General features: G+C 33.7%; 3 protein-coding genes across 4 annotated transcripts; 2 read left to right on the plus strand and 1 right to left on the minus strand.

Annotated features, from left to right (window-relative positions):
• Window positions 1-11,315: 11,315 nt before the first annotated feature.
• LOC107886269 (NAD(P)H-quinone oxidoreductase subunit L, chloroplastic) lies at window positions 11,316-12,596 on the plus strand. The gene is made up of 5 exons (XM_016810167.2): window positions 11,316-11,616; window positions 11,694-11,789; window positions 11,876-11,983; window positions 12,137-12,231; window positions 12,334-12,596. Exons 1-5 carry the CDS (start codon window positions 11,479-11,481, stop codon window positions 12,482-12,484), a joined length of 588 nt encoding a protein of 195 aa, XP_016665656.1. The 5' UTR covers window positions 11,316-11,478; the 3' UTR covers window positions 12,485-12,596.
• Window positions 12,597-26,990: 14,394 nt separating this feature from the next.
• LOC107886268 (thioredoxin-like protein HCF164, chloroplastic) lies at window positions 26,991-29,149 on the minus strand. The gene is made up of 4 exons (XM_016810166.2): window positions 28,746-29,149; window positions 28,322-28,540; window positions 27,610-27,713; window positions 26,991-27,381 (listed from the first exon to the last, which is right to left on the minus strand). Exons 1-4 carry the CDS (start codon window positions 28,920-28,922, stop codon window positions 27,099-27,101), a joined length of 783 nt encoding a protein of 260 aa, XP_016665655.1. The 5' UTR covers window positions 28,923-29,149; the 3' UTR covers window positions 26,991-27,098.
• Window positions 29,150-31,169: 2,020 nt separating this feature from the next.
• LOC107886266 (bifunctional UDP-glucose 4-epimerase and UDP-xylose 4-epimerase 1) lies at window positions 31,170-34,989 on the plus strand. 2 transcript variants are annotated; one of them, XM_016810164.2, is made up of 6 exons: window positions 31,170-31,319; window positions 31,479-31,549; window positions 31,631-31,692; window positions 34,280-34,420; window positions 34,540-34,631; window positions 34,757-34,989. In XM_016810164.2, the coding sequence occupies exons 4-6, from the start codon at window positions 34,286-34,288 to the stop codon at window positions 34,845-34,847; spliced, it is 318 nt and encodes a 105-aa protein (XP_016665653.1). In that variant the 5' UTR covers window positions 31,170-31,319; window positions 31,479-31,549; window positions 31,631-31,692; window positions 34,280-34,285; the 3' UTR covers window positions 34,848-34,989. The 2 variants fall into 2 exon arrangements, with proteins under 2 accessions (XP_016665653.1, XP_040953422.1); XM_041097488.1 differs by having other exon boundaries at window positions 31,631-34,420.
• Window positions 34,990-72,089: the final 37,100 nt, after the last annotated feature.

Raw genomic sequence — 72,089 nt, forward strand, 5'->3', positions numbered from 1 at the left:
AGCATGTGGTAGGTAGTTTGATCGGCTATATAACTTACTGTTTGTCAAATTAGGACCACACGAGCTAGCACACCGACGTGTGTCTAGGCCGTGTGCGGTCAAATTGTGCAAGGTTCACACGGGTACAAGACACGGCCGTGTGTCTAAGCCATGTAACTCACTGTTTATGGATTAAGGACCACATGGGTCAGTACACAGGAGTGTGCTTAAGCCTTGTGAGTCACATGGGTAAGGACACGACCTTGTGTTTAAGCCGTGAAACTCTCTGTTTATTGATTGGTAGCACACGAGTACGTGACACGGGCGTGTAGCAGGCCGTATGAGTCACACAGGCAAGGACACGGCCGTGTGACATTCATTGTGGTTTAGAAACCCGTTTTAAGACCGTAGTCGTTGTTGTGACTGGTATTGATTATCTGTGACTTGTTTGATATGTAATGAGATACAATGAGAAACTATTATTAATGTACAAGTGATATTTGACTGATAAATCTGTGAATGTAACGTGAAATTCTGTGTTGTGAATGTGTTGGATTGGAGAAGTGCGAAGAAGGAAGTATTCTATTCTGAATAGTGGTTTAACCACTGTCTAATTGAATCTGAATTTAGCGTTTAAATCAAAATATGTTAGCATCTATGATGCGATTCTGTAACGTGTCAAACTGACACATTGCGGTGTGTAGGGATGGATGGACATTGAACATCCTTAATGGTGCGTTGGGTTGGTCAGAGACGGTGTGTAGTGGTTGGAAACTAGGAAAAACTTTTGTGAATCTGTTCTTCTATCGAATTAAGCATGATGATAATCTGCTACTGTTCATATATGTTATCTGAGTATATATTGTAACACCCCAAACCCGGCCCAGACGTTATGACCGGATCCGACATGCCACATCGAAGCATTCAAAACATTTTATATTGTTGATCCAGAAAAAACTTACTTAGTGTTTTAAAAGATAATTTTATTATAGGTTAAAGTGAATGGAAGCTGTGCACCAGGTAGGAAACCGGAAAAGAGGTGGTGAGTCCATCGGACTGCTTAAGTACCAAGCTCCCTTCGGATCCAATCCTAGACATGCATACCGCCATTGCCACACCTTAACGTCATGGATATTTCTAGGAAACCGATTTTGATTAAGTCATTTTTAGGAAAAGTGATTAATTTTGGAAAATACTTTCATTGCGGAAGCTTTGCTTGTTGTCGTATTATTTTGAAATCAATTGTTGTTTTTGAAAACGCGCCCTAAAGCTATCCAATTTCAATAGTTAAAATAAGTAATACCTATCTTAGTAATACATATTAAAACCATCAAAAATAATTAAGCGGCCTTATTACATTTAAAAACCCAAACCTCAACGTAAATAATAGGATGTCCAGTTCACCAGAAGAAAACCAAACTTTCAGAACGGGTGGCCACTCCGAATTCCCTCACAGCTCCAAGCCCACTATGGTTGGGGATTTCCTGCGTGGATGAAAATAAAAGGGGTGAGTTTGGGGAAACTCAGTGTGTAAGGAAAACCCATTCAAAGCCCAAGTCAGCTCAAGCCTATTGGGCCTAAGCCCATTCAGGTAACAGTGGTACTGGACCAGAGCCCTTTTCAGATTACAATAAACTGGGCCTTAGCCCCTTATTCAGATAACAGTATGGCCCATAGGCCCATTTCAAAATACATGCAACATCAATAACATATGCAAGCCCATTTGTGGAGACTACTCAACCCACCAACCACTACACTCCACCCGTACCAGCCGTACACTCCATGTGGGGAATAGCTCAACCCACCCAGCCCAACACTCCATAGTTGCAGCCTTGCTGCTCAGTTAACAGTAAATTGAGGCAAAGCCTCCAGTACGTGGACAAGCCACTTTCAGTACTTCCTCCGTCAATATCCCAATCCCATGCATCAGATAATAACAACATGGCATGCAGTAAATAACAACAGTCAAACATGCATTTAGGTCAATTTAACCCTAGGGGTATTTCGGTAATTTATCTACTAGGGGTAAAACTGTAAATTTTCCACTTTTAAAGGTATTTCAGTAATTTATCTATTTTAGGGTTTTTCATGCATATTCCTACTTTTCACGTACTAACAGAATCACATACCGAGGGTTCTTGCCGAATTGGGCCCGTTGGCCCATCATTCCAATTTTGGCCCATTAAGCCCAAAAATATCGAGGGCACAGAAATCATGCACTTTGTAGTCCAAATTTTGCAGCTTACCAAAAACATTAATTAATTTACCTCACGAGCATTCGCACACTCGCAAATCTACAAAATACCGGTTTTCGGCATTTCAGCTTTTCGACTTTTGCCGATCCAGACTAAGAAAGAGGGTGTTAGTTATACACCTGTTTGCGACGATATGCTGACGAGATCCACACACGAACCGCCTACAATTGGATTACTAACACGTTAATCTAACTATTCAAATACAAACTACGTATTAACCCCTTACAATATTCGGCCAACCACACCTACAGATCATAGTAAGCTTATAAGAAATCAATAAGCAACTCATTAACAAATTTTTGTCAATGTTTACCACATAATCATAATTTCACTGCAAGCTGTCTTCCTGAGCAACAGTCACTAAATTATTTATAACTGGAGCTACAAAACTACAAATCAAGTTCCGTTAATTTTCCCTAAAAATAGACTCATATATCTTCTATCCATAAAATTTTCAGAATTTTTGGTTTAGCCAATCAATACCAGTTTTTTCTCAAAGTTTCCCATGTTTCACTATTTGACTAATCTGACCACTCTTCATTACGAATAAAATTTCTCATTGTACAGAATTCAAAATATGTTCTAGTTTATTCCATTTGAAACTAGACTCATTAAGCTTTAATTACATAATTTATGCAGCTTCTAACTCATCTCCCACAATTTATGGTGATTTTCCAAAGTCACGTTACGTTACTGCTGCTGCCCCAAGCAGATTTATTACCAAATCACTCTTTCACAATAACTTGCATGCATGTTATTTAAACATGTATATCACCAATCAATCATCAGATATCTATGATTTTACTTAAGTATAATCTCCATTTCATCATTTTAAAGCACAACATGTTAGCCAATTTTTCCCTTTAGCATCTAAGGCACATGCATGCTCATTTGTTTGGCTCAACTTCACCTATATTCCATTTTTCATCAAAAGAACATGAAACAACAACCATTTCCTTCATTTTAATTCATGACTAAATGCTCACAACACAACTAAAAACCAAATTATGCTTCAAGAGTTAAGGTAGAATCAAGAAGAACTCATGAACCTCAAAATAGAAGCAAACTACCATGAACTTACCTTCAATTTTCTTCCCCAAGTGACCGAACATTCAAGAGCTTTCTCCTCTCCTTTCTCTTCTCTAACTTTCAGCTATGATGAACAAAGATGGACAAAACTTTGTTCTTTTCACCCCTTTTTCTTTAATAAAACTTCATATTTCATCCATTTAATTCTTTAATACAAAAGACATGAAATTCTTATCATGAAACATTTACCTAACCCATTATCATTAAACATTTACCTAACCCATTATCATGGAGCATTTACCTAACCTATTATCATGGAACATTTACCTAACCTATTATCAATTTGTATCAATTTGTACCATAAATTATGGATATCAAGTGTACATTTTGTCTACAACAACATGATGGCTGGCCACTTCATGTAAAATGGGATGTTTGTCATGCAAATCCTCCTATTTTGCACTCCTATTTATTTGGTCACTTCAATTTAGCCTATAGCATTTTCAAACATTTTCACATAGGTCCTATTTCATAATTTCACTCACAAATGACAAAATTAAAGCATGAAATTTTGCCAACATTCACAGAATTCCCAAAAATTGGGGTGTTACATATATGATCTGCTCTATATCAAGACTGTGAATATTAGAATTGTATAACATTATGAATAAGATCACTTTGTGATCATATTAAAGTTGAATTACTTATTCTTTATTACGCATTGAGTGCACAACTCACCCTGTTATGTCTGGCTTTCAGGTGACCCACTGAACTGAACGGGATCAATGTCGCAACAGCTCGATCAGCTTTATCAATTTATTATGCTTAATATGAGATTATGTTGTTAAAATGATATGGATCTATGATGTTCGAGCACCAACCTTTCTGGTGACTATTTGAAGTTCTGTAATTAGATTTATCCATCACATTAACTTGTTAACGATTGGTATGATGTTTGTAACTCTCTGAGTTCGGCTTGGACGTCTAGGCCGGGGTTAGGGTGTTACGCATGGCCTGTGTCACGGGCGTGTCTTTGGCCTTGTAAGACACACGGTCAGGCCACAGGCGTGTCTTTCACCGTGTGAGACACATGGTAGGCCACAGCGTGTCTTTAGCCGTGTGAGACATATGGCCGAGCCACACAGGCGTGTGTCCTCTGTTTTATGGAAAAAAATTTCTAAGTTTTGAAAGAGTTTCCTGAGTTTTCGGTTTAGTCCCGAACCTTTCTAAATGCATGTTTTGGGCCCCGTAGGCTCGTGTTAGGGACGGTGTGAATGATTTTGATTGATGATTAATTGAATTTGAGAAATCTATGTGAAATGTATGATTATTGTGCTATAGTAATGCTCCGTAACCCTATTTTGGTGTTGAATACGGGTGAGGGGTGTTACATTGAAGCATTTTAATTATCACTTAATAATATTATAATTAATTATTTTAATTATTTATTATTTTAAATAATGTTACTTTGTATTTATTACATAAAATAAAACTATATTGTATGCTAAAAAAGTTAAAAATACTTTAATTATTATTTGAAAACTTTCTAATATAATGTTTGAATTGATAAGTTTTATATATTTTAAATATTTTCAATAATTCAAATAAAAGATATATTGTTTTAATCTATTTACTATAATTAAAATAAAATATTTAAAAAGCTAATTAAATATTAAACATATAAAATCACATGCAAATTTGGAAAAACTTTTGAATTAACTAGAATAACCTTTATTATTAATTATATTACTAAATTGACATTAGAAAAATAATTTATTAGGATTATTATTATGAAATTAATTTTAATGAAATATTAATTAATATAATAATTTATTAATGTGAAATTAATTGATCATATCTTTTTAAAGCTCTACTTAAAAAATAACACAATATATTATTAATTAATAAAATTATAAATAAATAAAATCATTAAATATATTTGGATAAATTAAAAAAATATAAAATATAAATTTTTAATTAAATAAATATCTTTTTTTATATATAGGTATGTTTTATTTTAAAAATGATAATAATTAATAATCTTAAAATATTTTTTAGAATTAATAAAAATTTAAAGGTATGGGATTAACATTATATATATAAATATTATATCAATATATTGGCAACCTAATCTGTATAAATTTATTTATTTGTTCTTAATTTATATCTCAAAACTCAAAAGAAAATAAATATATATTTAATTAATTTAATTATTAAAAATTTATAAATACAAATTGAATCTAATCAAACATATTCAATTCAACATAAAATTGATTCGACAAATAGTATGAATCATATCTATTTAAGAAACTAAGATAAATGAAATAGATTAATTAAGATTTAATATTTTGTATTATCTATTTTTTTCTCATGTATTTCAAATATATAAAATCAATAATATACAAATAATTATAATTATTTTATTAATAATGTTTCTACTAAATCTTAATCTAAAATTACATTCATAACAAATAATTAATATAAAATATTTATACTTATACTTATTTTATTATTAATGTTTTCATTATTAATGTAATAGTCATTATCATTTAATTAGACTTTGTATTCATATTAAATTACACTTATTATTTTAAATTATTTATCACTTAATTGATGTTACAGTTATATACCAATTAAAATTAATATTTAGCATTAGCAACATATTTTTATTCAAAATAATATCTAAAGAATTACAGGAAAAATCAATTGTTTCCATCACAAAAAAAAAAAAGTATGATTGCATTATTATTTAAGATGTTTATTCATTATTATTTGATAGTTGATAGTTGATAGTTTTAGTATTGATTATTTTTAATAATATTTACATAATTGCTCATATTGTTTACTTTTGTGAAATATTATGTCAAATGCAATGAAATATTAAAGTAATGGTTCTTTGTATGTGAAATTTTAACTTATATTTGAATGACATATTATTTTATGTTATTACTTAATATCGGTTGTTTCTCACTTTTTTATTTTATTATTTTTGAAATGTTATTTTATCATCTTCACTATTTTTCAAAATTAATAAAATTTTATTATAAATTAGACTAGTTCTCATTTATTTAGCATATATATTTTTTAAAAAGTAAAAAAATTAATAAATTAGAAAAATATAAACACATAAAAATAATATATATAAAAGCATGAATTTAAAGAAACTTTTGAATGGACTAATATAACATTTAATATTTATTATATTATTGAATTCTCATTTTAAATGATTTTTTATTATTTATATGATTTATCACATTTATAAATAATTTTTTTAATTTTATTAAAATATTTGATTAAATAAATTTAATTAATAAAAAATTTATCTTACTTATAAATAAAAATTTCAATTCTATTAAAAAAATTTATTAAATGAATATCTATAAAATAAACAATATAATTTAAATTTTATATTTAAATTTTTGTGTTTACATTAATCCAAAAAGTAAAAAAAAATTACATCATTTTTGTTCTAAATAGAAAGTTTTAATTATTTCTATATATTTTTTTTATAAATATCTACACTGTTATTTAAGTGTTCTATCAAGTTGGTGTTATCCTCAGCCGGATCACCAACTCAATTGTTAAATTATAAAAATGTCTTTTTGTAATTAAAATAACTTATATTATTTGAGAGCATTTTAGTTTTTTTCATTAAAAATCAATAAAAATATATATTAGAACCTGAAGTAATTGCATTAGTAAAAACATTTAATTTACCACTTTGTTAAAACTTTATTTTGATATTTTTATACATTTTAATTTTAATTACGACACTTTGTAACTTATGTTATTTTTAAACACACATTTATGTTCTATATTTGTGGTTTCCACATGCATATTAGTGTAATAGGATTTGTAGCACCCTTCGTCCGTATCCGACGCTAGGATAGGGTTCGTGGTGCTACCTTTCTTAAACTCAACCAACTGTATAAAACTGGGCCGTGACATCTCAAACAATTTAAAAACTTCTCTTTTCACAAGCAATATGTCTCATATACGCGCTTACGAGGCCCAAAACATACATCCGGGATGGTTCGGAACCCAACCGAGAACTCATGAAAAACTTAGAAATTTCATGCATCAAGGCTCCGCATGCCCGTGTGGGTATAGAACACACGACCGTGTGCTAGGGACACGCCCATGTCCTAAACCCGTGTCTGAAAACCTGGGCATTCTGTCAAAACCACACAGCCCAAGAACACGCCCATCTCCTATAACCGTGTCCTTCCTACGGTCAAGACACATGGCCGTGTCTCTTGTCCGTGCACTACTAGCATGCATACTGACTTTATGACACGGCCTGGGCATACGCCCGTGTGGCCTGTCCGTGTACTAAAATGACTTTAAAGTTTTAAGTGCAGGGGACGCACGACCATAACACACACCCATGGGCGTGAGCCGTGTGTCACACACGGCCTATATACACGTCCGTGTGTCTTACCTGTACACACACAGCCTATATACACGTCCGTGTGTCTTACCTGTATGGACAAACTAGGCTATTTCCCAAGCCAATTTGTCACCCATTTTGCACAACCTACACAAGATCATGTCAATATACAAATTTCATCACAATGGACACCAATTCATCCATATAAAGAACATTATATACATTCATCAAAATGAATAATAGCCATTATTCCAAGCTTGATACAAAGTGAAAGGCCTTTGACTTAAGCCAAAAATACATGAATAATTCTCTTAATACAACATCCTAGTCTAGACCTATACATGCCACCTTCAAAAATATAAATCAAACTATACCGAGTGTTGCGGCTGATAGTGTAATCGATATCTTTGACTTTATGGGATCCTTAAGCTAGCCTGGCGATACTGAAAGAAGAGGGAAAGGAAAAAGAGTAAGCATAAAGCTTAGTAAGTTGCATATAAATAAATATACAACAACAATCTCACCATATGCCATCATGCTTATAGCTCAAAGGTAAACATAACTTAACTTACTCATTATCATCTACTCGAGTCTTATTTTCTAAATTAAGCTCGTTACTCATGCTTATCATATAGGTACCTGTAACACTCACAACATGATCATCCTTTCCTTATCAAAATTGAACTATAACTTTCACCATTGAACCATTTGGAATACTACTGGATATTCTATGAATCTTCAATATGGGATAAATTGTCGATGCCATGTCCCAAATATGGTCTTACACTAGCTCTCATATATGCGTACTGATGCATGTCCCAGACATGTATTACACTAGCACAACTCTTAGCCGATGTGTGTCCCAAACACGTCTTACACTGGCTATCTATGTCGAGGCCGATGCATGTCCCAAACATGTCTTACTCTGGCACTCATCTCTGTGCCGATACCATGTCCCAGACATGGTCTTACACTGGCTCTCATATATGCGTGCTGATGCATGTCCCAGACATGTCTTACACTAGTACAACTCTTAGTCGATGCGTGTCCCAGACACGTCTTACACTGGCTATCTCTGTCGAGGCCGATGTATGTCCCAGACATGTCTTACTCTGGCACTCATCTCTGTGCCGATGCCATGTCCCAGACATGGTCTTACACTAGCTCTCATGTATGCGTGCTGATGCATGTCCCAGACATGTCTTACACTAGCACAACTCTTAGCCGATGCGTGTCCCAGACACGTCTTACACTGGCTATCTCTGTCGAGGCCGATGCATGTCCCAGACATGTCTTACTCTGGCACTCATCTCTATACCGATGCCATGTCCCAGACATGGTCTTACTCTGGCTCTCATAATGTGGCTGAAGCATGTCCCAGACATGTCTTACACTGGCGCACAAATCACCTAATGTCTTGGCACGAATATCCAGTTCATATCCTAAGGTTTCAACGGGATATTTCTACTATCTCAAATATTACAAGGCATTCTCAATTTATAACTTAACAACTCGTACATTATCAATTCAATGACAATATGAATACAAGTATTAACAGTGTAGTTGTATCATTGACATACAGCTTACCTCAGTTTACAAAAAGTTCTTGACTAGTCAGCTTATTCGAATTGCTTGAGTTTGCCCTAGTCTAGGCTCGGTTTTGGCAAATCTTGATCTATAATAACAATAAGCATCCATTTAGTCACTAAGCACAATTAGGCATTCATAAATTCACAACTTTGGTAAAATGACCATTTTGCCCTTAGGCCTTGGCAACATGATTATTTTACCCCCTATGCCCAAAAATTGATTTTTATCGAATTTCTTCGTATTTCAAGCCTAGCTAAAATCTTTTTACTACTATGGAAATCCCAAATTCTCACTATTTCACACACTAACCACTTATTTTGCAACTTATGCAAAATAGTCCTTTTAGGTGACTTCATGCTAACATTTTTCACAAAAGTTGTTTATAACACAACTAGGACTCATATAATTCCATAAAAAACTCAGCATATATCACAAATACATCCATGGGAAAATCCTAAACTCTTGACTATTTTGTAAGATATCACCCTTATTTGAAAGCTTATGCTTCAAGGGTCTAAAAAAATGCAAAAATCAATAAGAGAAACTATCAAAATCACTTACTTATGAGTGCTTCAAGTAGCTAAAATTTCAAGCTCTTAAACCCCAAATATTTGCTGATATTTTCGGCTAAGAAGGGAGAAATGATGATAGCTCTTTCCTTCTCTTTCTTTTTCTTTTATTAAAAATGAAACTAGTAAAAATTGGTGACCCAAACTTCATCTAACTTTGACAATTTTGTCTCCCCTCACTCCATGGCCTGCTAACACTATTAAAAAGGGTGTAATTTCCCTTTAAAAGCCCTCAATTTTGATTCTCTAGCTATTTAACACATTTGGGTACTAAAATGTAACTTTTGCCTTTTATGCGATTTAGTCATTTTTCAAAATTGGACTAGAAATCGCTAAAATTAACTTACCAAAATTTACATGCACTTATAAAATCGTACCATAACCTCATAAAAATAATAAAAATAATTTTCTAAATTTGGATTTGTGGTCCCGAGACCACTGTTCCGACTAGGCCCTAAATCGGGTTGTTACAGGATTTCTTGTTTAACTTAAAAGATTGAATATAATTTAGGTTAAAATTTGTTGTTAGTCCTTATACTTTGATAAAATTTGAGATTTAGTCCCTATGCTTGCAAGTTAAAAAATAAGTCCTTCAACTATTTTGATTTAAAAATTCTTATCCAATCATTAAAATCGTAAGTATTTTCCATCAAAATTTGTTAGTTTAGCATATCAAGTTATCCTCATGTGACATGTCATATGATTGACAAAAAGTGAATATATTAAGTTGACAAATTTTAACAGAGGCTATCAACAACAATAATGATTAAACTAAAATTTTTTAAATTGAAAAAGTAAGAGGATGGAATTTCTAACTTTTAAAGTACAAAGTCTATAATAGAATTATACATTATACATTATTTTTAAATTTTGTTTAAATGTAAAATTGGTCCTTGAAATATGCTACCTCATTCCACTTAGGCACCTAATTTTTTTAATACTATTAATTCACCTCATTTTACCACAAACCATAATACATAAGAACACGTCACATGTCAAGTTTTTTATCATTTTTGAGTAAAATGAAATAAAGTTGATAATTTAAATATCACTTCTAATTAAAATAAACTTTCAAGTACTTAAGTGGGAAAAATTATATAGTTTAGAAACCAAATTTGTAATTAACCCCTTTAGGCTTTATTTATTATTTAAGTTAAAAAATGTTTTTCAACCCAAATATTGATTTTAAACTAAAAAAATTGATACACAATTAACTTTTCAAACTAAATCTTCATTTCAAAATTTTTAATTTTTGATTTTTATAAAAGTATTTTTCTATTAAATTATCTTTTTATCCGCTCATTTCATCTTTTACTTTATAACATCAGAATAAAAATAAACATTTTAATTCTCAAAAATTATTTATAACTCTTATGATAAACACTATGGAAATTTTCAAAGTTCATTTTTCTAAAATACTTTTTGACCAAACTTTTCAATGTAGATGTTAAACTAACTCTTTAAAAAAAAACTTCTTTTAAGCCCGCATTATCTTCACAGAACTAATATAATACGTGGCACCCCAGAAATATTTGACAATTCCAATTTCCCCAAATCTTTTTCCGGGAAAATCCATGCATTCTCTGCCATGGAACTCTTAACTCAAAACCGATAAGAAAATAACCCCCCCCCCCCAACCCAAAAAAAATTTCTACGGTTCTGAAATATGTGCAGCTGTTTGAGCTTCCAAATCCCCAAGGCTTTGCCTTCCACTTATGTTTCTCCATCTCAATGCAGCACCAAATTCCCTTTCTTCAACCTTACATCTCAACACAAACCAACCAACTATCCCAAACTTTACAAGGTAAATTCAACTTCCTTTCATTTTCTTTTCAGCATAATTTTTTGGTTTCGACTTCATAAATTTCATCATTCTTTCAGAAACCCAATGTTACAAACATCAAATTAAAACCAAATAATTATTTGGATGCAAAGAAGACCAGCTTGGCTGTTCCAACTGCTGCCCTTCTTTCCACTGTGAGATCTTTATTTTTAATTTCAATTTACCATCCAACTTGGGTAACCCATTTTATATAAATGCTGATGAAGGTTTTTTGAACCAGTTTGAGCTGCCGGCATTAGCTGTTACAGGGGTAAACAATGAGCCAGATCTCATCACTGTGATAATTCAACTAGGAATTATTGCTTTTGGGTACTTCCTCATCGTGCCCGTAAGTACACATGTATAACACAGCCATTTTCAGTCTCTCTGAATTTGGATAGTGTTTTGGTTTAGATATTTGGTTTTTTTTTTCCTCTTCTTTTTGAATGCTTTGTTATGATTATTTGTTTCATATATGATTAATGATTTGATGAAATGGCAGCCAATCATCATGAACTGGCTTAGGATAAGATGGTATAGAAGAAATCTGTTGGAGATGTACTTGCAATTCATGTGTGTGTTCTTGTTCTTTCCGGGGTGAGTTTGGATGCAAACACATGGTAATCTAAAATGTCCAATTGGATTGAAATTTTACTTACATGATGAACTGTAAATTCATGTGTTTCGTCCTCTATTCAGGCTACTGCTCTGGGCTCCATTTTTGAACTTCAGGAAATTCCCAAGGGATAAATCCTTGAAGTATCCATGGGACACACCTAAAGATCCTTCACAAGTTAAAAATGCATATCTCAAGTACCCTTTTGCCAAGCCTGAAGATTACGATTGGTAATTTCCTCTAATTGATCACATGGTTGCTTCTTGTTCTTTGCTTGTATCTTAATTCAACTATCCACCATGCAGATTCGACCTCAAATTATTTGAATATATACAAAGATTTCCCATTTTCCTCTTGTGCAGTTGTAGTTTCATTCTTTTTTCTTCTTCCAGTAAAAATTATAAACAACATTGAAAACCATTAATTAAAGAAGACAACACTTTGAAAGATAAAATTGGAAAGTAAGCACATCAAAATGTGTGGGGTTATATATATATATATATATTTATTAAGAAAGTAAAATCAGTGAATAACAAGCCAGATACCGTGGTCATCCATGATAAGGCATAATTTCAGTACTTATTTCATAAAAAAGAAAAAGAAGATGATATAATGGGAAGAGATCTTAATGTTAAGGGATTTATGAATCCAGGCTTTCCAATTCCCAACTCCCTTCCTAGTCATCACTTGTTAGTAACTCTAAAAAATTGAAAGTACTGAAAGAAATGATTGAAAATAGTTTTGTGTTCTTAATCTATTTGTATCAATACAGAGATGTGGTTTATATACATGAGGAAGATAGGCTAACTTCTGCTAACAACCTATAACAATATACCAGTCTTGATAACTGACTAACAATCTGCCTAACACATTCTCATACTCTAAGATTCATTCAGCTTCTCAATAGGTAAGACCCAAAGCAAAGAACGAAACCGAGTAAACAACGAGATAGATAATGGTTTTGTAAAAACATCAGCAACTTGGTCACACACTGGAACCTCAACAACAATGAGTGAACCATCAGCTAACTTCTCACGAACAAAGAATAGGTCCAGTTCAACATGTTTGAACTTGAAATGTAAGACCGGATTGATAACAAACGCTACTGCACTAGAATTGTCACACCAAATAGTAAGGGAGTTAGCAGAATGTAAGACCAGATTGATAGCAAGACTTCGATACTCAGCTTCTACTGTTGATCAAGAAACAACCTGTTGCTTTTTCAAATACCACGAGATGAGTGTACTGCCAAAGTACACACAACATCCCGTTGTAGACTAGCGATCATCAGAATCTAACCCATAGTTGGCATCAGTATAACCGACGAAAGATAGTATGTCGGATGGACGAAAAATCAGGCCATGATCAATAATCCCTCATAAATATTGTAAAATCCTTTTTAAAGCAACCAAATGAACTGAAGTGGGCGCATGCATAAATTGTCAAATACGATTCACAGCATAAGCTATATCTGGCCGAGTCAACACCAGATATTGAAGTGCACTAGCAAGATTACGATACTCTACAAGATCAACAAGACGTTCGCCCTCATCTTTAGATAATGTGGACGAACTGATCATTGGTGTATGAACACTTTTAGCATTGGCTAAGGAACTCCTGTCAAGAAGATCTCTGATGTACTTGCACTGACATAAGTGCAGGCTGCCATTGTAAGATCGAGTAACTTTAATACCTAAGAAATAGTGGAGATCCCCTATGTCCTTTAAAGAAAACTCTTTATGTAACAATTGAATAAAGCTATTAATACTTTCAACCCAGCTCCCTATGACAATAATATCATCCACATAAACCAAAATATAGAGAACGGACTCGATCGCTACTCGAACAAATAGAGACACATCAGATTTGGATATACAAAATCAAGTAGATACCAAAAATCATTTCAATTTATTAAACCAAGCAGGCAGTGCTTGACGTAATTCGTATAATGCTTTTGTCATACAACAGACTAACTGCTCACCATCCAGACCACTTTGAACATAACCTGAAGGTTGTTGCATAAAAACTTCATCGATGAAATCACCATTTAAAAATGCATTATTGACATCGACTTGACGTAGTTGCCAACCATGAGAAACCGTAACCATTAATATGGTTCAAATGGTTGAGGATTGACCACTGGGCTAAACGTTTCCTTGAAATCACACCCAAGAACCTGCAAACATCCTTTTGCAACTAGTCGAGCCTTGCGCCGAGCAATGGTCCCATCAAAATTCTTCTTTAACTTAAAAATCCATTTACATCCTATCACCTTCCGTCCACAGGGCAGAGGGACAAGCTCCCAATTGGAGTTAGCCATAAGGGTATCAAACTCAGCTTGAACTGCTAGTTTCCATTCTGGATCAGTAAGTGATTCTTCAACTGTGTGTAGTTCAAAGTCAACGGCTTTAGCAGATAGAGCCTTAGGTTTAAAAATCTTGGTCTTAGATCTAGTAATCATAGTATGAATATTCACAGGTTGAATAGACGGAGATGCCAAAGAGACTATACCTGGAGTATCTCCTTGAACCGATGAACATCTAGTGTTTAAAAATGAAGGCCTGAAATTCTCATGAGCAGTTCGTAACTCGGTCGAAGGATCATTGGATGTAGACGGTATGGGATTAAGAGAAGGTGAAGCAGCAGTAGTTGTCGCAACTAGGATGGCAGACTATATAGTAGTAGACTTAACCAGCAAAACATACATGAAGACAGTCGAACTAAGAGTAACAGTGGACATGGTAAGAGAAGAAAACAAAAATTGTCGTTCATAAAAAACAACATGAGGAGAAAAAATTACCTTACCATCAGGAGTGAGACAATGATACCCTTTATGTTGAGAGTTATATCCCAAAAATATACAAGGCTGAGTGCGAAAATCCAACTTGTGTTGTGTAAACAGACGCAAATAGGGAAAACAACAACACTCAAAGACCCTTAAATGATCATATGTAGTTTTCTGACCATGCAGAATCTGATATGGGGATTGTCCTTTTAACACTAAAGTAGGTAGACGGTTTATGAGATGCACTGCGCTACAAAAAGCATAGCCCCAGTACTCCATGGGCAGATTTACTTGAGCTAAGATAGTAAGACCAGTCTTCACAATGTGCATGTGCTTTCGCTCAACCACTCCATTCTGCTCTGACGTGTACGGACATGACAGACGATGAATTATCCCAAAATTAGTGAGAGTCTGTGTAAACGCACGATATTCGCCACCCTAATCACTTTGAAAAAATTTAATGCCCTTCCCAAACTGAGTTTGAATCATCTTTTGAAATTGAAGAAAACACTCAACTACTTGAGACTTACGGTTAATGAGATAAATCTAAGTAAACCTGCTATGCATGTCGATGAACAAAATATAATACAAATTAATGCCACATGCAACTGATGTCGGACCCCATAAGTCAGAGACAACCAAGCCAAAAAAATCATTATATTTAGTAGCAGAGTTCGAAAAAGGCAGTTTATGCGACTTCCCTTTTTGACATGGAGTACAGATATTATCAAGGTACTTTTTATTAGAGACAATTTTACATCTATCAAGAATAATTTTAACAATTGAAGAAGACAGATGACCAAGTCTATGGTGCCATATGGCAAATACATTATCAAAAATGTTGGAAGTTGAAAGACTAGTTTTGAGGGCAGAAGGATCGTTGACTGAAGAACCCGAAAGGACCGGTGAGAAATAATAGAGACTGGCACGAGTGTGGCCCCGCAGCAAAATTTTTCGAGTTGAGATGTCCTTAACAATACAATAAGATGGATGAAATTCAAAAAATACATTGTTGTCCTTAGCAAACTAAGATACATATAGCAAATTCTTTCTGATACTTGGAACGCACAGAACATTAGATAGATAGAGCATCTTACTTGTTGTAGGTAAACTAGAATTCCTAACACATGATATTTTCGTAGGAGTCCCATCACCCATAAAGAGAGGAGATATACCTGAGTATGGCGTAGACTCGTGCAAGACGGTAGGCTCCTGAGAGACATGGTGTGTAGCCCCAAAGTCAGGACACCAAGATGTGGTCCCTATAGGCACAGGAATATATGAGTTTTCATTATCAAAATTTGACGCATATTGAGTAGTATTGGCATTGGACCCAGAGGTGGTCAAATAATCGGATGCATAAAAATCAGGGAGACGAGGCAACCCTACACATGGCGAGGCATTAATTTCATGGACACGCGCCTTCAGTTTAGTGTGCCATAGCACATTAGGCCTATGACTTTGTTCTGAAAAATTACCAACATAGAGGTGGTCAAATAATCAGATACATGAAAATTAAAGAGACGAGGCAACTCTACGCATGGCGAGGCATCAATGTCATGAACATGCACCCTCAATTTAGTGCACCAAGGCACATTAGGCCCATGATTTTGTGCCGAAAAATTACCAACATTTTCAAGCCCAACCAAGTTGGCATTCGGCCCAGGATATTGGCTAAGAATTTGATCCATAGGTGATGGCCTACTATATGGCCAAACTCCATGAGATGTAGTTAGCAGTCTATGAGCACCAACATGCCCAAGAGAGGAAGACCTAAATTGTGGACCCACTGCAGGTGGTATATTGGCGCCAACACATGTGCCTGCTCCAGCATTCGGCCCAACCGGTTGTCCCTCTTGGCCTACACCAATATCACAGCCATTAAAAAAATTAGAAACCCTAGCAGAAGGCTAATCTACCATAGCAAAAGTCAGCAGCCACTTGTCCCAAGTAGATGCAAAAGGATGAACCATTGAAAGACCCGAGTACAATTCTGGACCACCACCCGTCGATGAATACCAGCCAATTGCATCAGCCACGTCGTCGCGCGAGCCATAACCAGCCCGTCCAGATGGTAGTGATGCCATGGCCGGAGTGGATAAGCCACCACAATATCGATCAAACTGATAATAGAACTTTTGCGCCACACGTCCATACCTACTACATATCTAACATTGAAGCCGAGACCGGAACCCTCGCCGACAACCAGAATACGATGGATGGCCATCATGCACAGGCTCTCCCATCGGTGTCGATAAGGTAACTTCTACCAGATGCGCGTGAAAGGACGCATCGGTCACCATATGAGCCTGACAGCTCTCAAATTCCATGAGTACATTGATAAGTTTTTGTAGAGGAAGAGAGTTAGACGAAAAGGAAGCCAGAGTGAGAACCGCATCAAACTCTAAAAAGTTGGCTTTAACATTTCGAAGAGAAGCTATTCGACGTGAAAAATAACTACAACTCGACTTTGAAGAAGGATCTTACACCGAAGATATGTACTCATTCAAAGATACAGACGAAATGGTAGATCAAACTATACACCAACTTATAACTACACCAAATGAACAACTGCTATGCATAACTTATCCAGCGGGCGAAACACAGTTTGAGTTAAAGTCGGGATTAATACATTTATTGCGTACTTTCTGAGGTTTGAAAAATAAGAAACCCCATACTCATTTGAAAGAGTTCCACATGGTTTGTCTAAGCATGAAACCATAAGGAGGAACTGAGGATCAAATCAAACTAGGAGTTTTTCCTTTTTCATTAGTTGACTCTGCTAGAGAATAACTATTTTATTTACTTTCAGGATATATTAATACTTGGACTGATATGTCTCAATTTGAAAAGCCCAACTCGAATTAACGGCCTCAACCATGTGGGTCGTTTAAATTCGATCACTATCTCTCTTGACGGAATCCAACTAGTTTTTTCCAATTGAACACGTCAATTTGTTCATGGGATTTTGAATATAGCACAACCGACTTAACTTCAAAACTATAGGCCAAACGATTCCAACCCAATGTGCGCTTTTGGAAACGAAATTGAATCAATGTTAAGGGACGAATTTGTACTATCTCATATACTAGAGAGATAGTAAATAGCGAATTGCAAAGTATTTAGTATGGGTTCATATCTCACGATTACTCTATCGAAGCAATAACCTGGCTAAGGCTAAAAAAGGTTTAGTTAATCATGGAAAAGATAATGCTTGAAAATAAATTGTTCAAATAGAATTGAAGAAAGTGGAAAGGGAAAGGGCCTTGGAAGGTAATTAAAACAAAAAGTTGAAAGTAAAAGAAAAAGAAAAAAAAGAATGAAACAGCAGAATAGAAAAGTGACGCATGAAAGGAAATAAATTAAGGAATTTTATTGATTCCAAAAGTCAAGTGTGTGTTTTATTGGTTGTAGCCGCTAGGTATTTATACAAACTTCTAGTGCTAAAATTTATTTAGATTTTTCCTAAATATTATCACTAAATAATCCTAAATATTATCACTAAATAAATTAAAATTTAAAAATCAAATTTAAACTAATTATAGAATAAAAAATCCTCCAATCTTTATCCAACCATTTTTAAAAAAAAAATATTTAACCCTTTAATCTTTATTCAGTCATCTTTAAATTTTCATTCTTTCAATCAAGCACTCCTCTTTGCTTTTTGTTCCAATTTAACCCATCTTTGTAAGAGTTTGAATTCAATACATCAACTTCATTCCTGATATGAAAAACCTAAATTTAATACTATTTTATTCGATAATTAGCCAAAAATAAATATATTAAAAATACGAATTTATCTTGCTATCACTCACCTTCAGTCATTCTAAACGTGTAGAGACATTATTTTAACACTAACCTGTTGGCCAATGATTTCGTCATATACAAGGCTTCCAGTTTCTTCAAGAACGTATACTCTATTTTCTCCTTCAAAACCTCCTGTAACACATTATTTGTTAGACATAATTGAATTATAGATAAGAATTTTTTAATCTAACCTATCTCATTCTGATCGATCCATGTCTGTGGGTTTATTTTCTGTAATGATCTTCGCAAGATCGCTTTGAATTAGTATTGTTGACATATGAACTTTCCACAAACTAAAATTTGCGATACCGTCAAAACTTATTAGTACCAAACCTTGATGATGTCATCACTGAATGAGTTAAATATGGAAATCGAACTAGCTTTAATATCAGTTTGTAGGGAATTAACCCGTATATGCAACGAACAAAAAAATAACTAAGAGATTGAAAAGATCAACACAAAAATTTAACGTGAAAAAACTCCTCTAAACAGGATAAAAAACCATGGATAAAAGGAGATTTCACTATAATAATTAAAGATTACAGGAGAATGAGAGAATCGAAACAAAACCCAAATGCTTGAAAGAAAAACCCTTCAAAACAAAAAAAAAATAGAATTCTCTCAATCTAAATATTTTTGTTGTTGTGCATCTAAAACCTATAGTAACTAAGGCCTATTTATAGGTTGAAATTCGTAGCATTTATGACTAAAATATCCCTAGCTTAATCAGAGTTTAAGTGGGAAAATAAAATAGAGTTTAATTGAGAGAAGAAAGCCGAGAAACTTGAGGAGCACGTTGCCATGTCGTGACGTAATGTTTTATCGCTGGGAAAAAGAAAGATCGTGTCGTTGGTTTTTAGATTTTTTTTTGTTGATAGAATGATTCGAATGATTGTAAAAAAAAATAATTATTTTAGATTTATAAAAAAATGTAAAAAATCTAATAAAACAATTAGCCATGGCAATGATAAGTTTTACATAAATTTCAATCTGGCATTTAAATGAATGGATTTACTTACGAGTTCCCTAAGGAAATAAGTAAAAGCTACCATTAAAGGAAATATTCTCATTCAACGAATTGATATTATAGATTAAACATCAATTACTATGTTGCATAAAAAAGAAGTTTATACAGTGACAATACCTTAAAAAGGGCTATGAAAAAGCCTGTTAGCAAAACCTACAAAAAGTTCACTAGATTATGGAACCTTGATTTTCATTCTTTCCATTCATTCATACTTACATTTAGTTTACTTAAATTATGGAAATCAAGAGATTATCTTATTCTAATACTAGAACAACCCTTCAAGGCAGAAGCAAATTAAAACTGTGCTCATCGTAATTGCCCTCAGCAAAAATTAGCAGCAACCCTTTTATAGAAATGAAGATTATGCAAAAATTAAAAGCAAAGACACAAAGAATGAGTAGAGAGTTACCTCGTCGGAGGGTTGTGTTTGGGTGGAAAGTGGATTTGTCTTACAAGCGATAGATTGAAACTTGCGAGTTCTATAAGGAGAAAGGGAAGGGGATTTGAAGAGGAGGGCAGTGTCGGAAACTTGAAAGTAAGGCCTAAATCTGGGAAGAGAAAGAGGGTTTGAGGCGACGCGAGCCATTTGCTGATATTTTTTCAAGTTTCAATTTTAGGATTTGCTTCTTCTTCTATTTTGATTTGAGTTAGTCCTACAATCACATTATAATTATATGCTCTCTGGAGAAGCCACATATTCCATTTCAACTCCTTTGAGGTTTAGATTTGCTTCCAACCCTGTCACTCTTTTCTTTCAACACAATAAATGTCACTCAAATTTATTACATCCATTAGATCTTGTTTTTTTTTTCTTTTGGCCTTATCAGATCTTGGTTTTAACAAGCTTATTAATTAACCATAAATAAAATTTTGATTCATTACTAAAATTAGAAAAAATTCACTCCTAAACTATTTATACATGAAACATTACGGGGTAGATGAAAATTTATTCTATTAAAGTTAAAAGAAATGGGAAACATTTGAAAATAAATGTGATTTTCTCATTAAGTATGAAAATGATGTGAAAATTAATTTATAAATTTTGAATTATTATTAATTAAATAATTCAATTTTTAAAAATAAAATAAAATAAATTGATTATTGTGAATCTGTTGAATGTAAAAAATTAAATATATTTTTTGTAGATTTTTTATAGTAAAAGTTACCATGATTTTAACGAAATAAAAATTGGTGTGGAAGTATGCCTCATATTTTGACCAAAACAGTACGTGACGTCGTAATAATAAGAAGCTCTTCGTCATGACAAGCAGCCGACATCACGACGAGAAGAAAGCCCTCGTCCCAACTACACGATCCTTTTTTATCCCAGGATCAAACGTCACGTCACGACATGGCGACGTGCTCCTCAAGTTTCTCGGCTTTCTTCTCTTAGTTAAATTCTGTTTTAGTTTTCCACTTAAACTCTGATTAACCTCGGGATATTTTAGTCATAAATGCTACAATTTTCAACCTATAAATAGGCCTTAGTTACTATAGGTTTTAGATACACAATAACAAAAATATTTAGATTGAGAGAAATCTGTTTTTTTTTTTTTGAAGGGTTTTTCTTTTAGGCATTTGTATTTTGTTTTGGTTCTCTCATTCTCTTGTACTCTTCAATTATTATAGTGAAATATCCTTTTATCCATGGTTTTTTACCTTCTTTAGAGGAGTTTTTTTACGTTAAGTTTGTATGTTGATCTTTTCAATCTCTTAGTTATTTTTTTTTGTTTGTTGCATATACGGGTTAATTCCCTACAAACTAATATTAAAGCTAGTTCAATTTCCACATTTAACTCATTCAGTGATGACAGCATCAAGGTTTGATACTGATAAGTTTGACGGTATCGCAAATTTCAGTCTATCGCAAGTTCGTATGTCAATAATACTAATTCAGAGCGATCTTGAGAGGATCGTTACAGAGAATAAGCCCACAAACATAGATCAATCAGAATGAGATAGGTTAGATGAAAAAAAGTCTTAACCATAATTTAGTTATGTCTAACAAATAATGTGTTACAAGGGGTTTTAAAGGAGAAAATAATGTATACGTTATGGAAGAAACTGGAAGCCTTGTATATGACGAAATCATTGGCCAATAGGTTAGTGTTAAAACAATGTCTCTACACATTAAAAATGGTTGAAGGTGAGTGATAGCAAGATAAATTTATATTTTTAATATTTATTTTTTTTCTAATTATCGAATAAAATGATATTAAATTTTGGTTTTTCTTATCAGGAATGAAGTTGATGTGTTGAATTCAAACTTTTACAAAGATGGGCTAAATTAGAACAAAAGCAAAGAGGAGTGCTCGATTGAAAGAATGAAGATTTAAAGATGATTGGATAAAGATTGAATGGTTAAATATTTTTTTTAAAGTGACTGGATAAAGGTTGGAGGATATTTTATTCTATAATTAGTTTAAATTTAATCTCTAGTTTAAATTTGATTTTTAAATTTTGATTTATTTAGTGATAATATTTAGGATTACTTAGTGATAATATTTAGGAAAAATCTAGCTAAATTTTAGCACTAGAAGTGTGTATAAAAACTTAGTGACTACAACTAATTAAACACACACTTAGTTTTTGGAATCTATAAAATTCCTTGTTTTATTTCCCTTCCCGCGTCACTTTTCTATTATGTTGTTTCATTCTTTTTTTTTTCTTTTACTTTCAACTATTCGGTTTAATTACCTTTCAAGGCCCTTTCCCTTTACACTTTCTACAATTGTATTTAAACCATTTATTTTCAAACATGATTTTTTTTCATGATTAACTAAACCCTTTTTAGCCTTGGCCCAATTATTGCTTCAACAGAGTAATCATGAGATATGAATCCACACTAAAAACTTTGCAATTCGGTATTCGATATCTCTTCGATATATGGGATAGTACAAATTCGTCCTTTAAAGTTGATTCCATTTCAATTCCAAAAGCGCGCATTGGGTTAGAATCGTTTGACGTACAGTTGGGAAGTTGAATCGATCGTGCTATATTCAAAATCCCACGAAGCGTGTTCAATTGGAAAAAGCTAGTTGGATTCCGTTAAAGGAGATATTGATTGGATTTAAACGATTTACACGGTTGAGGCCGTTAATTCGAGTTGGGCTTTTCAAATCGTAAGGCTGTCAAAATCTTAAATTACGGGTATGTGCCATGTGGTTAGAAATTCGACAAGGGTCGATTTGCAGATGATACCAGGATCGACTACAAGAGAAAGAGTTGGCGGTTTGAGGGATCCTCGATTGCTATAACCAGTTTATTGCTTGGAAGGGAAAATCTATTTCAAGGATTGGTTCAAGATTGGAGTACACCGAGGCTAAGACTAAGCTTAAAAATATTTTATTTACTAATTTACTTTATTTGCTTAAATTTATTTTTTTTTGAAATTTTGAATATGTTTTTATTTTATTTTATTACACATCATATTTCCTTATTTTATTATCTTTATCAATTTAAACCCCCCATTTTATTTTTTTAGCATTGGTATGTACAGATCATGGGCATGACTGTGACTGTGATAACGATTTTCATCACGAAAAAAGGTGAAATTAGATAGCCAGTCCCTGTGGATTTGACCCTATTGCTCTATATTGTTATTGATTGTTATTTTATCGTAAGAATTTATATTTGGTGGTTTCTACGCCCATCAAATTTTGGCACTGTCGCTGGGGATTGGTGAAAGTTTCTAATTTTTGTTTGTTTTCTTTATGACCAGGTCAGAATCAGGGACTAACATTTGAACCAGAGATATAAAAGTTGGCTCGAACATTTCGAAGAGAAGCTATTCGACATGGTAAACAACCACAACTCGAATTTGAAGAAGGATCTTACACCGAAGATATGTACTCATCTAAAGATTCAGACGAAATGGCAAATCAAACTATACGCAAACTTACAGCTACACCAAATGAACAACAACCACTATGCATAACTTATCCAGCAAGTGAAACACCTTTCGAGTTAAAGTCAGGATTAATATGTTTATTGCTTACTTTTCTCAGTTTGAAAAATGAGAACCCCCATACTCATCTAAAAGAGTTCCACATGGTTTGTCTAAGCATGAAACCAGAAGGAGTAACCGAGGGTTAAATCAAACTAAGAGTTTTTCCTTTTTCATTAGTTGACTCTGCTAGAGAATGACCGTTTTATTTACTTTCGGGATCTATTAATACTTAGACTGATATGTCTCAATTGTTTCTTGATAAGTTTTTCTCAAACTGGTGCAAAAAACCTTCATCACTTTTCTTAGGTATGATAAATACCCAATAACTTTGAAAAATTTTAATGCCTTTCCCAAACTGAGTTTGAATTATCTTCTGGAATTGAAGAAAACACTCAACTACTTGAGACTTACGATTAATGAGATAAATCCAAGTAAACCTACTTGTATGTCGATGAACGAAATATAATACAAATTAATGCCATATGCAACTGATGCTGGACCCCATAAGTCAAAAACAACCAAGTCAAAAAAAATCCTTATATTTAGTAGCAGAGTTCAAAAAAGACAGTTTATGTGACTTCCCTTTTTAACATGCAATATAGATATTATCAATGAACTTTTTATTAAAGACAATTTTACATCTATCAAGAACAATTTTAACAATTGAAGCAGACAGATGACCAAGTCTGCGGTGCCATAAGGCAAACACATCATCACCAATGTTGGAAGTTGAAAGACTAGTGTTGAGGGCAGAAAGATCACTGATTGAGGAACCCGATGGGACTTGCGAAAAATAATAGAGTCCATCACAAGTGTGGCCCTACAGTAAAATTTTTCGAGTTGAGATGTCCTTAACAATGCAATAAGATGGATGAAATTCAAAAACTACATCATTGTCCTTAGCAAACTGAGATACAGACAACAAATTCTTTCTGATACTTGGAACGCACAGAACATTAGATAGATGGAGCATTACTTGTTGTAGGTAAACTAGAATTCCTAACACACGATATTTTTGTAGGAGTCCCATCACCCATAAGGAGAGGAGATATACCTGAGTATGGTGTGGACTCGTGCAAGACAGTAGCCTCCCCACAAACATGGTGTGTAGCCCCGGAGTCAGGACACCAAGATATGGTCCCTACAGGCATAGGAATATATGAGTTTTCATTATCAAAATTTGACCCATATTGAAGAGGCATTGGAACCAGAGGTGGTCAAATAATCGGATGCATGAAAATCAGGGAGACGAGGTAACCCTATGCATGGCGAGGCATCAATGTCATGAACACGCGCCCTTGGTTTAGTGCGCCACGGCACATTAGACCCATGATTTTGTGCCTAAAAATTACCAACATTGCAAGCCCAACCAAGTTGGCATTCGGCCCAAGAGATTATCCAAGAATCTGATTCATAGGTGACAGCCTACTATATGGCCCAACTCCATGAGATGTAGTGGGTAGTTTATGTGCAGCAACATGCCCAAGAGAGGAAGGCCCAAATTGTGGACCCACGGCACGTGGCATATTTGCGCCAAAACATGGGCCTACTCCAGCATTCGGCCCAACCGATTGTCCCCCTTGGCCTACACCAATATCACAAAAAATTTAGGAACCCTAACAGAAGGCTGATTTACTGTAGCAAAATTCAGCAGCCTCTTGTTCTAAGTAGATGCGAACGGGTGCACCATCGAAGGACCCGAGTACAATCCCAGACCACTACCCGTCGATGAATACCAGCCAGTTGCATCAGCCACGTGGTCACGTGAGGCATAACCAGCCAGCCCAGATGGCGGTGACACCATGGCCGGAATGGATGAACCACCATCATCTCGATCAAACTGATAATAGCACTTTTACGCCACATGTCCATACCTACTACATATCTGACATTGAAGCCGTGACCGGAACCCTCGCCCATGACCAGATTACGATGGATGGCCACCACGCACAGGTTCTCCCACCGATATCGAAAAGGAAACCTCCACCAGGTGCGCGTGGAAGGACGCATCGGTCACCGTACAAGCTTGACGGCTCTCAAATTCCATGAATACATTGACAAGTTTTTGTAGAGGAAGAGAGTCAGACGAAAAGGAAGCCAGAGTGAGAACCGCATCAAACTCCAAAAAGTTGGCTCAAACATTTTGAAGAGAAGCTATTCGACGTGGTAAACAACTACAACTCGACTTTGAAGAAGGATCTTACACTGAAGATATTTACTCATCCAAAGATTCAGAAGAAATGGCAGATCAAACTATACACCAACTTACAGCTACACCAAATGAACAACCGTTATGCATAACTTATCCAGCGAGCGAAACACCATTTGAGTTAAAGTCTAATACATTTATTGCCTACTTTCCGCAGTTTGAAAAATGAGAACCCCCATACTTTTCTGAAAGAGTTCCACATGGTTTGTCTAAGCATGAAACCAGAAGCAGTAACCGATGATCAAATCAAACTAAGAGTTTTTCCTTTTTCATTAGTTGACTTAACTAGAGAATGACTGTTTTATTTACCTTCGGAATCTATTAATACTTGAACTGATATGCCTCAATTGTTTCTTGATAGGTTTTTCCCAAACTGGTGCAAAACCTTCATCACTATTCTTAGGTATGATAAATACCCAATGAAATAGATCACAATTTGGGATTTTGAATTTCAAAACATATATTTCTTAAGTCTTAACTTATATGATTAAAATATCAATAAAAATGTAATTCAAAATTGAACAATTGTCTTTACTTATATGAAGGAATGAGTGTTTGACATTGATTCAAACAGTGAGATCCCTATTCTTTATAGCAAAAAAATATTGAATAATTTAAATTATAGTTAGAATAAAATTTAATATATATGCAAAAGTGTAATTTCATTTTTAATATAATACCTTTTAATATTTAAAATTTGATAATAGAAAATATTATTGGAATGTGAACTAATCTAAATAAAAAGTAATCCGCAGGTTCAAGAATTCCTTCAAAATTGAGCTTATGCGTGTATGTATATTAATGGTGTGATGGATGCCCTTTCATCTGTAAAAATTCAAAGCAATTAAGTTAAAACTCAAATTATGTTTTAAACTTAATTAAGTTCGAGTATCTGGCTCTTTTTAAATTTTAGTGGAAGATTTGGTCACATTAATCATGCTAAGCAAAGGGTTACCCCTTCTATATTCAAACCATAGCTGCATTGATATACAATAAAACTAAGTCAGGAAATGGGTTACCTTTACATGTGTATTTATACTTGGGGAATTTAATCTCAAAACAATATAACATCTACACATGACTTCTGGGATCAACAACCTGGTGCACCTTCCTCGATTCAGCGCTTGAATACTGTCCCACCACACGAGCATGAGGAACTGATGCCTCCCCGCGGGCAAGAGCGTCCACGTTCTCCTGCAAGTACTTCCTTGGAAGCCTGCCTACAACGTTTCCCTCCTCGTTCCCATCTTTGTCCAGGAATGCAAAATGCGGAATACCCTCCACGCCAAACTCGTCAAGTTCTTGTTCCCACTTCGTGTTGTCGACATTCAGCATTACAAAATTTACACGATCCCTGAACCGAAATTGGTGATTGGGTGTTAAGAAGTGAAGTGAACTAGGAACACAGAAAGTTTCCACAGGGATTACAAATGTGTCAAATTCATCAATCTACAACTGAGACCGACTCAATCTCTAGAAAATGATTCAGAAACCAGAAAGCAATTTTATTCATAAAGAAATGAAAAAGAACACCAAGGAATCATACGAGTAAATAAGAATAGTAACAAAGTGAAGCAGTTACCTGTATTGCTGCTCTACTTTGTAAATATCCGGAGCTAATTCCCGGCATACTTCACACCAATCTGCATAGAACTCTACAACAGTTGGCTTTCCATTTGAAAGAGCCTTCAAATCCAGCCAACAAAAGATTTTAGTGTTAGATCATGTTTCAACCCTATATTCCAGCAAACATTTGTCTCCTCCGACTACTGTCTTAATCGACTGAAAGTTCAAACCCTTATCATAATACCAAAACAAACTAAAATCTTAAAATGATTTTAGCACTGCACTACAATACATATCTAGTCAGTTGACGAAAAACTATATTAGCCCGGCCTCTCTAAAAATGTCTTGTCTACGAAGGAAGGCCATCATCCAACAATGCAACTTCTTTATGTCAAGCAAGTTACAAATTACAATTACAATCAACTGTTACATCCCATATAGTACTTTAATGAAACAAATCAAACAAAACAAACCAACATGTTACTAGGCAAAGTCCAACGTAAAGCCGGACCAAACCCGTATAACGAGACTTAAACCTGAGAGGCCTAATGGTTTTGGACCCGCAGCCTCTTCCTTGCCAAGGAGACAAGGCGTCGTTGGCATGTTAGCTTAGCCTTAGATACATGGAATTCACAACTTCAACCTAGCCTGTCAATCACGGATTTACCTGAGACCTAGACCCTACAAAATGATATACCTATTGAGTAGAAAAGCTAAGAAAATCAAACCTCTTCATAAGGCACTGCTGCAGCAGATAAGTCCTTCAGAGAAACACCAAAATCTAATCGCGATGACATGAAAAGTCCCACTGCTGCAAGGGTAGAACCTATTGCTATTCGCCTATTTATATTTTTGTTTGGAAATTCGGAAAATTCTCCTCCAACAAAGGAATTTGTAGCTTCACTTGTACTATCATCGACTGAATCAGGCTCAGCAAGTACCTTTCCCTGCTCCAAGAGGGAGATGATTAGGCCTTTTCATGGCAGCAAGTACCTTTTCATCTCTAATACTAGAACAACCCTTCAAGGCAGAAGCAGATTAAAATTGTGCTCATCGTAATTGCCCTCATCAAAATTTAATAGCAACCCTTTTATAGAAATGAAGATTATGCAAAAATAAAAGCAGAGACACAAAGAAAGAGTAGAGAGTTACCTCGTCGGAGGGTTGTGTTTGGGTGGGAAGTGGATTTGTCTGACAGGCGATGGATTGAAACTTGCGAGTTCTATAAGGAGAAAGGGAAGGGGATTTGAAGACGAGGGCAGTGTCGGAAACCTGAAAGTAAGGCCTAAATCTGGGAAGAGAAAGAGGGTTTGAGGCGACACGAGCCATTTGCAGATAATTTTTCCCAGTTTCAATTTCAGGATTTGCTTCTTCTTTTATCTTGATTTGGGGGTTCTATAAGGAGAAAATTTTTTTTTGGGTTGGGGGGGGGTTATTTTCTTATCGGTTTTGAGTAAGTTTCATGGCAGAGAATGCATGGATTTTCCCGGAAAAGATTTGGGAAAATTGGAGTTGTCAAATATTTCTGGGGTGCCACGTATTATACTAGTTCTATGAAGATAATACGGGCTTAAAAGTTGGTTATTTTTTAAAGAGTTAGTTTAACATGTACGTTGAAAAGTTTGGTGAAAAAATGATTTAGAAAATTTTAATAGGGTTTATCATAGTGGTTATAAAGAATTTTTGAGAAAATAAAAAAAAATTATTTTCACCCTAATGTTACAACGTAAAAGATGAAATGAGGCGATAATTTAATGGAAAAACATTTTTCCAAAAACTGAAAATTACAAATTTTGATTTTTTTAGCTTTTCCTTCAAAAGGAAGCATAGACCTCATTGGTGAAAGAATTTTTGTTGTCTTGGCCCCCATTCAATATTAAACAAATCCGAGCTAGTTGAATATTTGTGTCAGAAAATTTTCAAATCGGTTTACCTTTTTCATAAAAGATATAATTGACAGCTTGAAGTTTCATATTATCTTTTTCCCAAAATGGATCCTGAGGGAAGAGTGTTGCTAAATTTAGACCATCCGGTATTTCATATAGGGTTACAGGTCAACCAAAACAAAAAAATTTTCTTGGAAGCTGTGATCCGTTGGACATAGATCCAATTTTTCAATTTTTTTGATTCCTTAGAGTTTGTTTTGCCCATTTCTAGTGGTATTAAGATGCCACTGTGTCGAGATATCTTATCTCTTTCTCAAGAAAAATAGATATTACCTGAAAAAATTTTTAGTTCAATCTTTTTTTTTTCTTTCCACTCGGACCAATCCACCCACTTGACTTCTTGTATTTAAAGTGATTTGAGTATCTACTCCAATGATACTACTGTTCCGTACCGAGTTAAAATCCCAGTTTAAAATTAAGATTTAGCTTGAAAAGGTATCAATTTTTTAGTTTAAATCAATATTTGAGTTGAAAAACACTTTTTAAATTCAATAGTAAATAAAGCCTAAAGGGGTTAATTACAAATTTGGTTTCTAAACTATATCAAAGTTTATTTTAATTAGAAGTGATATTTAAATTATCAACTTTATCTCATTTTGCTCAAAAGTATACAACATTCAATAAGAACATGACATGTGACATGTTCTTATATATTATGGTTTGTGGTAAAATGAGGCGAATTAATAGTATTAGAAAATTTAGGTGCCTAAGTGGAATGAGGTAGCCTAATTTAAGGACCAATTTTACATTTAAACAAATTTTAAAAATAATGTATAATGTATAATTCTATTATAGACTTTGTACTTTAAAAGTTAGAAAATTCAATTCTCTTACTTTTTCAATTTAAAAATTTTAGTTTAATCATTGTTGTCGTTGATAGTCTCTATTAAAATTTGTCAATTTAATATATTGATTTTTCGTCAATCATATAACAAGTCAGATGAGGATAACTTAATATGCCAAATTGACAAATTTTTACAGAAAATACTTACAATTTTAATGATTGGACAAGAATTTTTAAATCAAAATAGTTGAAGGACTTATTTTTAACCTTTTAAGTATAGGGACTAAATCTCAAATTTTATTAAAGTATAAGGACTAACAACATATTTTAACCTAAATTATATTCAATCTTTTAAGTTAAACGAGAAATCCTATCACACTACTAATATGCATCCGGAAACCACAAATATAGAACACAAATGTGTGCTTAAGAATAACATAAATTATAAAGTGTCGTAATTTAAAATAAAATGTATAAAAATATCAAAATAAAGTTTTAACAAAGTGGTGAATTAAAGGTTTTACTAATGCAATTACTTCAGGTTCAATTTTAAATTTTTATTGATTTTTAATGAAAAAGACTAAAGTACTCTCAAATAATATAACTTATTTTAATTACGGAATGACATTTTTACAAATTAACAATTGAGTTTGTGACCCTTGAGGGTGACACCAACTCGATAAAACACTTAAATAATAGTATAGATGTTTATAAAAAAAGTTATAGAAATAATTAAAATTTATTTAGAACAAAAATAATGTAATCTTTTTACTTTTTGGATTAATGTAAACACAATAATTTAAATATAAAATTGAACTTAGGGTCCGTATGAAAGCCAGGAAAATGTTTTTCTAGTTTTACGGTGTTTGGAAGCTTGAAAACATTCTTCCAAAGGGAAAATGTTTTACTAGACACGGGTAAAATGACCTTCAAGTTGGGGAAAATGTCTTACTGATTTCATTTCTGTAAGACATTTTCCATTTCCTCTTCATCCAGGTAAGCCTTTTTTTCTTCCATTCTTCAACTTTAAGCTTTCTTTTTCTTCCATTCTTCAACTTTTTCCATCTCCTTTTTCATCCAGGTAATCTTCTTCTTCTTCCGTTCTTCAAATCTCTTCCTTTTTTCCTTAGTCCGTCGCATATCTTCTCTTCTCAGGCAAATTTTACACGCTGCTATTTCGTTTCCTATCTTCCCATCTTTCTCAGGATCTCATTCCTCTTCGCAAGGTATGGCATCTTCTTTAATTCTACTTTTTCATTTTGTTTTGGTGATGGGTTTTGTGATGTGGGGTTGTGGTTTTGGTGCAGGAACTGATATCAGTCGACTGATATCACTGGTGTCAAGAAGCAAGGCTTCCCTTGCCTTAGAGGTATGCATCAATGCATGCCATTCATGAACCTTAAAATACTAAAAATTTCTTTGGCGTAATTATTTACTGAATTCAAAAGTGCAAATTGATTTGATTCTAGTAATTTGATTCAGAAGTGTTTACCAAGTAAAATTAAATAACCATTGGATTGATAAAGTTGTTAAGATGGTGATGTCAATGTACAAGTCTCCTCTTCTGGTTAAGCAACTAGATTTTTCCTATGGGATAAAAGAGAAAAAGAATAGGCAGGCGAAAAAGGAATAGTGGAGAATCTTAGTTAATTGTAGAAATGATACTGGTAGATTTAGAGAATGGCAAGTGTTGTCTGCTATTGTAATATCAAATAATTGGAAAGGGTAAGTTAGATTTTGTATGGTCCTTGGGGTTCATGTGCTACTTATGGAAGTTGATGGTGAGAAGGCGATGTGTATGTGATCATGATTGTCGAGATTATGTATCTAAGACTTGGTGAAGCTTGGAATCATCATTTTGCAATGGTAGAAATGTGAGTATAAGGGTGTAGTACCATTCTAATGATACCTCCTGCAATCAAACAATTTAAAGTGAAAACACGGAGAGAGGGGCATTTGGCAGTTCTTTGGTTTTGTTGAGCCTTATTGCATTTGTTAAAAATTTTCAATGGTGTACTTTAGTTAGTTCAAATGTTTAATGGCTTCAATATATCATTTCTTTTCCAGGAATTAGGACATTGAAATGCTTGTCATTCTGCTCTGCTAAATTAGTTGCGACTCTCATTTCTTGTTTAAAGGTGGGGTTAGTGGATTTTCTTGTATAAATTTTTTTTTTTGCAATATATATCAGAATTCTCTGCTGTTAATTTTTCTACGTCCAATACAATCACTCTTTGACATGGATATAGTTCATTGCCTGTTTTCAACAAAGTGTTTCCTAACTGCCTGCCTATCTGTCTCTTGTTTTGGCTAATTAATATTTCTCATAATACCCATTGCTGTCATTGCAGAGTATTTTTATTTATAGAGTCATTGTAGAGTATTTTTATTTCTCATAATATGTAAAGAGATGATAGCAATGCCTTTTGGCTACCTTTTTATTCTCATGACCATTCATCTTGGTCAATTACATAAATAAAGAAAGTTGTCTATCACCACATTCCGTTTCATAATGAATCAACCTTTTTTTTAAAAAAAAAAAGAAAAGAAAAGAAGGAAGCATGGAATGGGTGATAAAGGCAGAAGCTTTACAACTCAAAGATGATGATGACATAGAGTTATGTTGTCTACTTATCTAATCATTCCATGCATCAGTTTGAAACCAAAAGCTTAATTAGGTTTGTTTGGGCCAAGACACGTGTTTTTCCGTTTATTATTATTTTCATCTCTTGGAGGTGGGATTAGGAAATGGGAATGTACTAGTACTCATTTTACATCAGCTGCTGTGGGCCACTGCATCTTTATCATCCAACATTTTATGTTTAAAGTATGCTTTGTTTAATAAACATATATAATTTCTCTCCATCTAGTGATACATTTTTCTATTTTGATTCTTAATTTTTATGTTTAAACTCACATTCATTTGAGACAGCATGCAGTATTGTAGTTTACTAGAAAACGAATGGAATTGATCCTATTGTTTTACTTTAATGATTGTATTCCATTTTCTCCAAAATCCAAATAACTCTACCTATTTATTGAATTTTTGAGTGTTTGCCTTAGTTGTTGCTTATGGATGTATGAAGATTCTTGATGCACTCACCTCAAGAGAAATTTTGATTGTGGAAGTTGATGTGGAAAGTTGAAGAAAAAATTGGACAGGCTTCGAGGAATGTGATCAATTATATGGTTGAATTTATTTTAAAAGAAAAATCGAAGCCCTTCGTTTTCAACTTTGTCTTAACCGATCAGTATGAGCTGCAGTTTTTTGTTATGATGTGGATATTGAGTGTTGGGTTTAAATGATTGCTTGATCTTAGCTTGGACTCAGACTAACTTAGACTCAACTGTTAGTATTTAAGGTGAATTTTTTCTTTAATTTTTCTTTCATTTTTTTTCTTGATCGTAGTTAACCCTTGAAGAAATTATTGCTGAATAAACAAGATTGGTTTAATTCTAAAGCAAAAAATAAAAGCAATCCTTTTCTTAGCCTTTATTTACTTTTGTTAGGATTGAGCTCTGATTAGATATTTTGTTTTGGGTTTAATTGTTGATTCATCTTTTTTCTATTATTTCTTCTTCGCCTTTATTTGCTTTATTAGGATTGAACTCTGATTAGAGATTTTGTTTTGGGTTTAATTGTTTATTCATCTTTTTTCTATTATTTCCTGGCAGCTCCTTTGTTAGTGAATCTTGTTTCCATGTTAGTTTATTGTACGTTTTAGAAAGATCAGAAATCAAGGAGCTTGGGTTGTGTTATTTAATCAAGAATTGAGAATAGAGGCTAGAAAATAATAGAAAAAAAAGAAGGGAATATGAGTGTGTTCATGTACAGTATCTGATAATAACTCCTTAGCTAACAGCTGAAAGCAATGGCCAATAAGAAATTAAGACTTGGCCAATATATGATCTGTGTGGTTACAAAAGGGAATTTAAGCTAACTTTCATCTCAGCAGGTTGCTATGCCTGATTCTCTCCCTTTAGCTCCTTTTGTCAATTTTCTTCTTGTTCTAGGCTGCATTGCCTATAACCTCGGAACCAGCAGTGGTACATCTGTGCTTGAAATAGTTGTTGCTTTTGAGAAAGCTTCTGGAAAGGTTAATGCTATTTGTCAATTCCCATTCAACATCTATTTGCCAATTCCCATTCAACATTCTCTCTCGGCCTCGCTCTCATTTATGCTAATATAAAACTGTTGCTGCTGAAAATATTGCAGAAAATCCCCATTAAACTATGCCCTAGAAGGCTAGGAGATGCTACAGCTGTTTATGCTTCCACTGAAAAAGCTGAAAAAGAACTTGGTTGCAAGTATGTTTACAATCCCATCTTTTTCCTAATAGATTATTCAGTTAACATGGATAATCTTTCAAAAAGAATTTCCAATTACAGTACAAGATAGGTCCTTTTAATCTTAAGAGTCTGTTATATTGCAGAGCAAAATATGGTATAGCAGAGATGTGCAGAGATCAGTGGAAGTGGGCAAGCAACAATCATGGGGATACCAGTCAAAGACTTAGGCTTTAACTAAATACTAATTTTCTTCCCCAGTCTTTTAAAAATGTCTCATAGGGAGAATTAAGTGTACAAATACTTGTTTAATTTAAACAAAACTGATCTTTGATGATCAAAAGTTAGGATTTATCAAATGTTCAAAGATCTTATAAAATTCCTCTGTGTTACATTTATAAGTCTTTGTAAGAGTGATGTTTTTATAATTTCTGGAGTTTAAAAAACAAATGGTTTTAAATTTACCGTAAGGAGTTGACCTAAACAATATCCCTTTCAGCTTTGATCTTCAATCCTATCTATTGGTTGTCTCAATCTTATCTTTGATCAACTTTTTTTTTCCAGGATCTCCATATTCACAAAAGTACAACTTAAAGAAACAAGTCGAATTTCAGTTTAATTGAAACAAGCAAAGACTTGAGAGGAAAAAGTTCGAACTAAAGAGTGGAGCAGGTAAATGAACCAGTGAAAGATGAAAGAGAACAACATGTCTAAAAATTATAAAAATTTAAGCTAATTTATTTATAAATAAATCATTGCAATATATGTAAAAATAATTTAAAATATAAATTTATTAATATATGTAAAAATAGATTTTTCGAAAAATATTTTTAGGAATTCTGCCAAACAGTAGAAAATATTTTACACAGTTTTATCCAAACACCAGAAAAGTAAATCATTTTTCGGAAAACATTTTACTGGCAAACAAACGGAGCCATATATTATTTATAAATGTGATAAATCTTATAAATAATAAAATTCATTTAAAATGGAAATTCAATAATATAATAAATATTAAATGTTATATTAGTAAATTCAAAAGTTTCTTCAAACTCATGCTTTTATATATATTATTTTTATGAATTTATATTTTTCTAATTTATTAATTTTTTTAATTTTTAAAAAATATATATGCTAAGTAAATGAGAACTAGTCTAATTTATAATAAAATTCTATTAATTTTGAAAAATAGTGAAGATGATAAAATAACATTTAAAAAAATAAAATAAAAAGTAAGAAACAACCCATATTAAGTAATAAGATAAAATAATGTCATTCAAATATAAGTTAAAATTTCATCTACAAAGAACCATTATTTTAATACTTCATTACATTTGATATAATATTGCATAATAGTAAACAATATGAGCAATTATGTAAATATTATTAAAATTAATTAATACTAAAACTATTGACTCTCAAATAATAATGATTAAACTTCTCAAATAATAATGACAATCACACTCTCTCTTTTTTTATGGAAACAAATTATTTTTCTAGTAATTCTTTAGATGATATTTTGAATAAAAATGTGTTACGAATGCATATATTTATAGTGATAAATATTAGTTTTAATTGGTATATAAATGTAACATTAATTAAGTGATAATTAATTTAAAATAGTAAGTGTAATTTAATATGAATACAAAATTTAATTAAATGATAATGACTATTACATTAATAATGAAAACATTAATAATAAAATAAGTATAAGTATAATTATTTTATATTAATCAATTGTTATGAATGTCAATTTAGATTTAAGATTTGGTAGAAAAATTATTAATAAAATAATTATAATTATTTTTATATTATTGATTTTATATATTTGAAATACATGAGAAAAAATAGATCATAAAAAATATTAAATTTTAATTAATTTATTTTATTTATCTTAATTTCTTAAATAGATATGAGTCATACTATTTGTTGAGTCAATTTTATGCTGAATTGAACTGGTTTGATTAAATTCAATTTGTATTTATATATTTTTAATATTTAAATTAATTAAATATATATATTTATATTCTTTTGAGTTTTGAGATATAAATTAAAAATAAATAAATAAATTATAAATTAAGAATAAATAAATAAATTTATACATTATAAATTAGGTTGCCAATGTATTAATATTATATATATAATGTTAATCCCACACCTTTAAATTTATATTAATTCTAAAAATTATTTTAATATTATTAAATATTATCATATTTAAATTATATTTTTATTATTTTTAATTTATCTAATTATATTTAATGATTTTAATTATTTATATTAATTTATAATAGATTGTTTTTTAAGTAGAGCTTTAAAAAGATATGATCAACTAATTTCATATGAATAAATTATTATATTAATTAATATTTCATTAAAATTAATTTCATAATAATAATCCTAATAAATTGTTTTTCTAATGTCAATTTAGTAATATAATTAATAATAAAAGATATTCTAGTCAATTCAAAAGTTTTTCCAAATTTGTATGTGATTTTACACGTTTAATATTTAATTAGCTTTTTAAATATTTTATTTTAATTATAGTAAATAGAGTAAAATAATATATCTTTTATTTGAATTATTGAAAATATTGAAAATATATTAACTTATCGATTCAAATATTATATTAGAAAGTTTTCAAATAATATTAAAGTATTTTTAACATTTTTAACATACAATATAGTTTTATTTTATGAAATTAATGCAAAGTAACATTATTTAAAATAATAAATAATTAAAATAATTAATTATAATATTAATTAAGTGATAATTAAAATTCTTCAAATTCTATTTAAATAATAAATCTATTTTATATCAATAAAATTAGAAAAACTTTTGTTTATGTAAAAATCTTCTTAACTAATAATTGTAACTTATAATTATAATTTTCACAACCTTTTTTCCTATAATTTATGCTTAAAACTCTATTCAAGTAATAATTCTATTTTAAAATCAACACAATTTTTTAACTAATAATTTCTATTATATTATAATTATTTTTAAATATAAATTTAGTAATATGATGAAAAATAAATGATATTCTTATCAATTCAAAAAAATTTTCAAACTCGTATTTTTATATATAGGTATAGATTTCTAGATAATCCTTACTTTTAGCTTTATAAAAAAAATGATAATTTCTTAACTTGAGGAATAATGATCTTCATTAGTAGTGTCTTTTCCTTCTATATGAACTTGAGATTGATTGACAAGTACATCAATCTCCAAACAAGCTTTTTCCTGTACATCATTCATCATATGACCACTTTCATCAGCACTAGGTTTAGCAATAACTCCCATCACATATAAATCCATATTGTCATAAAATAAGGATTGACATGGCTCCAGGAAAGGCACAATAGCCAACTGGTTATTATCAAATTGCGAATTTAAACTCTCCAACTTCCTAAAACTTGGAAGGACCCCCAAGTACAAAAGAATTTACCAGTAGACTTGCAAGATCATTTATCATAAAACTAGTGGCGAACCTAGGGGGGCTAGCAGGGGGCCCCCTTAAAATGGAAATTTTCTATTTAGGCCCTTTAAATTTTTAAAATTTTAATGGTAAAATTACACTTTGCCCCCTCCTAATGATAAAAATTTGATTTAATCCTTTAAAAATTATAAAGATATAAGCTATTAAAATGGTAAAATTACATTTTTACTATTGTAACACCCCAAAATAAGGCCTAGGAGTTTTAGGGGTATTTTAAGAATTTTGGCCTTAGAGTGTCCGGAATTTTGTGACATAGCATAACAGTAATGTTTTCAATTATGGTTTTTAGAAAATTAAATCAATTTCTGAAAATATGTTTTATATACCTTTAATTTTGAAAAAAGGACTGATTTGTAAAAACCTCAAAATTGAGAGTTTTTATGAAGCAATTTAATTAGATTTTAAAATCCAAGCTAAATAACCTCTCTTCACAAAGTTATTTCATGTAAAAACTACAAAAAATTTGTGTTTGCCATCTCTTGATTCTCTCTTGCTATTTCAATCAATTTTGAACTCCAAATCCTAATTCCTTTTGATTTCTATTATCTCTTAAATTATAAGCCTCTATAAAAACCAAGAAAATCACCCAAAAACTTCATCATCTACATCATCTTCTATAAACATAGGTTTTTCTAGATTTCCGTCAAAGCTCATTTTTCTTCCATTGAAGGTAACCATTTGACTTTGTATGAGTTCTAAATGATATCTAGTCCCTTAAACTAAATTTGTAGCCATTGAAACACATGTTTTAAATAAAAATTGAAAATCGGGTCTTTAATGGTGAATTTCAGGTTTATGGATAAAAGTGTGGTTTCAAAGTGTTTTTAAATTAGTTTTACATGATTAGAAGGTTTCTAAACTTACTTTGAAGTTTCGTTAAAGATTTCTTGAGTTTTAATGAATTTTCAGAAAATAGCCATAAAACATGTCGTAAAAATTGATATCATGGGTTGAGTAGTTTTGTGTAGTTTAAAAGTTGAGAATTAGTCGTAGGTAAATTATAAAATGAACCAAATTGGGTGAAAAGATTAAGTATAGACCGAGATATTCAGATTTAAAGTTTGCCATGTTAAAGGTTTCGGTTACATGGGAATATAGCTTAGGATTATATTTTTGATTGCTTGTGGTGAGTTCTTAGCTGATTATTGAATGCATTGTTTTGTGAATTGTTGCGTTGAAGTTCCGAATTCGATAGGACCTTCTATGAATAGAGATAAAGGCAAGGAAAAGATAATTTGAGCTTTCGACTTTTCTGCAAAAGTGTAATTGGTGAGTGTTTGGAATAATTACTTGTGGACATGATTCAATGCATTATTTAGGAATTTAGTAGTAGCCTAAATTCCAAGTGTAAGCTTTCTCATACCTATGTTATCTTGTGAATAAAGTGCTTATGTACTTGTGAATATGTGAATTGAAATGAGATGTTATAACATGTGATATGTGGTTATGATAACCGTTGTGAAAGTGCAAATGTGTACATGTTATGTATATGTTAAATGTTAGTGATAGTGTTTTGCTAAAGATGCAAATATGCAGTGATTGTGCACAGATAATCAGTAAGTGATGTGTGTTTGATTTAAGATATTTTGGCCTTGTAATTATTGAAATTGTTGGATATAGTTGGCATGCAATAGGATTGTGAGTACTCACCTATATGTACAGTGATTTTAGGTGTTGAGGCCCTAGACATGTTGGAAGGATAAGGGAATGTGAGCTAAGCTCCGTTCAATGGGACATGTGAGGGGAAATCAGGAGAGTGTTAACTTTATGCTTCACTTTTGGGACATGTTTGACTCCATGAGTCTATGTTTGGTGTGTTGGAGATCCGTGTATCCAATGAATGATGATAGAGCTCACTTTTATGTTTCATAGCTCAAGTGCCAATATATCTTAACTTATAAATATGTGTGTATTGTGATATGTGTTTATATGACATGTGACCATTATGCAATTTATCTATAAAGATGCTTTAGAGTATTGTGGTATATGCTTGAATGTTATGTGATTTTACGAGTATTATGACATATACTTAAACGTCATGAGATTATATGAGTATGGTGATATATGCTTGTATGTTAAATGACCTAAAACCTACAAGCATATTATTATAAAAGGAGGTTTTGCTTAGAATAGGCTTCCCACTTGTTGTGAGTGAGATAAAGCAGTGGTGCGGCATCTCGATATTCGGCTTGAAGTCTAGACCGGGTATGGGATGTTACAACTATCATAAAAATATACAATATAATTTTGCCCCCTAAAAAATTTAGTGGTCTCACCCCTACATAAAATTGTTAGACTTAAGCAAAGAGGAGAGATTACCAGCAGATTCAAATACCATTATTTCTTTACCCTTCGAATCCCTTGAAACTAGTGGAGATTGAATAAAATCAATCCATCATTGGAAAGATATCTCGTTTGAGTCTTCCTCGATTTCTATATCAAAAGAAAGCCTTTAAACAAAATTTGATTCCATATTGCTAATCGAATAAACCCTCTAAGACTAAGGCAATAACACACCATTAGCCAAAAAAAAGTACCATTTTCTCCATTAATCTATCTGGTAACCTGATTTGGAGATGAATTATTTTAATCAATAGGGAAGCCATTAAGTAGATGTTCTTCAAAGTCTGCAGGATTATGTTTTGAGTCTTCAGTATGTGTATCTAAAAATTGAAAGACAGAGGTAGGACTCACTGCTCTTATAGGAGACACATCAAGATTAGGATTTCCATGAACATTTTCATCATAACTATCTTCATTGACTCTAACATCCTCAAATCTTGATTGTTGTGGCATATTAGGAATAATAAAATCATCATCAACTTCAGGATCAATGTAAAAAGCTTTGGAAGTTTTACAGTTATTTCTATGAAGAAAAGATCTCATTTTATTAGTAAATAAAACATGCTCCACATAAATTTCCTAATTATGACCAAATCTATTATGAATATCAAGCACTTGATTATTTATAGCAGGTTCAATGAAATCATTTTTCAAAATGCATTGAGGAAAAGTATGCCTTATGTGTCCATAGTTTTGATAGAGTTTATAAACACTTCAACCTAAAACTCACCCATAGTCTCAGACCATTTAAAGTTTAAACAAAAGCCCCTGTAACAAGAGGTAGTTGGGGGTTAATACGGATACAAACCTGTATATATCTGATGTTCCTTGGAAAGGTTGACTTTTAGTCAATTTTGAGAACATCACCAGCCACTTTAGCAACTCGCTCAGCTACAGAATCAAGCATTAGCTTGATTGGAAAACCCCAAATTTGCATCCAATTCGAGGTATGATTAAACTATAGGTTTCTTAATTGAATGTTCGGTCTTCGAGCCTGAAAGTGCATTAGACCACCTTCAATCGACCATGAGCTATCTTGCAGAATAAAGTGAGCATCTTTCTGGAACCCAAAGTTGATTATATATTTATTTTCTTACCTTTCAATAACAATTTTATAGAATTATAATAAAATATATCATAATCTAACCTGCTCTAATGACCTGGAATTTGAATAAAAAACACCCCTTTATATGCATTTCTAAATATCCTCTTTGAGGGGTCTCTGCTCTTTAGACACTCCACTTTTTATCTCCTTCTTCCTCCCTACTCTAACCATCTATGTCAGGAAAAAGATGAATTGACTAGCAGGGCGACCAACTAAATTCGGCATCAATAATGGTGCAGTGAGTGTAACACACCAAACTCGGCCTAGACGTTATGGCCAAATCTAGAGTTATGTTAAATGATTAAATATTTGATTTTTGTGTATTTTGAAACTCATCCCAGACTCTTAAAATCTCAAATTACAACATATTTTATCTAACTATTTATTTGAAAGAGATGTTTGGTTATATCTTCTAAAACTTATGGTTTTGCAGTTGAAACCCTTAGAAAGATGTATTTTTGAAAACACAGTTTGTTAATTAAAACCTGTTGTTTTTGTAGAAAAGAACCATTGTCAATAAAACATTTGAACAATATTATATGGAAACGGGAAAATAAAGTCCAAAACCTAAATTAGTCCCAAGTGTCCAGAGAGTCCAAAATTTACTAAACTCTCAAACCAAAATTTTCAATAAGCCAAATTTAAGAAAAATATGGTATCAACCGAGCTCTGATTACACCGATCTGTCTAAGTTTGAGGATTACCTAAAAATAATAGTAAAACAGAATATGAGTTTTCGAAACTCAATGTGTAATAATAAACTCAAACAGATAATTATTAACAGATATTTTAACAGTACAGAGTCTTAACAGAACAGTTCAGAAACAGTTATATATATTTCCTACCTCTAACCACTACACACCATCTCACACCATCCCAACACACCATATGGGGTTTGAAACACCCATCTAACCCTACACACCACCTAGTGTTGTTATGACACTTACAGGATATTTGCAATTGTGCTGCAAGTATAGTGGGCGAGATGTCGCCTCTCACAGAAACACTTCCTCCACATAATAAATATCTCATCCTCAAATCAAATATATTCAGAGCAGAAACCATACATAACATATCAGATACAAATCACATATATAACATTGTTCTCGGTTTTATTTATCAGATGGCATCCCAAATACACTTGGAGATAGTAGAAATTATATTAACAAATGACCAAATTTCATGTTTAATAATATATTTAATCAGATACCATCCCTTCAGAAGGCCCATGGTTGATCGGGATGACGTGTACGACCTTAGGGAAATTTTTTGAATTTTGGGCCCACACAGCCTCACACACGCTCGTATGGCCCACACGTCCGTGTGATCCACACTGCCCAAATGACCCAGATTGTGTGTCACACACGGTCCAGCACACGACCTACCACACGACCTAGCACATGGTCATGTGGCGTCGACAGTGTTGTTTTTCGGCTTTCGTCATTCACTGACTTTCAGGTTTTTTGTTACACACTTGGTCCGATTTCGATGTGAATGCAAGGATGAACACTCCAGTACCTAAAACGATCGATCATATGTATTAATTAACTAATTTTGTAACATCCCCACTTTAAAAAGAAAAAGAGAGAGAGAGAGAAGAAGAAGAATATTTATGGTAGAAGTCCTTGAATAAGTGATCTATAAATAAATAGTAGTATAAGAATTGTGATCGTTTTTAGAGAAAATTGTTAGACATGAAAACACAGAGGATTATTAGTAGGAGTATGTGGTTAAGTTAAAAAATTAGTATCGAGTTCAGGGATTAAATTGAATAAGTTAGAAAAGTATAGAGACTAAAGTGCAATTTTCCTATTTTATTTTGATGGAAAGGACTTAATGACAAATTTTTTATTACTTAAAAAAAATCAAAAGTCTCATGATGGCTTTAAATGATATTTTCATTAAATAATTATTATTTAACATTTCCTTTAAAATAATAGTAGTTTATTAAATATTATAATATATATATATAAAAAGAGAGAAATATTAGTTTCTTTCTCATCTTTCTCATGAAAGTTTGGGAAAAAAAAACAAAACTTCTTCCATTATTTTTCTTCAAATTCAAGTAAAAGGTATAGCTTTTCTTCATTTTTTTTTTAGATTTTGAATCTTTAAAGCTTGCTTTCCATATATATACCAATATTTTTTTATTTTATCAAGTATTTTGAAAGTTGCCATTAAAGGACATTGATGGAAGCTTAGAAAACTTAAGTGAAATAAATATTTTTTTTGGATAGGAAATGATTAGAAGATGAGTTCTAGCTTGTTAGAAGTGTGAAAAAGAAACAAAAATGGATGAAAAGTTTATTTGGTATACTTGGCAATGCTAAAGGGGAAGTAGAGAACATTGGTCACTTTGTGTAATATTGGCGCTAAATGATAGCTTGTAAAGCAGTGTGTACTCTAATGAAGACGGAATTGAAAACGGATAATTGAGCCGAAAGTTATGCGAATTTTGGACTAGAAAACTTAAGTTGTCAATATGAATAATCATGCATATTTAAGTTTGTTTCTATTAGTTTTAGTTTTAGAATGGATAAATGATGTTGTTTCGTATTGAATTGCTCCTATTGTAGCTAAAAACGAAGTGAACACCTTGAAGGACAAAGGCGAAGAAAAGGGGTAAAGCGATTAAAATTTCGATTTGTGCTAATATCTTATTTTCATTACATAAAGCTTTAGAATATATAGTTTACTATGACTAGTTATATTGATTTTATTTTATTTTATTTTATTTTTATGAGTTTTGGATGAGTTTGAATGATTTAGTTAATATTTATAAAATTATGTTTCGAGATGAATACTATGTTTCTCACATGATCAAATTATCAAATTCATGGTTATGATTTGGATTTGAGTATTATGATTTTAGATGATTGAGAAAGAAAATTATTAATATGTTTTGAATTGGAAGTCTAATTTTACATTAGGCGATATATCATTTGAACATGAAACGGAACTGAAATGAGAATTATATGAAAATGAAATTGAAATGGTTCATAAAATTTGGTTTTTACCCTGTTTCACTAAGTTAGACTAAATTAGATATAGTTGGCATGCCATAGAGTCTTTATATCAGATAATTTAGATCTACCCAATTCCTAGAGGGTCGAGGGAGAATAGGCCAAGTCAGTCAGTTGTTATTATTGTTAGCCCCAATTCCTAGAGGGTTGCCCGCAGTCCCAATTCCCAGAGGGTTGTGGACTACTTTGATAGCTGACATAGCCGAACAACTCGAGGTGACAGATTCGTGTATCTGGTTATGAGTCTAAACTTTAGTACGGGGTCTAAATTGAAACAAAAACAAAAACAAAACTTAAATTTATTTGAATTTCCATATTGTGCAAATTAAATTAATTACGTAATTTTGAATTTAATTAAAAAACTTATTTTCTTTATTCGATTTGCCAATATCAAAATATTAAAGTCTATTAATATTAGAATTTTCTTTTATTGTGATGTTATTAATGATATTTATAACCATGTTTTAGTTTATTTTTATCAATTAATTTATATTCAATACTTATGTAATCATTTATATGATATTAGCACCACTGAGCATAAAAATTGTTCAGTGTACGGTTTGTTTATTTTTCTGTGCGTAGATAGTTAGATTCGCTAGATCGTTCCAACAGCATCCGAAGAATCGAAGTTTAGCTCAAACAATGTTGGTGAAGAGTTACTTTATAGTTTATGTAAATGGCATGTACCTAGGCTTATATATATAATATTATGTCGTAAATTGAATTTAAATATTTTGATTATGTTTTCTTTGCTAGTATTTTATAACTAATGTTTTAGATGAAATAGTAAAGCGTAGAAATCTAGGTTATTGGTATGTTTTGAGAAATCGTGGTGCTGGGAATTGATTTGGGAGATAATTTGAATGTGGATATTTTGTGAAAATCTAAATTTTGTAGGGGGTTTTATGTAAAATAAGCAGAAATGCTGTCGAAATTTTTATAAAATAATTTAACCACTACGTTTCCTTAAAAAAAAACAGATAGAAAAATGAGTTGCTTAGGCAACAAAATGTGGCATTTTATATTCGAATCCAACAACTAGGTTGGGTATAAGTTGTCACAGATTTTCATAAAATTCCAAGTGCTAAAACACAATCCAACACGACACTTAATCTTTGATACAGAAAATTCACATCAACAACAACAAATTCAATCACTTACCTTCTGGAACAACAACCACGACAATAAAATCGTTGGATAAACACAAACCGTCTCACGATTTTTCCCCTAATCGGCGTTAACAATGAATAAACACAAGCAATAAACTTTTCCTCTTGAAGATAAAAGAAACCCCAACCGCCACATTCTCTAACACACAAATAAAATCTTTACCAACCCTTAGTACTTACCGAAATAGAACAACGAAATGGAATTGGAAAAGAATAGAGTTACAAGTAGAATTGAATTGACAATCAGTAGAACAAGAACCAAGACAGAACTTAAATCTTTGCTAGGGAACAACATGCAAAATAGCAAAAAGAATGATTGGAACAAACAACAAAGAAAGAAAAAAGAAAACTAATAAAAAAAACATGAAGAAAGTGGATAAAAAAAATCTTTAAAAGATAATATATTACTAGCATTTTAAAATAAAACCAAATCCTAACCAAATAACTTCCTGGCAACCTATCATTTTTTTGCAAGAGTTTAAATACAATTTTACCACCCTTAACTTAGACAGCACACTAAAGGTTAACACACTCACAAGTAAAAAAAAGTTCAGTTTTTCCCATGCAAGGATTCGAACTCAAGACCTAGGGTAAATAGATGTTTAACCACTAAAGCAGATACCGATTAATGACAAAATTTAACAAACCAAAAATTAGAACTTTGGGGCGCTACAGTGAGCGTGGCCTGAAGTCGCAAAGAAGGATAAGGAACTCATGAGCTTTAGAAGAAGCATAAATTACTTTTAGAAAATGGAGAACCAAAAGAAAGCAACAATGGAATCATCAAACAATAGTAACAGGTGTGTTTGCAAAAGATTATCTCTTTCATTTCTGATCCTGAATTTGCAGGCCTTTTGTAACATCTCGTTTTTCTGTTGTACCGAAAATGGTGATTTTGGAATCCAGATTTGTGATCATCGAGTCAATAAATATTATTTTATAATATTTGTGGGTTTATTGTAGAGTTCTATTAAGTTCTGGTCCAGTAATTTTGGCGATTGATTGATTGATTAAGGAAAAAGGACTAAAAAGTAAAAGATGTAAAACTTAATCGATATTTAATTTTAATAATTAAATGGCTTATTTAATGAATGTGGGAGGACTTATATGATAATTAGACCACAAGGTATTGACTTCGATGGTTAATGCTCTATTTCTACTTAAATTATTTGAAAAATATTATAATGGATTAAAATTAAAAGTTAATGAAATATGAAAATAAGGAAAAACCCACTATCATCTTCATTTTCTCTTAGTTCCAAATAGAAAACTCCATTGAAGATAGCTTGGAACATTTGATCAACTTATTTCCTATCCATGTAAGTGTTATTCAAGTCCGTTTCTAGTAAATTTTATGTTTTTGAGATCGTTGTAACTTAGTCTAGCTAACCTAAGGATTATTTTGTGAAACTGTTAAAGGTATAGGGACTTTCCAATAATAAATTTTAGGTGTTTAAGAGGTTAAATGAAATATTTACAAGCTTGGTTGTTTATGATGACTATTTTGTAAAAGAATTTTTGTTAGTTTTAAACTTCAGGACTAAAATGAAAATAAGTTAATATTAATGTCTGAAATGAGGTTTGAAATGGATCGATCTACTTGAAAAAACAAGGAACTTTCTGAAAAGTTTCAATTGAATTAAAATCACGACCTTCTACTTACAGGATTTTATGAATCTCGTGGTCCTCTGATTTAAGATCATGACATTTTACATACAGGATTTTGCAAATCTCATAGGCTACGAATTTACAATCAGAACCTTCAACTTACGGGATTTTACGAATCTTGGAGTTTGCTAATTTACGATCACAACCTTTTACTTTCGAGAATTTACGAATCTCGAGCTTTGTTGATTTACGATCATGACATTTTACTGACGAGACTTTATGAATCTCGTAGTTCGCTGATTTATGATTACGACCTACTTATAGGATTTTACGACTCTCATGGTCTACTTATTTATGATGAAAACCTTTTACTTATGGGATTTTACGAATCTCAAGGTCCGCTGATTTACGATAACGACCTTTTACTTACGAAATTTTATGAATCTCACGATTCGCTAATTTACAATCAAGACTTTCTGTTGAAATATGTATATATTTTAAATTTATTTAAGTAGATAAATCTTATTTAGGAAGATAAATTTTATTCATATTCTAGGAATATTTTTATTTTATCTTTTAGTAGTTTATTAGAATAAGGGAACTATTTTCCCTTATGTTTTAGTAGTTTATTAGAATAAATGAACTATTTTCCCAATTAGGATTAGGACTGTTTTCTCTATTTAAGTTCAGTTTTTTAGTTAATAATAACAGAACAGTTTTATTAAAATCTCTCTTGGAAACTTTCATGGCATCTGAGCTAGGCTAAATCTCTAGTAACATCATGGTTAAACCTTGGTGCGATCACTGCAAAAAATATTGGCACACTCAAGAAACGTGTTGGAAGCTCCATGGGAAACCGACAAATGGAAGGAAAAAGAATGGCAATGGTCGTGGTTCACAATCAGGGGATAGCAGAGCTTTCCAAACAACTAATGGAAATTATGAGGGCCAAAGTTCACTAAGGAACAATTAGAGCATCTACACAAGTTTTTTCAATCACCACAATTTCGGATGAATTCTTCTATTCCTAGCTCATCCAATAATCCTTCTTCCTCTTTTGCCCAATCAGGTACTGATTTTTCTGTTTTTCTCAGTGTCAAACCTTGTAAAACAAACACGTGGATCATTGATTCTAGAGCTAGTGATCACATGACTAGTAGTCATTTTCTTTTTTCAACTTACAAACCTTGCGCAGGAAACAAAAAGATCAAAGTAGTAGATGGGTCCTTCTCGGCAATAGCCGGGAAAGGCACTGTTAAAATTTCGTCTTCCTTGGTTTTACATGATGTTTTACATGTGCCAAATCTAGCTTGTAATCTCATATCGGTCAGTAAATTATCCCAGTCCTTAAATTGTCATGTTATATTTGACTTATTTATGTGTAAGTTTCAGGACATAGTCTCGGGGAAGATGATTGGCAATGCTAAAGAATTTGGTGGAATTTACTTTCTTGAAGACGACCATCTAAATCAACCAACAATTACTTTATGTTTAAATTTTGTTTTTGATTTTGATAAGGTTATGATTTGGCATTATAGGCTTGGATATCCTAATTTTTACTATTTAAGATTTTTTTACCTAATCTATTTAAAAATAAAAGTCCTTCATATCATTGTGATTTTTGTGAATTAGCTAAACATCGTCGATTATTCTTTCCGCCTCAAAAATATAAAGCCTTCAAACCTTTTTCATTAGTTCATAGTGACGTTTGGGGACCTTCAAGAGTCTCAACTTTTTTAGGAAACGTTGGTTTGTCACATTTATTGATGATCATACTCAAATTTGTTAGGTGTTTTTATTAAAAGATAAGTATGATGTTAAAAATGTGATCTAGTCTTTTTATGCTATGGTGGAAACACAATTTGGTGTGAAAATAAAAGTATTTCGGACTGAAAATGGTGGGGAATTTTTTAGCGACCAATTAGGTGTTTTCTTAACCAAACATGGAATAGTCCACCAAATTTCTTGTACAAATACACCACAACAAAATGGGATTGTAGAAAGAAAAAACCGACATCTTTTGGAAGTAACTAGAGCCTTGATGTTCACTAGTCAGGTACCATGTTATCTTTGGGGCGAAGCCTTTTTAATAGCTACATATCTTATTAATAGAATGCCCAGTAAAACTCTAAACTATAGAACCCATTTTCGTCTCTTTAAAGATAACTTTCCTAACTCTAAATTGATCACAGATTTATTCCTCTGAGTTTTTGGGTGTAGTGTTTTTGTTCATCTTCACAACTAAGGTAAACTAGATCCTAGAGCAAAAAAATGTGTCTTTGTTGGCTATGCTTCTAATAAAAAGGGTTATAAATGTTATGATCCAATTGATAGAAAGATTATTGTTACCATGGATGTCACATTTGTTGAAACACAATCTTATTTTGATTCTAATCTTCAGGGAGGGAATTATACTAAGGAAGATTCTATAATTGATCAAAAAAAGACTAGGAATATACAACATAAGGATTCTAATAATGGGGAAGGTGAATTTATGATTAACACAAAAATTAATGATGTTAATGTTAATGAAAAGGAGTATGAAGGTGTAGAGTCTGATCATGAGAATAAAGAACAAACAAAGGAGTTAATTGTTTACTTAAGAAGAAGTTGAAATCAAGAAAGTGGAATCCACTAGATTCATCACCAAGAATTTGACCCGCAAGATCATGTCAAAAGTCCAGGTAAAGCTCATAATCCAGCCAATGAATTTTCTGATTTAGATATTCCAATTTCCAAAAGAAAAGGTGTTAGAAACATCGTCAAATATCCAATGTCTAACTTTGTATCCTATAAAGCCTTGTTCGACATTCTCAACCTTTGTTTCGTGTCTCGATACTGTAAAAATACCCAAAAATGTGAAAGATTTTTTATAGGTTCCTGAGTGGAAGGAAGCTGTTTTAGAGGAGATGCGCCCTCTTGAAAAAATAGGTACATGGGAAACAATGGAATTACCTGTAGGAAAAAAAAACTGTGGGCTGTAAATGGGTGTTCACAACCAAATTCAAATCAGATGGATCTTTAGATAGATACAAAGCCCGGTTGGTGGCTAAAGGGTACACTCAAACATACGGGATAGATTATCTTGACACATTTGCTCCAATAGCCAAACTAAATTCCATTAGAGTTCTTTTATCAATTGCTGTTAACCTTGATTGGTCTTTACAGCAGTTAGATGTGAAGAATGCTTTCCTAAATGGGAAACTTGAAGAAGTAGTTTACATGGATCCTCCTCCAGGTTTTGAAGAAAAATTTGGAACTTGAGTATGTCAACTCAAGAAATCTTTGTATGGTCTCAAGCAGTCTCCTCGATCTTAGTTTGAACGGTTCACTCAAGCTATTAAAAAACCAGGTTACTCACAAGGGCAACCTAATCACACAATGTTCTATCGACATACACAAAAAGATAGAATAGCAGTTATTATAGTTTATGTCAATGATATCATTCTTACAGAAGATGATGTGGATGAAATAAGGTGTCTCAAGGAGCATCTAGCATTGGAGTTTGAGATCAAAGATCTGGGTCTTTTGAAATACTTTCTTAGAATGAAAGTTGCTAGATCAAAGAAGGGTCTTGTGGTCTCTCAGAGAAAATATATGATTGACCTTTTAAAAGAGGCTGGGATGAGTGGTTGCCGCCCAGCTGACACACCAATTGATCCAAATGTAAAATTCAGAAATAAAGAAGGTCGATTAGTTGATAAAGGGCAGTACCAAAGATTAGTTGGTAAGTTAATTTACTTATCACATACAAGGCCAGACATAGCTTTTGCAGTGAGCTTGGTGAGTCAATTTATGCACTCTCTAGTAGAGGAACATGAAGAAGCAGTGTTTCAAATTCTAAGATACTTGAAGAGTTCACCTGGAAAGGGCATATTCTTCAAGAAATCTGAACACAAAGGAATTGAAGCTTATACAAATACAGATTGGGTAGGCTCAATAATAGATAGAATATCTACATCAGGATACTGTACATTTGTTTAGGGAAACCTTATGACTTGGCAAAGCAAAAAACAAAGTGTTGTAGCAAGAAGTGGTGCAGAGGCTGAGTTTAGATCAATGGCTCAAGGCATTTGTGAAATGATGTGGTTAAAAAGAATTATGGAAGAGCTGAGGAAACCAATAACTTCACCAATGAAGTTGTACTGTGATAGCAAAGCTGCACAACCCAGTCCAACATGGCAAAACTAAACATGTTGAGATTGATAGACACTTTATCAAGGAGAAGATTGAAGAAGGCCAAGTGTGCATGCCATTTGTTCATTCAAAACAACAGATTGCTGACATACTCACCAAAGGACTCTCTAAGACAAGTTTTGATTTTCTTGTAAGCAAGTTGGGCATGATTGATATATATGCACTGTCGTAACCATTTTTTTGAAAAAAACGGGTATCGACTTGGAGAAAAACGAAAACCGGAGTCGCCACTAGTCTTTTTAGGTGTGATTGGATCACCTTGTAAAAGTGGTTGTTTTTAATAAGTGGTTTGAATTATTTAAACAACAATTTTGGTCCACGTAAATCAAGAAAATAGGTTCGGGAGTCGGTTACGCACGAGGAAGGATTAGCACCCTCATAACGCCCAAAAATTGGTACCTAGTTGATTAATTAATATCTTAGTGTCGAAAATTGAAAGCTTGAAAGACATTGAAATACGATCCCTCTTCGTAAAAATGCTAATTTGAAAATGACCGAATAAATTAAAACAAATGTTAAAGATTCTCTCATCTTGAAGTAATAAAATGTCACGCCCAGTAAGTTAGGACACGACATCTCAAACTTTGAGAGTGAGCTTGCCTTTATTTATAATTCATATATTCTAAATTTTTTAAGAGTTGTTCAGTTATTTAGGATAAACAAGAAAAGTCGAAACCCAGTAAGTTAGGGCACGTTTTCTCGAATTTCCTAATACCGAATATTGCCTTTATTTTAAAACAAATTCTTACTTCGAGGTGACAAAGTGTCATACCCAGTAAGTTAGGGCACAACACCTCGTACTTCCGAAAATAAGTATTTTTTTTAAAAACTCGTATAGCGATTTAAAAGAGTATTCCGTATTTAGATTAAATGAGAAAAGTCGAAACCTAATAAGTTAGGGCACGATTGTCTCGAATGGAGATCTGCTATGTATCTGCTCTCCGTCAAAATGGAGATGCCAGACTTCGACTTGTTCTCTGACAATACAGAGATGCCAAATCATCTTAGACTTGCTTTAGCGTAAGCACGCGAAAGCCAAATCAGCTATGTCTTCGATTTGCTCCTTGTAAGCACAAGGATGCCAAATCATCTTAGATCTTGCTTCAGTATAAACATCTGAAGGCCAGATCTGCTATGTATCTGCTCTCCGTCGAAATGGAGATGCCAGACTTCGACTTCTTCTCTGACAATACAGAGATGCCAAATCATCTTAGACTTGCTTTAGCATAAGCACGCGAAAGCCAAATCAGCTATGTCTTCGATTTGCTCCTTGTAAGCACAAGGATGCCAAATCATCTTAGATCTTGCTTCAGTATAAACATCTGAAGGCCAGATCTGCTATGTATCTGCTCTCCATCGAAATGGAGATGCCAGACTTCGACTTGTTCTCTGACAATACAGAGATGCGAAATCATCTTAGACTTGCTTTAGCGTAAGCACGCGAAAGCCAAATCAGCTATGTCTTCGATTTGATCCTTGTAAACACAAGGATGCCAAACCATCTTGGATCTGCTTTAGCCATATCTGCTATGCTGCGGTGTAACACCCCGTACCCGAGACCGTTGCCAGAGTCGAACATGAGGTGCAAACAGACTTAATTCATTTATTTGCACAGTCCATTTTAAAATTTCCAGACAAGCTGGCTAACTGCGTCACTGTCACCTTAAAAATAATATCTCGAGTTCCAAAACTCGAAAACCAGTTCCGTAAATTTTTCCTGAAACTAGACTCATATTTCCATCTAAAAATTGTTTTCTAGAATTTTTGGTCAAGCCAATTAGTACAATTTATTAGTTAAAGTCTCCCCTGTTTTAGGGTTCGACTACTCTGACCTTCATGCATTACGACTTAGATATCTCCCTGTACAGGGCTTCAATACTTATACCATTTATTTATAAAGAAACTAGACTCGAAAAGGAGTCTATAAATATATGGTATGACTTCTAATTATCTCTGGTTAATTTATAATGAATTTCCAAAGTCAGAATAGGGGATCCAGAAATCGCTCTAGCCCTGTTTCACTAAAACTTAAATATCTCATAAAATAAAGCTCATATGATCGTTTCGTTACTTTCATATGAAAATAGATTCATCAAGGTTCAATTACATAATTTATTCACTATTTAATTCCATTCTTACTATTTTTAGTGATTTTTCAAATCCACATCACTGCGGCTGTCAGCATCTATTTTTAAGGTAAACTTTACCTATTTCATGGTTTTCCATGAATCAACTAGAATTTGTCATACATAGCACCTAAATGATCATGATTAACCATTCCAATGGCTAATCGTTACCAAACATTTCCATACCTCTCAATGAACAACATACAAAACGATTATAATGCTATGCTCAAAGTATATATAAGCCATTTTCGCATGGCTATCCAAATTTATACAATACCAAAAGGTACATGACCAACAACAAAAGGGCAGTCCTATACATGCCATTTTCAGAGTTCAACTAAAACAGTACCAAAAGGGCTTTGATAGTGTGGATGACTTCGACTTTGACACTCCCGAGTCCGATAGCTGACAAACCAAAATCTATAAAATAGAGAATCAAAGAAACGGAATAAGCATTTAATGCTTAGTAAGTTTTGAGTAATGAAATCATGCACAACTGAAGTACAGCATTTATATGACTAAACGAATAATTTCATATACACATATTTTCACAACCATACCTACTTCACATTTCCAACCCTTATATTCATACATAAGAAATCAACTTGACTAAAGGCCGGAAGCTTGTTAATCGATTGAGCGAATACTGTTTAAAAGGAATCAATTATTCCAATGCATATACAAAACAGACCTCATCGTTCGGGTTTTACGAGCGTATTAATTGAAATTATTACAGCAAGATCGCTCATCCCCAAACCAAGTACCTTCGGGATTTAGCCGGATATAGCTACTAGCTCAAATGCCTTCGGGACTTAGCCCGGTTATAGTAACTCGCACAAATGCCTTCAGGACTTAGCCCGGATATAGTAACTCGCACAAATGCCTTCGGGACTTAGCCCGGATATAATCGCTAGCATAAATACCTTCGGGACATAGCCCGGATATAGCAACTCGCACAAAAACCTTCGGATCTTAGTCCGGTTATCATCCGAATAATCATGCACATATGTCCACAAATCATAACACATTTTTATTTCGTTTTCATTACTAGAACTCAGACACAAGGCACTTATCTACCATTTACCATTTTCGGCACAATAGCCACATACAAAGAGCATGGTTTTGATTCACTATATAACATGATCTACTCGAATCATAATCTAAGTTCCATTACTCGAAAACTTACCTCGGATGTTGTCGAACGATTTCAACGGCTATTCGATCACCTTTTCCTTTCCTTTATCGGATTTAGTTCCCCTTTGTTCTTGAGCTTAATTTAACAAATAAATTGATTTAATCATTTTGAACATCAAAGAGAAACTTAAGGTACTTAGCCCATGTATATTAGGCATTAGAGTCATATATGTATGAAATCATGAATCAAATTCAACATATTAGCCAATATTTCCCTTTTAGCCAATTTTCTAAGTCAAGATAAAGCCATCAATATGCTTACCTATAGCCGAACGTACACATCAACCTATGTATTCATTCATGTGGCCGAATATGCATGTCTACGTTGAGGCCGATTGTATACTTAATACATTCTACAAATATGGTCACTTGTATTGACTAAATACCATTTTGTTTCAAGTTCAAAACTCGGCTAATACACATATATACACTAGTAATCAAATACTAACATTTGCACTTCACCTTAATAGCTAGCTTAGCAAACCTTAATTTAACATATAATTGTTCATAACACAATTAAAGCATCCTCTCCATTCCATCAATTCAAAACACATACATTACTCAATAATGTTCAAAATCATATTCGGCCTTAGTACATAACTTGCTAGCCGATTTTTCTCCATCTAGCAACTAATGCACATATGTGCTCATTTGTTAGACTCTACTTCATCTAACTACTAACCCCTTTTTTTTCATCCAAATAACATGAACAACAACCATATTTCTCTTCTACTTCCTACCATGGCCGAATGCTCAAGACACCATACCATGATTTTCATAATTTTGACATGGGTTACTAAAATAACTTGATACCTCATCAACACAACATCAACACCAGGCAAGAATGACAACATCCATGGCCGAGTATCATCTCCATCAAATAGCAAAAAGAATTTAAACCATGGGCTAGGTAGAATTCAAACTAACATCTAAAAATATGCATGAATTTCATGGAATAAAACATCAAACATACCTTAACCTAGTTACAAGCATGGCCGAACCTCTTCAACCTTTCTTCCTTTCTTTCCTTTGATTTTTCGGTCAAGAAGAACAAAATGAGAACTTTTTCTTTTTTTTTCATCACCCCCCCAATTTCCATTATTTTATTACTAACCCTTTTTATTTTATTACCCATGCTCCTTATTTTATTATTCCTAACATAAAACACTAACATAAAATGTTTATAATACCTTTTAACCCATAGCATGGCCGGCCACCATCCTAAGTTTTGGGTAATTTGACATGCAAGGACAAGCATTTTCTAGCATGCATCAATAGGCCACTTTAACATTTGCCTAGCACATTTCTAAATTTTCTCACACAAGTCCTATTTAGCAAAATTCACTTACAATTAACAAAATTCAAACATGAAATTTTCACACATGCCTATCTACATATAATAAGCATCAAATATAACGGTTAATTATTTTTATGACTCGGTTTTGTGGTCCCGAAACCACTTTCTGACTAGGGTCAATTTAGGGCTGTCACATGCGGCCTATTACCCTACTGCTTAGGGGTCAAGGTGCGTCATCTTTGATAACCTGTAGAATGATTATGCTTGATAATTAGGATGCCATGATCGAAATGAGTTGGATGTTCCTAATTAAACATGTTATGATGCAGAATTTTGTGAATATGACCTCTATCCTAGAGGTCACCACTCATTCCTTCATTTGTCTTTTCAAAGCATTATTCTTGCTCAACCTGTAGGCCTGTACCCTTCCTCTAATGCTACTGCCCACTGAGGATGTGTGAATTTCTCGAACAATTGTTCTGTTTTAATTTCTTGTATTATCTAGAAATTCCAGAGTAATGCGCAAAACTTTCGTTTGTAAATATATTTAGTTCATCTATCATTATTTCAATACAACATGGAAGATGAATAACTCTTTAAGAATAATTGGATTTGAATGAATTAAAAGGAAATGATACAAAAGAAATTAATCTGAAAGCCTATCTTTTGGAATGAACAAAATCTAAAGATAGAAAACAGGATAAAAGTTAGATGCTCAAGATATTGCTGCTTGAGTGCCTATACACCAGCTCCATGAAGTCTTTCTTGAGTTCAACATGTGTTTAAAAAGATCCAAAGTACTTTGTTAATGCCCCAATATGCAACGTGCTTCGCCCTTCAAATCTAGCAAGATCACTGTGTACTCTTCAAAATTTGAGCTGCCCTTTTCGGTTTTCAACTCAAAACCCCTTTGGTCACAAGGTGCCCTTTGCGGGTTTTCACCTTGGCCTCTTCGTTTTTTTTTTAATCTCAAGGCACCCTTTACAGGTTTTCACCTTGGATTCTCTTCTCCTTTAGACAAAGTATTTTTTAACTGAGTCTGAGTTCACTGGGTTGGGTAAACTTTTCCTATCCATTTCCATTAAGATCAATGCACCGCCGGAGAAAGCTTTCTTCACAACATACGGTCCTTCCCAATTCGGCATCCATTTCCCCCTAAAATCCTTTTGAATAGGAATAATCTTTTTCAGTACAAGGTCTCCCTCGTGGAACTCTCTGGGTCGAACTTTCTTGTCATAAGCTCGCATCATTCACTTCTGATACATCTGACCATGCCGAATGGCTCTTAGCCTCTTTTCCTCAATCAAGTTCAACTGGTCATATCAGGATTGAACCCATTCAGCTTCATCGAACCTTATTTCAGTCAAAATTCGAAGAGAAGGTATTTCTACTTCAATAGGTAACACTGTTTCCATCCCATAAACTAACGAGAATGGGGTTGCCCCGGTAGAGGTTCTGGCAGATGTTCGATAGGCCAGGAGTGCAAACGGTAACTTCTCATGCCAATCTCTATAGGTCTTAGTCATTTTCCCCACCATTTTCTTAATGTTTTTGTTGGCAGCTTCTACTGCCCCATTCATTTTTGGACGATAGGGGGAAGAATTGTGATGCTTAATCTTGAACTGGTCGCAAACTTTTGCTATCATTTTGTTGTTCAAGTTCAATGCATTGTCTGATATGATCCTTTCAGGCATCCCATACCGACAAATGATCTCTTTCTTCAAAAATCGACTCATAGCCGACTTAGTAACATTTGCGTAAGAAGTGGCCTCTACCCATTTTGTGAAGTAGTCAATGACCATGAAGATAAACCGATGTCCATTTGAAGCCTTCGGTGATATTGGTCCAATGACATCCATGCCCCACATGGAAAAGGGCGATGGAGAAGTCATAACATGTAGAGGTAAAGGTGGTACATGTATCTTGTCTCCATAAATCTGACATTTATGACATTTCTTGGCGTAGTTGATACAATCCCCTTCCATGGTAGACCAATAATATCTAAATCTCATGATTTTTCTAGCCATCGTGAACCCATTTGCATTTGTCCCGCAAACGCCTTCATGAACTTCTTCTAAAATTAGCTTAGCTTCCACGGCATCAACACATCTCAAAAGTACTTGGTCTTTCCTTCTCTTGTATAGGATATCCCCGTCTAAGACATAGTCGCAAGCTAGCCTTCTCAACGTTCGTTTGTCATTTTCATTGGCTTGTTCAAGGTATTTTCGATCCCTCACATATCGTAATATATCCTGATACCAAGGGTTATCATCCTCTTCTTCCTTCTCAATGTTGCAACAATGTGCTGGAGCCTCGTAGACACTCATTTGAATTGGTCTTATTTCTTCTTCTTTATTCGCCTTAATCATTGAGGCCAAGGTTGCTAAAGCATCTGCCATCTGATTTTCGTCTCGTGGGAGATAATTGAAGGTGATGTCATCAAACTCCTCAAGTAACCCCAAAACTATCTTTCGATAATTGATCAATTTAGGGTCCCTTGTTTCCCATTCACCTCTGAGTTGATAAATTACCAACGCAGAATCTCCATATACTTTTAGGGTTTTTATACCTCGCTCTATAGCTGCTTGTAGTCCCATGATGCACGCTTCATACTCAGCCATATTGTTCGTGCAATCAAAGTCCAACTTGCACGTGAAAGGGTAGTGATTGCCATTTGGGGATACCAAGACTGCCCCAATTCCATTTTCGACTGCATTAGAAGCCCCACCAAAATTGAGCTTCCAAGAAGAATCTTCGGCCGTTGCTATACACAAGTGCAGTATTAACGGCTTATCTAGGCTAGGTGGAGATAATACCGGAGCATTCAACAAATACTGCTTGACCTTTTCAAAAGTATTCTGGCATTCCTCATCCCAAGTACCTTGATTGTGCTTTCTGAGGAGGCGAAAGATAGGGTCACACTTTTCGGTTAGTTGTGAAATGAACCGAGCTATGTAATTCAACCTTCCTAGGAATCCTCGAACTTCCTTCTGAGTACGTGGTGGAGGTAACTCTCGTATGGCTCTAACCTTGTCTGAGTCAACCTCAATTCCCTTTTCACTGACTACGAAGCCTAATAACTTTCCCGATCTGGCTCCAAAGGTACACTTTACTGGATTGAGCTTCAATTGAAATTTTCTCAACCTCAAGAACAATCTTCTCAAGACCTCAATATGCTCTTTTTCTGTATGCGACTTGGCAATCATATCATCAACGTATACCTCAATATCCTTATGCATCATGTCGTGGAATAAGTTTACCATGGCCTGTAACACCCCTAACCCGTATCCGCTGCCAGAACAGGGTTTCGGAGCATTACTACCATTTGCAGATCACTAAAAAAAATTAAAATACTTACCGATTCAATGCATCATATAAAATAAATATATTACCATTCAATCAACAGTTTGGCACTTGTATAAGCATCAAACAACAACATTGTTAGTATACTTGCACATATCTCATATAAATTCAACATTGATATATCTATTTTCTCGACATGTCGCACTTGAGTTTAATAATAGTCTCAATTACATAATTTCCTTGTATCAACATATCAAAGATAATCATATATGTACATGTCATGAAACATGTCATGCTCTCACCGTTTCTTCACAAGCATATATCATTCATTTCACTATATCAATATTTTATGCTTCATCATTTCCATATATTTTATGTATATTTATTCTGGTAATAGCTTATATCAAACTTAACATAAATTATATTCCATGTACTTATACTTATTTCGTTTATCCATTTTCATAATTATTTCATACAACGCTTTTGTACATATATTTCCATATGACCAGTTCTTGTAAACATTTCACACAACCATTTCATATAACCATTCGTCATCTGATACATTTTACCTGAATATCAATTGTTCAACAGATGTTATAGCGTCTCCCATCCACGGTCTTATTTATCTTTGACGTGATGCCATAGTGTCTTTCAACTATGGTCTTACTCATTTTCTGTCATGTTGTCATGGTATCTTTCAACCATGGTCTTATTCTTTTCATGTCACGTTGCCATGGTATCTTTCAACCATGGTCTTACACATCTCATATCAGGTTGCCATGGTATCTTTCAACCATGGTCTTACACATTTCATATCAGGTTGCCATGGTATCTTTCAACCATGGTCTTACACATTTCATATTAGAGAGCACACTCCCGCAAACCTCATCCTTACAGTGGGATTACCAGTCCAGGCTAAATCCCCTGTAATATAAACTCATAGAATATTGTCGGGATTACCAGTCCAGGCTAAATCCCCTGCAACGACAATTACTCTAATGAGCTTGGATCTGAATTACCAGTCCAGGCTAAATTCAGTCCCTAATTCGGATTACCCGTCTGGGCTAAATCCGTTTTACACATATTCTTCGGGAGGGCTATATCAGGATAGGATCACCCATCCGGGCTAGATCCTTTTTACCGTCAATTCCTTTTCAGAGATCCATCGAATTTTCCTTTCATTCAACCGGGATTTCTTCTCCTTTTATCAAATTTATCAATGTTTCATAAATTTTCATACAATGAACATTCAAATCATATTCACATAAATAACATACAATCTCAAGCATTTAAGGATATAATTCAAGTTACACGAACTTACCTCATTGCTTGTTTGTGTTTATAATTTCATTAATTTGATATCTTTTCTTTTCCATGATCAAGTCTCATATTTGAGTCGTCCGGATCTTTATAAATAAATTTGATCATCATTTTCATTCATTTCATATTCTAATGCATTTAATTAATGCTCTAGGCAAAATTACCATTTTGCCCTTAAACTTTTAATTAATGACGATTTCATCCTTAGGGTCAGGAAAATAAAATTCTTGCAATTTAATCCTTATTTCCAGCTATTATTCTCATATATATTGATAACAATCCATGAATTCTATAAAATATCAGAATTTTTCATAATTTCAACACTTTTCAATTTAATCCCTAAAATATGTTTTCCCCCGATCTTGAACTAAATTAATAATTTCATTCAATTTTGTAATTTAAATAATAAAATAATCCATTTCATGCAATTTGGTCATTTTTGACATGTTTACAAAATTGCCCATAAAGTTTTACTTTTATTCAATTTAGTCCCTGAGCCTAAAATATGCAAATTAGACATGCTAGATGAATATTCATACATATTTTTCCTCCTCCTCCTCTCCATTACACATCCTTAATGTAGATAACACACTTGTAAGTAACATTATCCATAATTTTTATTATTTACTTTTATGAATATTCAAGTTGTCTATCTGCATCATAGTCACTAAATTATTTATATATGGATCTATAGAACTCAAAATTAATATCCGATAATTTTCCCTAAATCGAGACTCATATATATTCTTACCATAAAAATTTTAGAATTTTTGGTTTAGCCAATAAGTACAGTTTATTCTTTAAAGTTACCCTTGTTCTGCTGTTTGACAGTTCTGACCCCTCTTCACCAAAAATTAATTATCTCCTCATACAGGATTCAAATGATGTTCTTGTTTGTTTTTATTAAAAATAGAATCATTTAGGATTTTATAAATATAAATTTAAGCCCATAATTATTTTTATTCAATTTTTTATGATTTTTCAAAGTCAGAATAGGGGAACCCGATTTCATTTTGACCTTGTCTCACAAAATTCATTATATCTCAAAATTTACAAATCCATTGCTTACACTATTTCTTCTATGACAAACTATACGCAATAAGCTTTAATTCCATATCTTTTTTCATCTTCTAATTCGATTTCTACAATTTATGGTGATTTTTCAAAGTTAGTGTACTGCTGCTGTCCAAACTGTTTTTGTGCAAGCTATTAATTACCATGTTATAACACCCTTATTTTCTTTTTCTACACCATTTCTCATCACTTTCTCTTATTTTCTCTTCACTAACATATCAAAAATGTAGGACCTTATGGAAGAAAACTCTACTATAACATTATTTCCATGCTTTGTCAATAATAACAAACTTAAAAACATATTGAAATCTTGATATACTTACCTTGTTCTATTGATACTAATCTTTAACTTGATTTTCTCTCTCCTCCAGCTTCTATTTCTTGAATCCAACTTGATATTCTAACTCCCCATGCTCTCCTTAACATTTTTGTCTCTTGGTAGCTATGGAAATTCATTTGATTTTTGGGTGAAAATGGTGAATTTTTGGTAAAAGGACCAAATTGTAAAGAAAGCAAAACTTTCTTTCTTCCTCTCTTTCTCTCACGTTAGTGCATGGGAAAATATGGATGAGAATTTCTCATCTTTCTTTCTTTATATACTAATAAAATAATAATAAAATATCTTATTAAAGTATTAATAAAATAATATTTATCTAATTAAATAATTATAAAATATCAAAATATCTCTAGCATCATCATTACTTTCTAGATTTCTCTCTCTTCCAATTGACCATTTTTCCCTTCATTATCTTTTAAAATTCCATCCTTGAGTCATCATTTAATTTGGTAAAATTGCAATTTAGTCCCTCATAGTTCTTCATCTATTCAATTTGGTCCTAATTCATCCATTTTCCTTAGTTTCTAGACCATTCCACTCTTAAATTATTTACACTATTGGTCCTTCAACTTTTTCATATTTACACTTTAACCCCTCAAATTATGAATATTTACTCTTGTGCAACAAAACTTTTCTCACTTTTACAATTTAGTCCTTTCTTGAATTAATATATCATAATATACTTCTCAATATTGACATAACTCAAAATTTCCCTTTTTGTCACTTTATTTCCTTATTTTACTATATCAAGGATAATATCTTACTATAAAAATTTTCAGGGTATTACATGGCCCGTTGGTATGTTGCCCCTGCGTTCTTCAGTCCAAACGGCATTACTTTGTAGCAAAAGGTGCCCCAAAAGGTTATGAAGGTGGTTTTATCCATGTCCTCTAGATGCATCTTTATTTGATTGTATCCTGAGAAACCATCCATGAAGGAAAACAACGAATATCCTGCTGTGTTATCCACCAAAGTGTCTATGTGTGGCAGAGAGAAATTATCTTTGGGGCTAGCTTTATTTAAATCTCTGTAATCAACACACATTTGTACCTTTTCGTCTTTCTTAGGAACTGGTACAATGTTAGCTACCCATTTGGGGTATTTCACTTCTTGTAAGAACCCTGCATCGAACTGCTTCTTAACCTCATCTTTTATTTTTAGAACAATGTCCGGCGCATTCTCCGCAACTTCTGTTGAACTGGCTTACAATCCTGCCTTATCGGAAGACGATGTACTACAATGTCAGTACTCAACCCGGGCATGTCCTGATATGACCGGGTGAAGATATCCTTAAACTCTCGAAGCAACTCAACCAGACTATGCCTTGTGTCCTCGGTAATCTGTGTTCCAATTTTCAAATCCTTCCATTCCTCTAGGGATATATTCTCTATTTCCTCTTTCTCATGTGGCGTGATTTGTTTCTCCTCCTGCTTTACCATTCTTACCAGATCGAGGGATACGTCACAATCTTGAACATCTTCAAAATCTTGAGATTCCTCTAAACACATGTCTTGCTCGTAAGAGAAATCAGGAGTGGCAGTATCAGTGCTCATATCATTGATATCTAAAGACCTGTGGGGTATGAAAGAATATACAAAGAATGAATGAATCTAAGAATGATTGTTTATGTGCTATGAATAAAATAATAATAATTGCCTAAATTTAAAAGAATATTGGTTGATAAAAATGAAACAATGCTTGTTTGAAATCGATAAAAGTTATGTTTTATTTAAATAATAATAGATGAACATAGGCCTATTTTCACAAATGTAATCTTACTACTCCTAGGCCTTAGAGTAATAGACATGTTTCAGGAATTACTCTAAAAAATTCCTAAAGACTACAGGAAGGTCTTCAGCAGTCCAATTATTCAGAGAGCTCCCTGGCTCGTAAGGGCGAATGTCCTCGAAACTTCCTTACTCCAATCCTTCATCGTGCACAGCATTAATTTGATGACTCTCTTCTATCAGTAACCCTCTTGACTTAAAGGATTTGGATATAGGTGGGAATGTCATCGGTTCCCACTCCACTTCTCCTCCATTCAAACGCGCCTTCCTTCTCGCTTGGCGCCTCTCCATCTCCTACTTTTTGTGCTTATGGTCTGGCTTAAAGCCCAAACCAAAGTGATCTTTCTTCTCAATCAGTTTTGGGATTTGAATCTCTCCTTGCAACTGTCTTCCTAGTCCTTTTCCCAGTAATGCCCCTTTTCCCATCATCATTTGCAGGGCAATCCTTGTGGCTCTAGGCATTTTGGGTACCGGCACCTCACTTCCTTCCAAAATGAAGGTTGCATTGATGATTTCTAAAGAGCGAAAAGAACACTCAATAGCTTCTTCATTTTCCTCGACATAAGGGGCCTTGCTAGTGACTGCTGCTATAATGTCTTCCTCCGCGTTGATGGTTATTAACCGTCCAGCTGTTACTAACTTCAATTTTTGGTGCAATGAGGAAGGCACCACTCCTGCCGAGTGTATCCATGGCCTCCCCAATAAACAATTATAGGAGGGCTTGATATCCATTACCAAGAAATCAACTTCATATGTATTTGGCCCAATTTCCAAAGGGATGTCGATTCGTCTCATCACTTTCCTTTCAGTTCCATCAAAGGCTCTTACCACGTTGTGACATGTTTTCATATGCGAACCGTCAATAGGTAATCTATTCAATGTGGATAATGGAAGGACATTCAAAGCAGACCCGTTATCAACGAGTGCATTTGGCAGCATGTATCCCTTGCACTGAGTAGTGATGTGCAAGGCTTTGGTTGACCCTATGCCCCCGGGTGGAATTTCATCATCATTAAAGTAGATGAAATTGTCCGCACTGATGTTATTTACCAACCGGTCCAACTTGTTAACGGATATGTCGTGGGTGACATATGTTTCGTTAAGTACCTTCAACAATGCATCCCGATGCACCTCAGAACTCAGAAGTAAGGCTAATACTGATATACGTGTCGGCTGCTTATGCAACTGATTGACCACACTGTACTCGCTATGCTTAAGGAATTTTAGAAACTCCTTAGCCTCCTCTTCCTTTACTGGCTCTTTGACAGGGATTTCAACCTCTTTCTTCTTCTCAACGTCAACATCCTTTACTTTCGTGGGTTCCACTCTGATGCCCCCCCATTATAGCGCTTCCCACTTCGCGTATGGGAACCTTCATTTTGCTCGCTCCTAGATGCACTGGTTATGCTCTCCCGCTCAGGTACTGTTACACTGCAATCATAGCTCCATGGCACCCTCTTGTCATCCTTGTAAGGGAAAGGAGTGGGTTTATGGATGATGATCTTGGGCCCAATTCGTGTCTCCACTTCCTTATTCCCCGGTAAGGAAATAATAATTCTTGGTCGGCTGGTTCTTTGTTATTCATTTTCCAGCACACATATTTGTCTTTTGCAAGAACTACCCTCAAAAATCTGTAGCTCTTTGTCAAACATAAGGCCTTGCACCATGGCCTTGAACTCCTCACAATTTTGGATCACATAACCCACCTCTCCATGGAATTCACAATAATTCTCTATTCCTCTTCTACCTTTTCCAGAGGTCAACATACCTCTCTTCACCATTTCCTCCCATACTACTTTCATGGGTGTCTTCACTTCAGCAATATCTTCCTTGATTTTTCCTTCCATTGTTTCATCAATGACATTCACTCCTTGATTGCCATGATCTGGTAACGGATTTTCGGCATTAGGGGTACTGTCGAATTTCACAACACCCATCTTGATAAGCCTCTCCACGGCCTTCTTGAATCCTGTGCAGTTTTTGATCAAATGCCCCGATATTCTCGCATGATATTTGCATTTAGCATTTGCATCATACCATCTAGGGTACGGTGGCTGTAGTGGTTTCAAGTGAAATGGAGCAATGGCATGTGCATCATACAAGCTTTGATAAAGCTCACGATACGTCACAGGGATAGGTGTAAATTGCATTCTTTCTGAATTATGTCTTATGCCCGATTCCTGTCTTTGGGTATTTTGTTGTTCAACCATAGCTGCTTTGGGTTGACCAACGGTGATTTCCCTCGAGTTGAGACTATTCACCTCATTGTCCTTGCTCATTGGGGTTGATCTTTTAGTCGTTTCCCCCTTAATTTTACCGCCCCTTACGGCGTTCTCAATCATCTCTCTTGCCATAATTATATCCGTGAAAATTTTCGTGGTGCTTCCAATCTTGTGAGTGATGAATGGCGCCTTCAGAGTGTTGATAAATAACATGGTGGTCTCCTTTTCCAACAGTGGTGGTTGTACTTGCATTGCTACTTCCCTCAATCGTTGTGCGTATTGCCTAAAATTTTCACTAGGCTTCTTCTCCATGTTTTGAAGCGTGATCCTGTCTGGCGTCATATCAGTAACATGGTTGTACTGTTGCATGAAGGCTTGTGCAAGATCTATCCATGAACCGATTCTTGCATGACTCAACTGATTGTACCACCTAGCCACTGCTCCTACTAAGCTGTCTTGAAAATAATGGATCAATAGTTGATCATTGTTCACATACCCAGTCATTCTCCTACAAAACATTGTTATGTGTGCCTCTGGGCAAGTAGTCCCGTTATACTTTTCAAACTCTTGCATCTTAAATTTATGAGGAAGCACCAAGTCTGAGACCAAACTTAAGTCTTTGGCATCAATCCCTTGATGATTACTAGCGCCTTCCAAAACCCTAAATTTCTCTTCCAACCATTTGCAACGATCCTCCAACTATTTTGAGGATTCAGTTGCCATTCTTTCCCTCTCCATCATATCTAGATCAGGAGTGACAGGGTTGATCAGGCTATCTTCCACGTTATTTCCCGACCCAGATGGGAAATTTACGGGGATTCCAGCATCAACTGGCCCATGTTGAGGTCTTACAGTAACAGATGGCCTTCTAGGAGGTACCTCAGTTTGCTGTGGCACACGTGGCGGAGTGAAACCCGGAGGATGATCCTCATCCTCCTCACCAGTGATAGCCATGGGGTCTTACCTTTATCAGTGGCCCTTAGAAGCTGAGCCATTTCGGCCATCATACTCCTCTGAACCTCTAGCATTTGTTCCCTCATGTCATTCTGCATCTTGGCCAACTGCTCTTGCAATTGGTCTTGCATATCCTTTTGCAATTGTTCAAACCTTTGATCCATACTCTTAGTTTTAGTGCGAGTGCCGTAGGGATGTGTGATTTCCAGATTTTCCTTTTCTACCCCTCTGGAAGTAAACTTTAACTAATTAGGGTCTTTCTATAATTTTGAATGCATATGATGTGATGTAATGAAAATGCATGAATGCAAAAAGAAAATGAGATGTTGATCTTGAATTCAATCCCATTAGAATAACTTTTCTAGAAAACAGATTTCTTTACATGAAAATAGATTACATATGCGGTCTTGCCCTTCATAGTCCAAGTAAACGCTGATCTTTTCTTCATGGTCGAATCCTGTAAATTCTCTAAAAGATGCCTCTGCTAGCTCCTTGTTGCTTAATCTGAGCCTCGATCTCTTGCTCGGTTATCTTCATGATACTCATCAAAAAGTGTCGGCTCTTGGATAATCTTCATTGGCAATTAAATCAAGTCATGTATTCCTTCGTGGACTTCCGGCTTTCTCTCGTCATGCTCTTGGATAACCTTTGTTGGCTTGAATCTCTGGCAATTACATCATGTATTCCTCCGTGGATTATCAGCTTTCTCTCATCGTGTTTACTTGAACTATATTCAGACGACGGCACTAGAATCCACTTTATCAAGAAATTCATTTCCTTATGACAAACTATTCTATTTAGGAATCGAATTTCGAATCAACATCTTCTTTTCTTTGATGTAATGTAATGCAAATGCATGAATGCAAAAAGGTATCAATCTCGATTCAATCTCATTTAGAAAACTTTATTTAGAAAAAGAATATCTTTACATATAAATGGATTATATATACGCCTTTGCCCTAATGCCCAAAGTTCTAACTTTATCTAATAAAAGGGCTAACTCTCGACCTTTATCAGACATTGACTCATACATCATGCTCGAAGCATCCGCTCGTACTGCTAAGTCTTGAACAGATTCAACAACCTCTCGGATCTGGGCTATTGCCTCTCCAATAATATAATCCCTATCTCTGACTTGACCTTTAACTTGATGGAGCTCTTCTTTGAGATAATCTTCTTACACCTCGAACTGCTCAATCCGAAGTTCACTACCATGCAATGCCGCTTCCAAATCTTCAACCTTACTTTTTAGCTCTTCTAACTCGACCGTAGGATCATGGTTTCTATGCCAACGAAGAGATCTGTAACGCCCCATACCCGAGACCGTTGCCAGAGTCGAACACGAGGTGTTAACGGGCTTAATTCATTTACTTACACAGTTCATTTTAAAATTTCCATACAAGCTGGCTAACTGCATCACAGTTACTTTAAAAATCATATCTCGAGTTCCAAAACTCGAAAACTGATTCCGTAAATTTTTCCTGAAACTAGACTCATATGTCCATCTAAAAATTGTTTTCTAGAATTTTTGGTCAAGCCAATTAGTACAGTTTATTAGTTAAAGTCTCCCCTATTTCAGGGTTTGACTACTCTGACCTTCATGCATTACGACTTAGATATCTCCATGTACAGAGCTTCAATACTTATTCTGTTTGTTTCTAATGAAACTAGACTCAAAAAGGAATCTATAGATATAAGGCATGACTTCTAATAGTCTCTGGTTAATTTATGGTAAATTTTCAAAATCAGAACAGGGGATCCAGAAAATGCTCTGGCCCTATTTCACGAAAACTTAAACATCTCATAAAATACGGCTCATATGGTCATTTTGTTTCTTTCATGTGAAAATAGACTCATCAAGATTCGATTACATAATTTATTCACTATTTAATTCCATTCGTACTATTTTTAGTGATTTTTCCAACTTACATCACTGCTGCTGTCAGCATCTATTTTAAGGTAAATTTTACCTATTTCATAATTTTCCATGAATCGAATAGCAAATTGACATACATTATTATCAAGGGTAATCCCGATTAGCCATGACTACGTAGCGCCAATAGGACCATGATTGGCCATTCCAATGGCTAGTCATTACCAAACATTTCCACACCACTTAATAACCATATCACAAGACCATAATGTTATACTTCAAAATATACGAGCCATTTTTGCAAGGCTATACGAATACACATTACCAAAGGGTACTTAATTAACAACAAAGGTCAGCCCTATACATGCCATTTTCAAAATTGAACTAAAAGGGTACCAAAAAGTGGCTTAGATAGTATGGATAACTTCGACTTTGACACTCCCGAGTCCGATAGCTGACGAACAAAATCTATAAAACAGAGAATCAAAGTAACAGAGTAAGCATTTTAATGCTTAGTAAGTTCAAGTAATGAAATTATTTACGACTAAAGTATAGCGTTCATATGACTAAATGAATAGTTGCATATACGCATATTCCCAAAATCATACTTACTTCGCACCTCAACCAGTATATTCATACACTGGGGATCAAACCTAACTAAAGGCCGGAAGTTGTTAATCAATAGAGCGCTTACTATCTAAAAAGGAATTAACTTTTCCGATGCATATACGAAACATACCTTATCGTTTGGATTTTATGAGCGTATTAATTGAAATTATTACAGCAAGATCGCTCATTTCCAAACCCAAGTACCTTCAGGACTTAGCCGGATATAGCAACACGCACAAATGCCTTCGGGTCTTAGCCCGGATATAGTCAATAGCACAAAAGCCTTCGGGACTTAGCCCGGATATAGTCACTAGCACAAATGCCTTCGGGACTTAGCCCGGATATAGTCAATAGCACAAATGCCTTCGGGACTTAGCCCGGATATCATTCGAATAATCATGCACATATATCAATAAATCATGACACATCCATATTTCATTTTCATTACTAAAGCTCAAACACAAGACACTTATCAAACCTTACCAATTTCGGCTCAATAGCCACATACAAAGAGCATGATTTTGATTGGCTTTATAACATGATCTCTATACACATTCGGCTACCTGTCATAGGTGTAATATCCTGAATTAGGGCTTAATCGGAATAGTGGTTTTGTGACCATAAATCCGAGATAGAAATAATTATTTTATAATTATTTTGATGATTATGATATGATTGCATGATTGTGTGAAAATTTCGTGATGAAATTCTATGCCTAAAGTGCTTAAATTGAAAGTAGGGACTAAATCGAATAAGTTGCAAAACTTGCATTCTAGAAGTTTTTAGTATGAAATTGTTTTGGAATATTAATGAGGAGGTCTTAAATAGCAATTTGACCAATTTTAAGTTCATGGACAAAACTAGGACATGGAAGGAATTTTTGGAAAGTTTAGTAGTAAGGGTATTTTGGTCATTTAGTTATTAAAATGAATTAAAAACAAAATTAAAAGCCAATTTTTGTCCATCTTCTTCATTAGGCCAAAATTTCAAGGGTCCTCCATAGCTAGGGTTTGTTTCAAGCTTCCAAGCTCCATAGTAAGTGATTCCAAGCCCCGTTTTTAATGTTCTTTACGTTTTTGGAATCCCGGAAGCTCGATTAAGCTTATGCTAGCAATAATTCAACCTAGGGTTTATATTTGGAAAAATACCCATAGGTGAAATTTGTGTATTTTGATGTTTTATGATAGAATATGAGGTTTTAAATTATGTTAGACAACTAGTGCTACTCGGTTTTTAGTGAAAACGAGTAAAAGGGCTTAATCGGTAAAAATACCTAATAGTCACAAGTATATGTTAGAGAAAGAATTTGATGTTGCCATAGAAGAGAAAAGTGATCAGCATGTTATAAAACATAAGAATAAGAAATAAAGTTTAATTCCCGAGCCTAGGGGCAAAAGTGTAATTATGCAAATGTTTAGGGGCAAAAGTGTAATTTTTCCAAAGTTCGTATTCAATGCTGTTTTGATGAATGTATGTATTAAATAAGATTAATTTGGTATTATAGATCAAGAAAAACGAGATTCAAGTCGTGATCGAGGAAAAGAAAAGATTGTGGACTAAATTGCAAAATCTTTATATTTTGGTACCAAGGTAAGTTCATGTGTAAATGTAGTAACATAATTGTCATTTTAAGCAATTTAATGTTGTTTGTATGATATGATGCTGATAATTATCATGAAATATTATGCTTTGTGGTTATTGTTGAATAATATGTAATTATGTGAATTACTTGATGAGTATGAACTATCACCGAAGTATCGGTTCCGATATTCCATGGAAGACGGCATATGTGAGATCAGGGGAAAAAAAGCCCGTTTGAACCTTAGGAATAGATTAGGATACAAGTGACATGTCACTAGGATGGTTGAGCATCCAAACTCGTTGAGTTGAGTCCGAGTTCACTTATGGATGCGAACGCCCGAGCTCGTTCGGTTGAGTCCGAGTTCACTTAGGGGCGGGTTACATGATTTCTTGATTACATATGAGGCACTTATGTGCAAATTATCCGTGTATCCGAGTTGTATTCCGATGTGTTCAACGGGTGAAATTTCTAGTGAAATGAAAGAACACTTAAGATGCAAGCGACGTATTGGTAAGTGTTGTCAAATGGACACTTTGGACAGGTATGTTCTTAACCCTCAGGTTGATAATAGATACAATAACGATAAGGTGGTAAGATGATGAATAATGTTTAGAAATATGATATATGTTTTGGTGATACCATGCTAAAGTTGTTTGGTATATTTGTATTGTTATGTTACTTGTTATTTACATATGAACTTACTAAGCATTTATGCTTACTCCTTCCTTTTCATTCACTGTAGTTTTGAACAAGCCGGCTTAGGAATCGGGACAGGTCGAAAGTTCGATCACACTATCCAAAGGACTTTTATCTTGGTAAATGGCTTGTACAACTACTTAAGTATGGCATGTATAGCAATA

The sequence above is a fragment of the Gossypium hirsutum genome, chromosome A03 (assembly GCF_007990345.1).
Source record: "Gossypium hirsutum isolate 1008001.06 chromosome A03, Gossypium_hirsutum_v2.1, whole genome shotgun sequence".
Classification (NCBI taxonomy): Eukaryota; Viridiplantae; Streptophyta; class Magnoliopsida; order Malvales; family Malvaceae; genus Gossypium; species Gossypium hirsutum.

Bases quoted from the DNA above. Each gene is read 5' to 3' on its own strand.
- LOC107886269 (XM_016810167.2), top strand. From the start codon at position 11,479: ATGTGCAGCTGTTTGAGCTTCCAAATCCCCAAGGCTTTGCCTTCCACT. The intron at 11,617-11,693 runs GTAAATTCAACT...TCATTCTTTCAG, and splicing joins ACTATCCCAAACTTTACAAG to AAACCCAATGTTACAAACAT. The intron at 11,984-12,136 runs GTAAGTACACAT...ATGAAATGGCAG, and splicing joins GGTACTTCCTCATCGTGCCC to CCAATCATCATGAACTGGCT.
- LOC107886268 (XM_016810166.2), bottom strand. From the start codon at position 28,922: ATGGCTCGTGTCGCCTCAAACCCTCTTTCTCTTCCCAGATTTAGGCCT. The intron at 28,541-28,745 runs GTAACTCTCTAC...CTCTTGGAGCAG, and splicing joins AAACACAACCCTCCGACGAG to GGAAAGGTACTTGCTGAGCC. The intron at 27,714-28,321 runs GTTTGATTTTCT...CTGGATTTGAAG, and splicing joins CAGCAGTGCCTTATGAAGAG to GCTCTTTCAAATGGAAAGCC.
- LOC107886266 (XM_041097488.1), top strand. From the start codon at position 34,286: ATGCCTGATTCTCTCCCTTTAGCTCCTTTTGTCAATTTTCTTCTTGTT. The intron at 34,421-34,539 runs GTTAATGCTATT...AAAATATTGCAG, and splicing joins TTGAGAAAGCTTCTGGAAAG to AAAATCCCCATTAAACTATG. The intron at 34,632-34,756 runs GTATGTTTACAA...GTTATATTGCAG, and splicing joins GAAAAAGAACTTGGTTGCAA to AGCAAAATATGGTATAGCAG.